Raw genomic sequence first — 72,089 nt, 5'->3', positions numbered from 1 at the left:
GGGAAGTATCTTGAAATGTCTTACAGCACTGTTGAACTTTCCAAAGAATCCTTTTATTCAATGAAAAATGTATTAAGGGCATATTTGAAAAAAAAAAAAAAATAAAAGAAACTTCACAAATATAAGGCCAGCACTATTCAAAATTTATAATCATGCATTGCTGTGAAAGGCAAGCTGACAACAAGGGAAAGACAGCATGGAAAGATGAAGGAATGCAACGGAAACACCATGGACTCGCTATCCTTGGCGGCAGGATCCAGATCGGTGTATGGATCCCACCCACAAAAGAAATTTGAAAATGAACACAGGAACAGAACAGATTACAAGAATGATGATCAGCATACCTGAGCTCCAACAGCTACAGCAGGTCACTGTTTAAAAGCAGGTAGAGTATGACATCTTTTTTGCAGCTTTTGGGCACGGAGGGAGTAACAAGGAACAGGTGAAGTGAATTAATAATTAGACCAGGTGATCTAATGAGCCAGGAACAGAAAACACAGAGCACATGAGGGAAAACTACAAACTGAACTAAACATGACAAAACCAAAAATCCAAACATGATCTAAACAGAAACTAAACATGACAGACACCAGAATATAAACCAAGATCATGAAACATGACAATGAATGGAGGACAGGACTGATTATTTAACCGTGATTTCAAGTCTTTGTAAAAGGAGCTGAGTGGGAGATTCCCATATTTCAGCAGGTAATTTGTTCCCAGTTTGAGAAGCACGGAACAAAAACACAGATTGACCAAAACACTCAGAACTTCCATTGCGTCAAAAGTCTATATTTCTTTGCTATCATGTGGCAGATCATCATCATGTCTCAAATTAAATTCATCCTACTGTGTGCCAACAGAAGAGCACATGGTAAACCAGAAGGTAACTGGAACTGGTCCCATAAAAAGAACAATAGTACTATCAGCTAACCTGGTTGGCTTGTACTCTAGCAGCAGCAGTAGTGCATGGTAGTCCCGTCCTTGACCTCCTTGGAGCTCAGTCTGTGGTTTTGTTATAATATTTTTGTTTTTAAAAGATGGGTTTCTTGAAAGTAAATGGACTAGTTGGACATAGTTACTTAAAGTCCTCTGCAATCCACGAGCATTCCCTTAGTTATCTCTCAGGAACTCCTGAAAACCCCGACCAGCAGTTGCATTTGTGGCTTCAGGACATAAGTGACAGTTCAATCCAGCTACCCCACACTGTTTCTTAATTAAACAAGTCCAGATATTTAGAAAATATAATTCTAACCTACAATTACTTCTACCCTTCTGTTACAGTTGCACCATTAGCTGTATGTGAAGCCAGTTTGCAAATCCAACTCTCTGATTTAGAACTATTAAAAAGTCGTTTACAGTTATCGGATCAGATCAGTCAGAGCAGTTTGTATGTTTTATGTGAGGGTATAAATTTGCCATTAGCCTGAATATTGTTTGGCATAACAGTGTATAAGTGGAGTGAGTGATAGAGAAAGATTAGGCTGAAATACCTTAGCTTTTCCTCCTTTTTATGCGTCATGTCATATAATGACTTTAATTTAATTAGATGTCGCTGATAATGTGATGAGCAGAAATTAATGTGTGACAGAGATTATAAGGTTACATAAAGTAGCTCTCACAGAGTTTTAGATGTATTTTTCCTTAGGTTCAATAACTAAGTATTTCTTTTTCCTGTGTAGGGAACAAAAAGTTTCACTAAAACACGTGTTATGCCCTCATTAAAGATGCATTACCAATTTGCCAATTATGCACAATTGCTGATTACACATTACAAGAATTAAGTCATTTTCTTCATATGTCCCTTATTCAAAAGGACCATAAACTTAAGATGCTAATGTTTGCTTAGCATTCATTTGTCTTCTGAGCTCTGTCATGTCCCTCATAAGTACCTCACTATCATTAAGTGCCATTTGTTATGAAGCAAGTGCACAGGTAATTGCAAAATGATGATCACGTTGTTTTCCTCCTGCATCCAGCTCAACATCATAAGTCTTCTTATTCCCCTAGAGAAAGCAAAGCAATGAGAAGATGGATGGCAGGGAAGATGGAGGCGATGAAAAAGTGGATGGGCTCTGGAGGGATCTGCTAACTGTCCTGCTGTCTCTCCTCATGCAGCTCTTAAAGATCCGTGGTTAAGAGCTGCATCTACAATGAGCCAATTAAAAGGAACACTAACATCAGTCTGTAGTTGCCATTTTCACGGACAGATGAAGCTAAATAAACCACATCATGAAATTTAATTCTGTTGGCCTCCTGTGTCATAAAGTAAGTCAACCTCGCTTGGAGTTGCCACATAACTGGTTGCTCAGCACAGCTACACTACTAACATTGTGTGGGTTTTTTTATTTATTTATTTTTGCATAGTTTTCATAAAGTACTTCTATCACTTTTATGTCCCTCTATAGAATGAGGCAATTGATTTAACTGTACCGCCATTATTTTTTAAAAAAACCTTTCCGCAAAGTGGACCCAATTAATAAAATCACCATGTGGAAACTTTTTATCTTAAAAGTTTCCATCTCATGCTTTTGTCAGGGTTCATAATTTAATTTGTGTCCCACTAGACTGAATTTAACATGCTTCTGTACTCAAAAACAAAAACTGCTGCAACACCCCCTTTAATCTTGGCTCAAATTCTTTGTTTCAGATTCAGTTTTTTTAAAGATGCCCTTCCAAAAACTCCAGGCTACTCTGAAAAGTCAGCTGGTTCAATGAAGATGGGGCAAAACAGTTTTGTTTATTTCAGTAAATCCTGTTCTTTAAGTAAAGGCACAACTATCTGAGAGCTGTGGTTTCTAAGAATAGTTAATCCATGCTTGTTTAAACTAGAACCTGCTACTACGGTACTATGACCCAGAAAGATATAAAAAAAAATTGACCAACTGAGTTTAAGTTTACTGTAGCGGAAAAGCCAATTTGAAGATGTAAATTTTAAAACCACTGGTCCAACTGGTTTAAAATTGGTCTCAAAACTTTCCAACTATGTCAGCATTACAATTTCAGTGAAGCTTTGGTCTGCAGGCGTACATTTAAAAGCTAATGGTGAATTTGGCTACATTAGCAATGCAACATGCTAATCCTAAGATTTCTTCTACTGCTGAGGTGATTTTCCCCATTAAAATATTTATATTTAAGCCTTTAGGTCTTTAATTTCTCTATTGCCTGAAGTACATAGTCTCGATTTCTGTTCTCCCTGGCAAAATCATTGCATGCCATGTGATGTCATGTGCCAGTAGTACACATTTCTGTAGTTTCAGAGCTCATTTCAGGCTACAGCATAACATCCTGCCATACACTTTTACCCTAACCATTGCGCAAGTTATTTAAGTTGCAATGAACAACGTGCCAAAAATCTTTTAATGCATTAAAATAACACAAAAAAGTGCCTGAAGTGAGATGCTTTCAAGGAGCCTTGAGATCATTTTCTGTTTGCTCTTGTAGCCAAAAACAAACAATTTTTGTTGCATTTTGGTCATATCAGACATTGCAGGCTTAACGGAAGCAGCTCTAGTGAGAACATTTGACTTTTTTGCTAATTTCTTTCTCTCATGTATTTGGGTTTGTTTTTATAGGAAAAAGTCTTGTGATTTTGCTGTAATGAGCTACTACACATGCCCTGTAGTCTCCAGATCAAGTGTCTGGCAGTTACATTTCAAAGCCTTAATAGTCTACTGTATCAGGTGTTGGTGAATCATAATACATCCTCACTGACTTCAAAACTTACTACAAGCACTCACAGATCACAGATTCCTGTCAAATCATTGGGTCATTCACCTGAGAAAAACCCCAAAAGGCCCAACAGCTCACCCACTTACCAACCCCATGCCAAGACTCTTTATAGTTCAGTTTATTTGCACAGAATGAAAATACATCAAGTAGACAGAAATAAATAATGAATAGTAAAGTGCAGAAAGAGACAAAAAGCCAGTCTGGCTTATTTGAAGCCTCCATCAATAAAAAAAAAACAAATAAAATAAATAATAAAAAAAAAAAAACAAACGATTTGAAACATGACAAGAATACAAAAAAGTAGCATTAAATACAGCGATGCTAAAAAGAAAAATAATGAGGATGGAGGGCTGTTATGGCCCACCCTTAATTAAATTAGTTCTTACTGACTGTTACGTCCGTCGGCTTGTCAGCCGGGAAGTGTTGGACCTGCGGGAAAAGTCTAAGGACGATTGGCTGTGGAGACCAACTAGGACCCGCCTTCCCTGCATCATGCACCACCCTGCACTTCACTCCCTGAACAGCTATCCAATCCGGAGGAGAGGACGCCTGTATACCTGCTTCATCACTGTCATTCTTAGCAACTGTGGACGGTGGGACACATGCTTGCCAGCCTGAGAGAGATTGCTTCTTGTGTGGTTTACAGACTTTCCCTGTGTGTGGATTTTGTGTAATTTGTATAAGAGATACTTCTTTGAGTTCTGAGTTTTGAGTACCGTCACTGCCTGAAGTAAGGAGACTTTTGTGTTTGTTTGACACGAGTTTGGTTTGATTTGATTAGAATTCCGCCCGTTTTGGGGACATTTTTGTTTTATTATTGGATAATTGGTAGTGTTAAAAGTAATTGTTAAACCTGAAAAGTGACACTTTTAGTTGGTTTTGTTTGAAGTTTAAACATAGATGGATCAGGATTGTTTGTTTTTGGAACCCATTTCTGTTTGATTAATAAAAATCATTGTATTTTATTTATCCTTGGTCTGGCTCTGTCTGTGTTACAGTCCTATTGACCCCTGGACAAGAAGGGGGACAGAGATAGATATATTTAGTATATATATAGTAAATATTGAACTGTTTAGGATTTTTTTTCTTCAGTTGACAAAGTCTTTTACAAATAAAAACATACTTGAAAAATATTTATTTGATAAACTGTCGGAGCATCAGTTTCTGAAATAAAGGGGCAGAAGATAGGATACACAAGACTGTAATAAAAAGTGAGGACAGACTTTGTAGTAATAAGATGGCTAACTCTCCTTACGTATACTTTAAGCTAATACTACTATCCATTTCCCTCATCAGGATAGATGCCACATCTTATTTAGAATCCTTGACCCTGGGAATACCTTTAGACACCAAGATGAAGCAAATGAATATAATAGTCTTGAGGTTATTGGAGAAATTCACACTTTTATTTTTAAGTTGTTAAGTTTAGTTAGTGTATTTAACATCTACCATGATGTCTTCTTATAATTTTTTTTTCTGTAGAGTTAGAAGCGGTAATGACTAAATTATACTCTCCAAATACTAAAGAATCCTTAAAAAATTCCTGTATCTAGACGGTGATCCGGATCACCCCCAAAACTGAATCACTTGTTCCTTATTCCTTTTCTCACATTACTTAAAAAGCCAGTCAAAATCAGTGTATGAATTTTTAGTTATGTTGCCAACAGACAGACCAATGCTGCTGAATGTTTTATCAGTGGACATGTTATATAGTACAAGATCTATTTTCATGACAGAATTTCGTGCACTCGTGTGAACACCGATGCACACCCTTTGGTGGTGCACCGGTGCCCCCCTGCAAGGCTTCCAGTTTCTCAGCCCATCTCCAGATTGCTTAAACAACCATCCATCCATGTTGTGATGATAAAATGGTCCATGGTGGTCCAACGAATACAGCTGAAACGTTGCAACTTTCAGTGTTCATCCCCTACAGCGTTTATTATGACTCATCTTTCATTGTTGCAGTCAAGCTTTGTGTTTGTTGGCTTAACAGAACCTAAAACCTCACTCAGTGATAGGTGGTACTATAAGGCAGTGGTGAAAAGAGGGGTATTTTACACATCAACTGATGCCTCTTCTACACATAACACACTGATTACCTGACACTCCAAAACATCCTACCCCTGTCACTAAATGAACAGAAAGGTGTGAAGAATACTAAACTCACTGAGGCAAACAGCAATGTTGTCACTGCTGTGAGGACAGGAGAAGAAGTTAGAAATTTACTCTATTAAGTTTCCATTTCATTCATTAGTCATATAAACACTTTCAATTGAATATGCAATTGAATTCAAATTTCTGCAAAAGGAAACATTTTTGAACATTATTAAAATTCAGGCATAGAAATGACTTTAAAGCGTCATGACAAACAAAATTCTTACAGACATATACATGTTTTTTTTGCGAGTAGAGAATTGTGTATAGGAGCACTGTTTTCTTCTGTGTGGCTCTAAAAAAAGGTGTTACTTATCTCAAACGGTGCTCTAGCACTTAAACTGCAGTTTTAAAGCTTAGAGGGTTCCCACTTCAGACACAGAGTTGTTGTAGCAACAACAGCGGCACAAATAAAGCAGCTGTCATGTATGTGAACCCACGGGTGGTTAATATAAATGGCTCATTCTAAGAACAAAAACCCAACAGTTATTTTAGTAAAGTGATTAGATATAAACAGTTTTTATTTAATTTTTCATGCTCCTTGTTCTTTCAGCTGAGCACAGATCTGCCTGCAGTGAACTTGGCTGAACAGTTTTCCCATTTCTCGCCTTAGAATACGTTTTTCCTCAAGTAAATATGGAAACAAAAGGGGTCCAATTAAACAACTTCATGCATCCTTTCCATTGGCTTGTGGATACAGTGATGATTAAGATAGACTTGCTCATACACTGGTGATGTGGTGTTGAAATCCTCTATATAAAACAACGTCAGCATATGGATGAGAAGCACTAGGAAGATTTTATTAACCCAGTTTATGTTCACCGAAGCCTGTAAAAGGATTCATTTTGTTCAGGTTTTGATTGAACTTGCAGGAGCAGCTATGGCAGAGCAAGTCAAAGTAAAGTATGGTTTCATAACGTCGGATAAAAGAAAGTCCAAAATGCAGGCTCCCAGACAGGGTGCAGGCAGATTAAGAGAAAATGATAAGCTACTTTAAGCAAAAAAAAAAAAAAAAAAGAAAACACTGCAATGGCAGAAAAGCAAATAAAGTAAAAAAGTAAATAAAAGAAAACCCAAGCCAGACTGATAACACAGCAAGAAAATAGCAAGTTGAGACAGCTAATGAGGATCTAACATAAAAAATAAATAAATAAACAAACCGGGAAGTATTTATACTGAGGGAGTTTGTGATTAACAAAAGACAGGTGGTGGTAATTTGCTAAATAAATCCAGGTGTGCATGGTGAGCAGAAAGCCGACCTAACTAAAAAGAGATTGAGATTAGAAAACAATACCTGGCAAAAAACATAAATCCAATAATTAAAACTAAACCAAACTAATACTGTAACCTGAAATATCAATGCTAAAGTAACACAAACAGAACCAAAAACCTTACAGAGCGTGACAGATTGTCATTTTTCTTCTATTTACACTATTTTGAAAAGTGCAAACAGACCTGGATGTGCCATTTTGAGCAGACTGTTCAAAGTGTTTACTGATGTTGTGGCTGTCTGAAGAAATGTTGCTGCTGTTTGAAAAAAGACAGTGTTCCATCGCCTTGTTGTACTCTTTAATTCAGTGCAGCGTTTGTGTTCTGGCGACCTGTCCAGGTGTACCTTGCCTCTTGACTAGTAGCTAGACACATATCTCTGAGAAACCAGATCAGACCATTTAAAGGGATAATTCAAGTTTTCTGAAGAGGGGTAGTGTGAACTACTTAGGAATAGTCATTGTCTTAAGACAGCAGTCAGAACACACTTAGTTCTGAGAACCAAGGTGGGATTTTGACAGAGGTGTTAGCAGCTAGCCAACATGGGGCACAGACAAGCTTATTTTTACTTTTTAAGCCAACTCAAACCTAAAGGTTTTATAGGAGTTTGAGCTGATGTTGTATATAATGATTTTTACATCAGAGTTTGTTACTTAATTTTTTTAACCAAAGAGAACCCATGCCACTATTCATCTTTGACATCCTGCAGCTGAGAAGCAGAGTGCATCAGGAGTGTTGTCAGATGTGTGGGCTGCAAGTTAGTTTAGCAGATTTACAAATGGAGTTCTGGATTTTTGTGGGCTTTTTACTTGTTAGGTGTTGTTTGTGAATGAGCTGGCCGACGACTTTTGAAGCCTCATCTGTGGCAATACAGACTAGTTTCCTTTTACCAGGTCCCTGTAGCTATTGTTTGTCTCAGTCCAGCAGCTATGTTCTGCCCGGTGTGATCTGGAAAAAATGAATCTGGAAACATTTCGTTTTCACATTGAAATCCACTTCAATAAAATGTAGCGCGACATTTATATACCGTTCTATGGTGCGGCTAGACCACAGGTCCTTAGCGATGGTGAAACATTGGACTGTAGCCACGTCCTTTACAACACCCTCACCCCACTCTTCATACAGGGCAGGAGGGACACTCGACTAAAATGGTGACGAAACTGCGAAACACAAAAATAATCAGATCATTTCATTTTTATGATCGTTGAAAACCCCAATCGTAATTGTGATTAAAATTCGATTAATCGCCCAGCCCTACTGTGGAGTCAATAAATATATCATGGATTCTTCTTCTTTGTTCATTTACCTGGTTGCACATCAGTTACATTGTGTAACACTGCCCCCGTGGTGTCTAGTGCACCCATATGGGCGAATGAACGCAGAAGATGGGCGAAAATCTCTATATGCGTCTTTAACATAGAGCATAACTGGGCCTAAATCTTTGAAAAAAAGCTGGACTTGCAATCAGTACTTTCACAAATTTTTACTGTTTTATAGTGTATTTTCTGGGACTAAACCAGCATAAAAACGGATCAAGGAATCCACTTTGCTAACAATCATCAACATACACAAACAGGTATTCTAAAAATAGACAAAGTAGCTGCCTAATGTAACAGTTACTTTGTTTATAACATGGGTGTTGGTGTGAAGTGATGAACTTGTTGTAGATTGTAAAAAGCTGTTACTTAACAATTCTTCAAACTGAGTATAAACTGACTGCAGTGCAGGTGAAACACTATTCATAAGTATTTTATTCAACTCCACTTCTAAAAATTCTTTCAAATAGCCTGAAAATCTCTTAAAGGTGACTGGAACGTTGCAGTGTAAAATGTTTGTTAGTGTTTCAAATTTCCTACAAAAGAAAACAATAACAAAGTTGCAGTATGACGCCCAATTCACAACAGGTGGGTGTGCGCAGTGTTACGGCTGCCCTGTGGCCTGTGCAGCTATTTGCAGTCATTTTAGTCAATGGTTTGGTTCCCACCGGGCATGGTACGTGTCAGAAGCATCCCAGAAGCGCCTTGTTGTAGCTCTCCACTAACTATATGGGCCGAGTCTATTTTTGATGGAACACGTGTCCAGAACACGTCAAACTCAGCAGTTCAGATAGTGGCACACAGAAAATCAGAAACGGGAGCTGTGTAAACGCTTCCAGTAATTTTCAAAGTAAAAGCCCTGGTGCAGATTTGCACTCGCTGAACCATGTAAACATTATGCTATTAATCAGTCAGGGTGTCTCAGTGTGTTTTGTTTTTTCATCATAAGCGACGAGACGTTTATCCAGGAAGTGGAGTATCACACAGTTCTCCGGTGATTTTGTGATCTCGCGGATCCAGCTAGGTGGACTACACTTCGTAAATGACACGCTCCCAGTGTGGATTGATGTGCCACAAACAAAACAGCGGCGCACATGCAACCGGCGGAAATTGGGAGTGAGACCGGCTGATGGAGAAGTATCAATCTTTCACACCCTTACATGCTCAAGAAGAAGAACTCCAATGAGGCAGGAGAAGTCAAAACACCTATGTGGGAGGACCGTAAGGATAAAGGTTGTTCAGGAAAAACAACCATTTCAATTTACTGGAAAAGAGAGCATTATATCTGCAGGAGGTTGAGATGGTTTTTGACCAGTAACAGGGACCCAGCAAGCACATGGCTGTGTGCACTGAAAGTTCTTGTTTTCAGAAACAATTTCCTGCCTGCATTTTCTTTTGAAGGGAATGTCTGAGCACCAGCAAAAGGATGTTTACTTCAAAGACAGTGGGGAAACTAAAACCGTTCTCACATCCCAACACTTTACCCATCTCAGACAAAATCACTGTGCTTATTAAATGTTTAATTCTTTATGAGAGCTACATTTGCCCCTGTCCCTATGTATTTTCTTCACAGCTTCAGTGTGCTCAGGATGAGGTTCTTTCCGTCCCTCAGAGAAAACAAACAGTAACATTTCATCAAACACCAATGCAGTGATGAGTACTCATAAGAAACACCATCAGTGCAGCCAACCATGACTTAAACAGCCCATCTACGTCACTGTGGGATGCTACGTGTTTGAATAACCGGCTTTATAAATGTGATCCTTCCTGTTTAAATAGCGTAACAGGACAAGCAGCAGTCAAAACAGCATTTCATGAAACACTGCATGAAAAAATTGATTGCTTTGTACCTAACCTGATAGTGATGCGCGGGCCGCCTCCTAACCCGCGGGTCCCGCGGGTTACCCGCGGGTCGGGTTGGGGCGGGTCAAAGAATTTTCGCTTCACTGCGGGGCGGGTTGGTGTGGTTTACTATTCTGAAATATCTAGTTCTATCTATTAATTTTATTTTTTGTCAAACTGAAAATAAAGACCTTAATCAGTGTCTACATTTTGTTACTATAATATGTAAGACAAAATATTTATCAGTTATTTAAACACAGGTCACGTTTTGTAACGTAATGTCCACGTAGGTGCGTAGGCTACGCAGGCTACGTGCAGAAAGCGCCAAGCAGACAAGCAACATAAGATGGAAGAAATAGTGTTGAATAACATTCGTTCGGGAGTTTACGTCCTTAAAAAGAAGAAAGACGGTCAAATGGCTAAATCACAGGTTTGGGACAGGTTCAACGAGGTAATCAGTGCAGACAACAACAGCAGCATTGGCCATGTGCTTTATAACACTTAAACGCTTTAAAACACTTTATTTATTTGCCTATTTATGTTTATAGGCTTAACGTTCAAATGAAAATTACATTTTGTGTTGCCAGTTTCCAGTGCCAATTTAGGAGACCATATGCACCTTTCTCAGACTAAATAAAAGCATTCGTCAATATCATAACATGTGTTTTAATGGGGCGGGGCGGGTCGGGTCGGGTCGGGTTAAAAAAATAGAAGCGGAGGTGCGGGGCGGTTTGGTGCGGTCCAATTTTTTTAAAAGAGCGGGACCCGCGGGTCGGAAAAAAACCCGACCCGCGCATCACTATAACCTGAGTGTGTTTAATGATGCCCAAATGCTGTTTCACACGTGCCTGGTAAGAGACGCAGTGGAACACACTGGGCTCCTGATGTCACTTTCATAAATCACATTCCTCCAGGTCTGGATTTAAGAGTTGAGCTGATTCTAAAATCCATTTTGATTTCCAAGGTGGCACGAAGTAATAAATCATTAAGCGCACTCCCTTATGCATCCTTTAAAAGAGCAGTGAACACCAGCTCGTAAATCTCCCATGACTTTGCCATCCTCCCTCTCCTCTGTCTCGGAGAAAAACAAAACCCTACTCATCCTCATTCCAGCATGACTCACCCTGGTGTTTTCAATCTTTTGATGTCTGAGGAACAGTTGTGTTGTAGGACAATCGAAACAAGACTGAAACCCCTGCAACAGCTTCTACTGTCAGTGCTTTGATTCTCCTGCTTTTCCTCATGTTTCATAGAGACGCACACAGTAAGCCTTTGAAGATTTGAAAAGAGTTGCTGCACCCCTGGTTTGATGAGCAGAGGGAAAATGACAGTTTTACACAGTCCCTAGTGTGAGCTGACGAAAAACTGTTGAAATAGGGACAACTCTTGTTAGTGGCAACGCAACATTTAGCACAACAAACAGTTTGTTAAAAAGAACCACCAATGCAAAGCAGAATAATCAAAGTAAACATTATCCACATTTCTCTAATTTCTAAACTGTTTGTCATAATCTGGGTTCTTTTTGAAGTTCAGATTTATTCTTCTTCGTTTGTTTATATTCTCATTTTCCAGAGGTTTATCTGGGTTTTTATGGAGGATGGAAAGTACCACAATTCAATAAATACATACAACATTAAAATAATTACATAAATTTATTTATTAAATTAAATTTATTATTGATTAATTACAACTGGAAATTGACACAACATGTTAACGTCTCAATTAAATTGTTTTCAAGTAATTCAAATCTTAATTAATTTCATGTAAGAACATATCTCATCATTTCACTATTTAATTATTTCATGTTTCCCAAGCTACAGCACATGATGAATTAATTTAAACTGTCACTGCAGACTTGGATTGTGGCATTTGATTGGCTGGTTTATGCAAGTTACTGCAAATTAATCCTAAATAATAGATCACTGCAGTCAGTAAAATCCCTCGATACATTACGTAGCAGTAATACCTTTATGTTTAATGGATATATTTAATCCTAATCTATGAGCTGTAAATTCGTTAGGCTGCATTGTTTCTGTTTATGTCAAAAGAAAGGTGCTGTAATCCATGCATGTGTTTGTTGTGTGATGGTACTGAAGAAATGCTACAACTTCTAACTTTGTAATTACTCTCTGGTTAGTTCTCCTTCAGACAGTGTGGAAATAACTCCAAAAACATCAAGACATTCCTCTCTTTTTCCTGTCACAGACTCTAGGTAGGTCAGTCCCCTTTTAATATTTTCTGCCAAGTCTGAAATATCTCTTACTCACCAAGAGTATTTCCACTTCTAATCAATTAATGACAATAAGTTGATTGTTTAATGTAACTTTTCATTGAATTGTGGCACTTCTCTCTCTCCACAGTTTTATAATCATCATTACTTTGGTTATACTCCTGTTCAATGTTCATAAAAGGTTTTTTTCTCCATTCGAGTCAATGTAACCTCCTGTTTTATTTCATGGACCTTATTGCTTTATTAGTTGTTCCCCTGCACTTTTCACACCTGCTATCGTTTGCTGATTACCTCTAACCTGTTCTCATTAGTCATTAGTCCCTCAGTGTTCAATCTGTTCAGTTTCCTTTGTTTGCTGCCAGATTACTGTTTGTTATTTATCCAGGTCCATGGCTGTTCTTCTCACCCCTGCTTTGTTGCTTTTGAATTAAAGCTTCCTGGATAGATTTTGTTGTTTTTTTTTTTCTTTTCTTCATTTTCCCACTACCCCTGCAGCAGCCCCTAGTATCTCCTGTTCAGTTATTAAAGTTTACTTTTTTGCCCTTCATCTGGCTTCCTCCTGAGTAATTTCCCACTGTGACACTGTAGGTACACGAGAGCATTTCAAAGAATGGGCCCACAGGTGGTTCACAGATTCTTACTGGGCTTAAATGAACTCACTCTGATCTGAGCTGGCTTCCAGAGGTTGCCTGCAGGCTCAGAATACAGAAAGAACACACCATATATATATATTATATTTGATATGGGTTTTTTTTTTTTCCAGAAATACTATTAAACTTTTTTCCTAACATCCTAAATCTAGTCATGAATGGTAGCATATAGCTACATAAGAGATATATCAACCCTATAAAGAAGAACTGGACTGGTGTTTTCATTGTAAAAAGTAGAGGTAACGTTATGAATTATATATTTAGAAATAAATTATAAATATTAAGTGTTAAATGTCCAAATTACCATAACATTCTGCTCTCCACAGCAATGTCTTTTATCTGTTCCCATCCATTGTTATTTTGGTTAAATGCAATGCAGCCAGCTTGTTAGGTTGATATCCATCTTTAGGGCAGAATTACCATATTATAAAAAAATGTAACACCAAAGACATCTAGGGATATGGACTGGCCGCACAGGTAAGAAAAACGATTAGCTTTTTTTTTTTTTTTTCAAAAAGTTGATAAAAAAATACTTCATTCCAACGAAGCAGTTAATCCTCAAATATGAAATGCTGAATGAGTTAAAATGTTTGGCAATGTGATATTTTTAGTTGCTTCTATTAGCTTAAAAATGTGGTTCTGTAAAGACAAATACCTTTTACTTGATGCTGTCAAAATGACAAAAACTGTGACAACACCATGGCTCTGTCTCTCACCTTCACAAGCACATCTGAATGAAGTGGAACATCAATGCAAAAATCATCCAGAATGCAAAACATGTCTGGCCCAAATATGGCCCACATCTGCAGTTTTGTTTGACAGCAATGACTGTGTGAGTGTTGCTGTCAAAACTCAGCCACGCATGTGGCCCACGAAGAAACTGCTGCAGTCTATGTTTAGGCCAGTGCTTCATATTTGGTCAATTTCTGGCCCATATAATGCTTTTTATAATCCACATCCAAACAATGTACATCCAGACCACATGTAGCCCACAAGATATTTGCTGTAAACCATGTCCAGGCTGGCAACTGACATCTGGCCCACACAACACTTGCCAGTGCTGTAACTGAGCCATAAATGCTGAAAGTAGCACAGATTAGGCCCAAACGTGTCTGCTATCTAGACACTGTTGTATGAATGGAAAAAATGTATTCCTTTTAGTACACCTGAGGCCATAGGCAATAGGTTTTATATTTGATGTCGAAAATAAACACTGAATGACAGAAAATTAAATACATCTTTTCTTCTCTTTTGTTAAAACTGGATAACATTTAGCTACAAAAGAAGAGGCTGTTATGACATGATGGAAGGTGATATGATGCTCTGAATCAGTGGGTTGTGCTGTTAGAGAGATGGGATGAGAGATGGGTTGTTGCAGATAATGTTAAATCTTATGACCAAACAAAGAATACCACTATTAGAATTAACTGATAATTAATGATCTATACGAATAACAGGTCATGAAATGTATTTATTTATCTTTGGATGTTGGATTTACTTCCTTTACACTGCTCACAAATTGTCAATAGCAGTTGAATAAGGAGCATTATGATTATAAACTTTATTTACATGCAGTTACAAGGTGTTTTTCAGGAGAGAGAAAAAAACAAGACAGCAGATGAAGAACACAGATGTGTTCCGGGAAGAGCGTATGTTTTATATGTATCATAATTATTGCATGCCCAAGGGTATAGCCACAGGCAGCTTGAAAAATAAATAGGCTATGTATTATTGCTTACCTCCTGTAATGGCTGTAGCCCTCCAGTCCTCAGGCGCAGGGCTGGATGGTCTCACTGTTTGCAGAGGCTCTACATTGCTGTCAGATGATGAACCATCAGATCTAAAATTGACCCAAGATACACGCAGAGTCCTGAACTTTTCACACCATCAGACTCCTCTTTGAGCAATTTATTGAGCAAGTTAAACTCGTTTCCTTGTTCTTCTGAGACGCTGCTCTGTCAGATGAAAAGCAAAAATGTGATAACAGAGTGTTTATTTGAACTTGCAAAGTCAACATAATGAAAATGTCTGCATTCTGAGTGGACACAAACTAAGAAAACTGGTACTTTCAGCTGTAAATTAAACGTGGATTTAGGTTAATTCTGTATGTAAACTAACGTTAGATGCAAAATTCTCCCTCGTTATCAGTATGGTTAGATTTGATTACTGATGTTAAGTATGTGTGTAGTAAATGAAAAACACCCTGAGAAAGAAGTTAAAACCCAGATCTATTGGCAAGTATAACCAAAACTTGGGTTGTGGCATCACTTTTATGGACCACATGTGACCCAAATGTCATCTGGCGGCTTTGTCATGGGTTAGGGCAAGTCTACTGAGGGCCACTCATGGAAGACCCACAGAAATTGTAGATTTGGGTCATTTTTTTAGTGGATATATGACTAAATTTAGGTAGCCACCCTAAAGGCCCATTTTTGCTCCACACAGAACATGAACACACACAGACGGAAAGTTTCATCTATCTTGTGTCAGTTATACACGTAATTTGGTCTGTGAAATGCTTAGCTGGGCGCAGCGTGGATCAGTGGGCAGAGTGGTTGTCTTGTAGCCTGAGGGTTGCTGGTTCGATCCTGTCAAGCTCATGTTGAAGTGTCCCTGAGCAAGGCACCAAACCCCAAATTGCTCCTGATAGGTCGTGGTTAGCGCCTTGCATGGCAGCTTTCGCCATCAGTGTGTGAATGGGTTAATGTGATGTATAATGTAAAATGCTTTGGGTATTATTCCAGGTAAAGAAAAGCACTGTATAGATACCATTTATCCATTGCTTGACGCAGAACACAGGGCAATACCACCGAAAATCACAGGGGCAGTGTTGAGTAGAATAGCTGACATGCAATCAGTGGAAGAAACAAACCAAAGAAGAAGAAGAGGATCAGGAAGGGACAAAAAAAGCAGAAGAACAATGAAGAGTAACAACAACAATTGTAGAAAATGCACAAGCTTTTGGAGAAACAATATTCACGTTTTTGGGGCCTTTTGGGCTGTCGCTATTTGCGTACTTAAGGGGGCATAAATAGGCCTTTAGTCCGAGTCATCGTCATCATTTAAGGATATTTGAGGGTTTTCCTCTGTTAGATTTGACCCATTTAGTGCTTTAAAAAATTTGAGGGTAGAAAATAAAACCTGTGCTAACCACTACATCACTGTGGGCTGCACGGTGGTGGTTTGCATCACAGCCTCACAGCAAAAAGGTTGCTGGTTCAAGGCCTTTCTGTGTGGAGTTTGTATGTTCTGCCCTTATATGCATGGGTTCTCTCTAAGTACTCTGGTTTTCTCCCACTGTCTGAAGACATGCATGTTAGGTTAATTTATCACTCTAAATTCTCCCTAGGACTGAGTGTGAGTGGTTGTTGGTCTCTCTATGTTGACCCTGTGATGGACTGGCGACCTGTCAAAGGGGTACCCTGCCTCTCCTCTGTTAATTGCTGGGATAGACTCCAACTTCCCCCTGACCCTGAAATGGACAAAGAGATGAATGAATAAAAAAGATGAATGAATAAAAATGCAATAAAACTGATTCGTTTGTTAGTTCATTCATTCAATTTCTAAACTGATTATTTCAACTCAGGGTCGCAAGCTAAAGTCTAATCCAGCAATTAGCATTTAAATCTCACTTTTTATTATTCCTAGATATTCATAAGCAAGTTACTCCAAATACAAAATGCAAACAAATAACTTCTTAAAAGTACTTACAGTTTGTTTTAATCCCAATCTGGGGCTCAAAGTAAGTTAAAAGCAATCTAATTAACTTTTTCACAACCACATATGAACAACAATCATTGAAAGAGTCAGCAATCCTAATCTCAAGGAAACATTATAAAGCATGTGGCCATATCCATAAAATCAAATGATCAACAGTTTATCAAATAAAAAAAATAAAATAAAATTATAAAAATTGTTAAAAATTCCCAAAATAAATTATATTAATAAATAAATAAAACCTTGCACATAAGTCCAATATGTAAAATGCTAAAGTCAAAAGATCAGTTTAAAATCAGATTACTTAATCTCTTTTACCTTTTTAAACTGTTTCAGTCTAATCGAGCTTCATGTTGCATTTCTTAATGGATCATTTATTAATGCCTCTTCATCATTAAACATCTAATGTTATTATTTTGTTGTCATCTGTGGATCAGGCTCAAAACATTTAGTACTAATTAGTTCACGACTTAATTTCATGTTTATAGACTGATTAGCAAGTATGAGGTAAGAGGGTCCTCTTGTATTGACTAAAGTGGTGATGGAGCTACAGCAGTACATACAAACACGCAATAAGCACCACTGGGGATTGCACTGGAAGAAGTACATTTTCATGCCACTGGGCAACAACAAAGTACATCTTCAGTCGCTTAGCTGACATAGCAACTAAGCATGCTCAAATGATTACAAAGAAAAATGCAGTATTCACTATAGTAATCTAAGCTGTTTGTATTTATACTCCCTTTTTAATGGTGATGAAAAAGGTTCTGAAGAATGCCATTACTGCTGACTTATTTTCCATTTTACTTGTGTTCAATAAATCTAAGAGGATAAAGGTCTGATCACTGTGTATAGCACAGAGGGGGAAAAAAAAAAACAAAAATCTGAAACGAGGGCATTTTTCTGCTCTGGCTTGTACATTTTTAATCAGAAGACTTTTTTCCCCTTCAAAGATTGCAAGAAGCTCTGTGCAGATAAAAAGTGAGATGCGCAATAAAATGCTTAAGACTGTGTGATTTTTATGCTAGTGATTAGATGCATCATATAAACAAACAATAATATAATTGGATAACTTAGTATTGTTTTGTTTTAATGAGAAAGGTTTATAATTTATGGTAAAAAAAAAAAAAAAAAAAGCTAACATTAACTGACAATTTCACAGGATCAGAAAGTGGTTGGAAGTAACTAATTAGATAAACTCAAGTCCTGTAACATGAGTTTCCTTTGGGCAATTAAACTAGTCCACAGCTACGTATTCCTTTTTGTTCACAATAGGATAGTTGTAAGTTAAAAACTGACAAAAAATTAGGCACCATTGTGAGTTAAGACAAATAAGTCTCCATGTGGTATAATGAAAAGATAAAAGTAGCTTTGTCTTCACGAACATGAAAACAGACAAGCACCAATTTTAAAAGTTGACAGAATGTCCAGAGGTCTTAATGAAATGTCTGAATCTGTCTATTTAGGTGCCTACCTGTTCGAACCTGTTGGTTTTTCCCTTCGTGAAATCACAAAGGGAAAGATCTCACTAAAAGTGGAGCAAGCAAGCGAGAGAGGTGACAGAATTTTCTCATTTTTGGGCCTCATACACAGACAATGAGGACACATATATAACTGTTAGAAAACCTTTAGAAAGTGATTTTTGCATAATATGGGACCTTTAACAATTTGCAGAAACAGTAGCAGCAACATCTGTAATCCGAGTTGTCTCTGGGTGTTTGGAGCGAAGATGCTGCAGCGTTGATGACATGTTACTGCTGTATAACAGCTGCTAAGCATTCATCATTTAACACTGTTTTTCTTTCTTTTTCTTTTTTTTTTTTCTCTGATCAAACCAAAGTGTCCCCTTATGTTGGAGTCTGCTTTCTTTGGTGGTGCAGCCTCCATCTTCATTGCCCTCCCTCTCTGCCTCACTCACCACAGCACACCACACACAATTGTTTTCTGGAGTTGTGTCAGGCTGAAAACAGATAAAAAAAAATCTTCAAAGTCGTAACTGAAACACTATGAATGCAAAGAGTAGGTCTGAAGACAACAAGGTGCATGCTGGGTGCATTTATTAAGCCAGTACTTAAAACACAGGCCAACATTTCTATTTTAGTAAAAGCCAAGTTCAGACTGATTTGTTTTTCTTAAGGCTGCTGCTTTTATATAGTTTCTGGACTTAACTAAGCCTCGCCCCTTGTTTTTTTTTTTCTTTTTGATCTCAGAACTTCTAATCTAATTGTATATCAAACATAATGTTTTTTTTGTTTTTTTTAACAGTACCTTAGTCTCTACCTAGGGGATGAAGGTTTAATGTCTGGCCGGCAGTAACCACCCCCATGTGGCAGACACACTTGGTTTGTTCTTTTATCAGGGTTACATGGTGCTTCAGCACAAGCACACATGTGCTCACTCTGACTACATTTGATAAAGTACTTTCATACATGTACTACCATCAAGAGTATATACATCATTTTAATAAGTAAGTTTACACAATAATAATTGAATATATGTTTTCAGGTGCAGTGGGGTTACATAATCATTACATACACAGGCACTTCACATGGCAGAAAGCCATATAGTAAAAATTCAACCCATGGTATGTTGAGATGTCCTTGTTCTTTGACATGTCTATGAATAATGTGTTACTTCAAAGGGACATGATGGTTCTTGAGATATCACTGGTTAATAGGTTACTTCAAAGAGACTTTGGAGATTTTGCACTAAAAGGATTTTTAGGTTTTTCCAGTAAAAGCTCTTTCAACTTTTTACTCACTCTACAGTTAACAGTATGATTAAATAAACCTATGTAACTCTATGTATATCAATATGTTTATGTGATGGTATATGTGCTGTGTGTATCTGTATGTTGGTGAGTATTATTAGTCATATGTGTTTGTCACTAAGTGTGTTTATATAAATGTATTTCAACTGAGCTATGGAACTATGGAATCTAATCTAAGATAATGCTGATGTGATACTTTCCTTCAATCTGTTTCCCATATGAACTGTCTCAAAAGCTAGCTAAATCTCCTCCTCTCAAAACCAATGATTTCCAAAATGATTGGAACCCCTTTTAAAGCACTAAGAATTTATTAGACCAAGCCCTTCCAAATCCCCACAAGCAGCTAGACACGCATGGATAATGTAACAAGGCCTTACTTGGTGCAGTCATGTGACTTTCGCCATGTTGAAGCAACGTATAATAATGGTGCTCATAACACTTGCATGTCATATGGTCGACAGATTCTAGCTCGATGGGCTCGAGCATAACATCCCTGGTTGTCCTGCAGTTTAAAGCTCCCATCAAAATAAACTTCACCTGCAGCACAGTCTCTCTTGCAAAAGGCAAATTTGACCTCACTGGGACATTCTGGTAAAAATAAACAGAAATAATAAAATTTAATTCTTTAACTTCAATGTGAATCTTGTTTTATTTTAAAACTCCCTTTTCCGATTTATCCTGGATTAAATGTAGAATAACCTTTAAATTAATACAATTTAATATCAAGGACAGTCATGAACAGACATGCCAGAAACTAAGAATAAGAACGGAACTTATTTGCTCTGGCTTTCCTGCTTGGGCTTTTCTTGAGTTGGCATTGACTTCAGATGCTTGTTTTTTGTCTCTGCAGTGCAGTTTCTAACTTTTTTTTTCCAAAGTATATCCCCTTTAATGCATCAATGACTAAAAGATATAAAAATGATGATTAACAGATTTTTCTCTTATTTATTTTAAATAGACAAGTTTGTGTACTGCATCATCACAGAGATGTATAAGCAGCTAGCAGTGATTAACCTATTTTATTTTAGCTGAGCCAATCTCCTAAATGGAATAGAGATGGTAGTAAACCTTACCAATCACACCCCAAAATAGATAATTGTTCAGAATTCCAAGGGGATCAAAGCCCTTTGTCAAGAGCAGAAGAAGATTGTAGAACAAGGCCAATGAAATGGTAGACTGAGGTCTCGTAACTCCCAAAGATTAACCAACGTCTCTGCAATGCAAATTTTTTCTCTCTGTAGCACCCCATCACCTTTCCCCGTGACAGTACAAAGCTTAACCTGATGGGGTGGTTTGGGTTCGTCGAGTAGAGGTATTTCACCAATGCAGTTTACCTGCACTCGGTACACACGTCAACTTAAATAACGTGTCAGAATATTACCTAGATAGTAATCATGACTCCAGACAACCGTTTTATAAAAAATAGAACAATTTGTTTAACTTTAATGAACAAATAAAATAAAAGAATATTTCCCTTACAGCATTTGGTTAAACTTAACTTTTTGGTTCTGCCTAGTTAACAACAAAGGAATAAAATTATATGAACAATTTCAAATTAACGCGTTTAACTTACCAAAATAATACTTTAAACCAATGACAATAAAAAAAAAAAAAAAAAAAAAAACTGGGCCCCACACTCACACTCACTCACAGTTCGTTGCTAGAACTCATTGCAGGCCTATGCAGCATGTGGTTCTGTAGCTACTGGTGTACCTCCAGTTTTTCCGGGAGAATGCTTCCTGAAGAGACTCTTCTTTACCAACGAAACCTCCTCGGCAGTTGTAGGAAAACCACCTGTGCAGTCCATGATGACCCAACCGGCCAGCAGCAGCCATGACGCCTCCACTCGTCAGCTCGTGGGAAACTGTAGCCGCTAGCCACGCTCGTCGCCGTTCTGTCATCTCCTGCGTGTCTCCAAAAACACCCGTGCAGTGAACAACTGGGTATCACTCCCGGAGCAAGCACAATGCTTAATGGAGGGAAAATGTCTCGGTTTTTCCTCCCTTTCTCTCCGTTTTCTCCTCACCCGCACTCTCCTCTCAATCTCGCCGGCTGTGTCTGAATGTCCACCCTACTCCCTAACCCCTCTTTCACTACATAGCTACTACATAGTGCACTCATTCTCTTGCCAATTCAGACACGAAGCTGCCTATTTTTTTGTCGCCGCAAACCACGTGACTACCGCCGTCACCACGGCAACTATAACCTGCATTAAGATGCCATTCCAAATCCAATCCAAAGTTGTGTGTAAATATTTTTATTTTTATTCCTTATGTTGTATTTTATTCTTTGTTTGCTTATAGGTAGCTCAATTTTTTCACCTCCTTGCGCCATGTTGAGCTTCTGCCCGCAATGCATTGTGGTCTATATTGACCATCGATGCTCACTACTTTTCAAGATGCATTGTGGGTAATTTTGAGTGCCCTACTTTTTTCTCTCTGGACATTCAGACACCCCCACAAAATGGCGTGTGGCTACACCACATTAACCACATAACTTAAACATTAAGTCATACCTTCTTTGGCATCACAAGCAACACTTAAATCCCATTTTTCCCACGGGCTACATCTCTAATTGACAAAGTTTGATTTCACAATACTTATTTCTTAAAACTAAACAGAGAACATAATCATATGCATTAAAGTAACTGCCGGCAACCAGATTTTACTTTGGAAAAAGTGCATCAGCCCAAACAATTACTCACTAAGAGATACAGGTAGCAAAGCATGGAACAATGATTGGAAACAAATACAACGTTACGTGGAAGTAGGATGTTTTAATTATACACCTCCTTACTCAGTGCAGTCATTAACTCTCATAGTTTCTCTTACCATTGTTATGCAGATGACACTCAACTTTTCCTTTCTTTCCCACCTAACGACACAACCATCTCAATGCAAATATCTGCATGGATGACAGATCGCCACCTTCAGCTAAATCTGTCCAAGACCGAGCTTATTGTCTTTGCAGCCAATCCTTCCTTACCACCACAGATAAGTGTGCAGCTTGACTCTATCACGCTTATGCCTACGTCTTCTACCAGGAATCTTGGTGTTGCGGTAGACAACCACTGACCTTTAAGGACCATGTTGTCTCGGCTGCTCGATCTTGCCGATTTGCTCTCTACAACATCAGGAGGATCAGACCCTACCTGACTGAACACACGGCACAGCTCCTGGTCCAGGCTACATGACAGCACCTGGGTCCAACTGAACTCACAGCAGTTTGACTACCACTTAATTATGACGTCCCATCTTGTTTGAATTCTTGCTTGTGTTGTTCTTACTCTTAAATGTAAGTCGCTTTGGATAAAAGCGTCTGCTTTCAGAATAGCAGACGCTTATAGAATAGAATAGAATAGAATTGAATAGCTTAAAATGTTATCATGCACAATGATGCACACCAGGTGACATTTCTGTTAATTGTGGAAAGTGGTAAAGTATTACATTATTTATTATGTTCTACTGGACAATTTTGCATACTGAGCCCAGTGAAACGGTCACTACTAAAACACTGAACCATTAGATTGTGTTTATTATAGTTTTTTCATTATTGAGTCAACAATAATTTGCAAGTGATTGGCAATCACTGTATGTTCATTTTCATTAGTTCAATCAGTCACCCACTGAGTTATATAAAAAGAATCAATAAGAGCAACTTTCACAAGTGGTCCAGACTGACAACAAGCATGGATGTTAAAATCACCAAAAGGTAAAATATGGTCATATTTAGGCTAAATGCTCCCTAGCAAATCAGCAAAGTCACAATTAAAATCCTTAATGCATCATGGTGAATGGTACACCACTGCAATATGGACCAAGGGAGAGGCATTTAGTTCCAGAAGCTGCACTTTGAAAGTTGAGCAGAAGAAGGAGAAAGTTGTCTACAGCAAAAGACAGATCTGAATACTATAGCAGTCCCACCACCTTTGCCAGTGGTCTAGTAAATGCCAAGGTATGTACTGTCAGGAGGTAGAAGTTCAGAAAAAGGCAACAACTCACCAGGACAAAGCCAAGTTTCTGTTCACAACATTAAATCCAGCTGTGAGAGGGTAAAAAAAGTCATTTAAGATGAAGGTCTTGTTTGCCAGAGATATAGTACTAAAAATTCTCGTCCTTTGTTTCTGTGTTGCGTTCTTCTTTTATATAATTCAAAGATGGCGTTGTGCCACTATGACATTACACTGTTATGTAGCTGACACATCTATCTCTATCTGACCGCTATGCTACCTGGCAGTATAGCTGGTGGTGGAAATGCAACAGATCAGGATTTACAGAACCAAATCCCACCAAACTACCCTGTACCGACCCAGACCTGTTGGTGGAAACAGGGCTTTAGTAACTTACTAATCATTTACTAACCAGCCTCATTATTTGCAACATCATACCACCAACAAATGTTTGTTGTTTTTTCTACAAATAAGTTACTTATTTACTAAGTTACTAACCCTTTAAATTTCACTTCTCATTCAGGTGCACTTTCTTCAGGTAGTAGCATACAAACAACAGCACACACTAAATAAGCAAACAGCCAATGGATATAAGTTATGTCATGGAAATGTGTTTGTGGGAAATGGAGTGGTTTGCTTCATTTATCATGGTGGCGGGAGATCCTGCTCTTTTACATTTGGCTCCCTTAGATAAACCTACTCTTATGGCTCCCAAATGACTCTTAGCTCTTTTTTTTAGCCCAATTTTTTGCAATTGTAATGCTTGTCTGTAAGTATGAATTATTTTATTCTCTTTTATTTTTATGCAATATTTTGTTTAAAAAATATATAGTTACATTTTAACCACATCTTTAAATGAACCACTAACCACAGAACCAAAGCAAAAAGATCAAATGAAGGCAAAAGTTTGAACATCATTTAGCTGTTTTTTTTTGTTTTTTTTTTTTTCAAGTTGTTGTTCCAGCCTCTCCACCTTTATGTTTTTCCCTCTGTACCTGGCTTATACATCTACACTCACAGGCTCCGGAGTGTCTACACCCCTTACTTTTTTCACACAATGATATGATCCTGCTGTCCTCTCATGTGACTGGCTGCATGGTGTGTCTAGCTTGTCTCTGCATGCAGCAGAGCTGAGCAGGAGCAGCTAAAGACTGAATCTCCTGACAAGAGTTGGCTCTTCTTCATCACCACAAAGCAATCACGAATTCATTAACCACCCAATGTGGTAAGTATTTTTACCCACAAAATTGAATTTTAATTTAGAGCCCTGACTATAAGATTTAACAAATGAATGATGTTACAAATGTGATAGTTCAAAGAGATAATACTTTACATTTGATGAAAATTCGATTTTTCAATTATGAATTATCTGCAAAAACCACATTTCCATCACAGAAACTTTTTTTCTTTACCTGAAATTTAAAAAACAAACAAACCAAAAAACCTTTGGATATTTCCACTGACTGATTACCGGAGTAAAGAAAAATAAAAAGCAAAAAAAAAAACAAAAAAAAAAACAAAAAAAAAAAAACAAAAACAAACTGTCTTTCAACCCCAAGTTTTAGGGGCAAGGCTGCATGCTAAAACAAATGTGATCCGTGGAATCGCTTCCACCAATGTGTACAAAGCAGCTGCAAAACATTGTTATGTTATTTGTACAAACCTTTAAGACTCAATATTTTGATCCTTTGAAAAACAGAACTATGAGAAGTGAACGGACACCAAGGTTGGGGCTCTTTTCAGCGTATACCGAGGACGACATTCAGGGCGACTTCAAATCAGCAACTTGAATGAGTGTATGGAAGAATAGCCAAAAAAACTTCCACAGCTGATTGTAGAGCAGACACAGAAACAAATGTAACAGCAACAGCCGAAGTGGGTCTGGACCTTTGCGGTGTGGTGGAAATGGAAACCACACAGATTCTTTTACTTTTGTAAATAAATTCTGGGTAAAAAAAAAAATCCTGGAAATGTCAGTGGAAAACCCACTACGGTTTATGAAGGTGCCTGCCTTAGCAATAATACACATTTTGAATGTACTAATATAAGATAAAGAATATGCTTTTACTTTGAGCTCTTCCGTCTCTGTCGGAGCAGTTTTTCTGGCTTATCTCTGATGGAAAGGTTTGATCTTTTATACCTCATCCAAATCAGTTAAGTGACAGTTCAGCTGCATTCCAATGTTGTCAGCAGGGTGGCAAAGGGAGTTGGTTTTCTGAGATACCTTTCAACATGACTAACCTCAGCAAGATATATCTCAGGAGACATGCAGTAAGGCCCAAGAAATAAAGGAAACAGAGTGCCCGCAAACCTTAATTATCCACAGCAGGGAGGCTGTTGTCTGGGACAGAGGACAAAGGCACAGGAACTAATCAGCAGGTGACAGTCTCCATGTAGAACCTCTGGGATTCAGAATCATGGAATTTGATTTCTCCTTCAGGCCACTTCTATGAGAAATGTAACCTTCTGAGAAGGACTTAATGGGATTTTTTTTTGCTTTTGGGATGAATTAATCATGGAAACGTGACATTTACTGCACTTTTACACTTGTTAAAAGGTATACATGAACAAAGCATAAGCAGAACCGATGATGGAACAACACAGTGTGACACAGTGAAATAAAACAACACAGTTCAAACAGCACAGCCTGTCACCGAACAGCATTACGAATTTTGTAGTTATTTCATCTTTGATACCATGTCAGCCATTTCCCTGTAATACAGGCAGACTCATAACAGCATTACAAAACATGCAAGAACTCTGCTTGTCGCCAGGAAGTCTTTGTTTACTGTGTGCCACTTTGCTGTATTCTTCAGGGATTTATTTGTGAGTGTTGTTGTTGAGGTATGTGCAAGGATTCATAAATGCTTTATACTTTAAAATCAGCTTGATATATATAACATTTGCATAACTCAAGCTCCAGAAAATATATTTAAAAGTAACAGTACTCAGTTCAGTGAATAAATGAACAAACATCTTGCAACAAACAAAAACAATACTAAAACATAAGATTTCACACACACTTTAGATTTTAATATTGCTGGTTAGTGAAAACCAGAACTTGAGCTCTTTAAGCTACAGATTAGTGTAACTTCTCCTTGGCACACTCTTAAATTATGCCTCAAACAAACAGATTAAACCAAGGTTTTATAATCTTGATAGACACTGGAACAAATAGACACAATGTTATGCCCCAATAGTGAGCCATAGTGAAATGTACTTATCAGAAGTGTAACTGCAGGAATCATAAAAAGCTAATTAAACCAAAAAGGAAGGATTTTGTGCCATTGTAAATAAAATAAATATAGGCTTGTCTTGGATATAACTTGCAGATTTAAGAACGAATGGACAGACAGTCTTGTAAATAAGTCTATTAACCAACTTTTACAGGACCCTCTTGCTGCATTGGGTCATGGCAAAGAGACAGATTAGTGTCCTTAACTGTTCACTACATTAAAAACTGAATACCAGATAACATGCGCTTAATTTTTCCTTGGGAATCTTATATTTTAAATGGCTTACTCTGTTGTAAAATATTGTCAGCTGACTGCTGTAAGGGCCATGCTGTGTATCTGTGTATGTTGTCATACACAGTGAGGTCGGGATACGTTTATAGCTAGCTTGGACATTTATTTGGGCAGTCAAGTATGAGAGTAGTCCAAATACATTCCTATCCAACACCATGGGTATGCATTGGATGTCTTTAAATCTTTATGTGATGAGTGCTTCCTTCAGTTGTACTTGTAAAACCAAGCACATGTTAGCTAGTTTCAGAAAGTCCACTCCATGTTCTGTTTTGACCAGCATTACAGGTGCTGAGATTGAGTTTGTGGACTAGCATAAATATCTGGGGATTATGTTTAACAATAAGCTTCATGTTGAGGAGCATATCATTTTTAATTCTAAAAAGGTCCAAGAGCCTTTGGTTCTTCAGGAGAATGAGAAATTTTAAGTTTTCTACAATGATGATGACTTTTTTTAATAGATGTTTTACTGAATCTGTTTTTATGTTTTTTACTGTTGCTAGTGAATAGAAACAGACTTCTACAGCAGACAGGTATTTAGGAAAGCTCCATTCATCTTAGTGTCATAATCATCCCCTCCAGTCAGAATTTGTATTGCTATATTATGATTATCGGAGGAAGATGCCTGTCATCAGGATAAATAGATTTGGGTTTTCTTTTGTCCCCTCTGTCATTCAAATGTTCAGTAGCAGGTAGTTTATAAAATTTGGAGTTGAAGCTTTAATTTGATTGAATCCTGAGCTGCTCCATATCCAATTTTATTAAATGTACTGTATCTTTTTATGTATATTATACTCTATGTATTTTACTTAAAAGCCTGTGTGACCATGTCTGTTGTTGTTTGTAATCCTGGATGCAAACTAATTATCCTATATTTGACAATAAAGTTACTTTTTGCAGTCAATGACGTGGGAATCTAATGATTAAAGTATCTCCAATTCCACCACGATAGGTGGTAATATACCCGCTTGTAGCTTGTCAGAGTTAGGCTTTTTTTTAAGCTGACATTTTAGATAGCAATAAATTGTTCAAATTATTATCTTTTGTTAATCTTTTTTTTTACTAATGGATTCCACATGAGCTCTTTTAGTCATTCTCAAGTAACTGTCTCCTTTATTTCAGTTTTCATCTTTTTATTCTTTGACTTGAGGAAAGGAACTGTGAAGCATGTGCTTCACACTCATGCAATCTGAGCCCCTTTGAGCATTCACACCCAGGACTAATTGCAATCTATATTGATGTGTGTTAATCACACTCAGAAAAAAAAAAAAAAAAAAAAAATCAGTTTAGCACTATTTCCTGGAGTACTATTTTCACATACGTTTCAAAAGTTTTGTTTGTGCATTGATTTGAAGTGTCTGTTGTTTCCTGTCCTCAGAAATTATTTTACATGAAAGATGAGATAAAGGCGGCAACAACATGCGGCAACTTCCTTCGCTTTTTCTGTTTACCAGAGGTTTTCCAGGCAGGAGCCCTGACCTGGAAAAAGGGGGGCAGAAATGAGACCTTCTTTAGGTCTAGATTTGATGAAATATTGAACTGTTCATTACAACTAAAGTGATCATCTAATGAAAGAAAAGTGAAGAAAAACTTGTAAAACAAAGAGACAGTGATGTATGTTAACAACAGGTGGTTACTTTGGGTGATGCTGCTGTACTTTTATCACTGCTAAACAAACACTTAAACTTCAACGATAAAAGTAAAAATGTGTTTTTATCCAGATCATTAGTTTTATCAGTTTCTTCATCAATGTTGGCTGTTAACTTCAGTTGTCACATCTGCTTAATGACAGATGTTATCACCATGGAGACGGTTGGTGAGATGATGATATATGAATTCTGCATTATGATCTAGAACATAGTAGAGATGATTTAGAACAATATGTAGCCCAGATACAGTTGCTTTGCATTTTTGGGAAAAAGCTTAAAATATTAAAACAATAGATAGTTTAAAAAATGTCTAAAAAGTGTCTGAGTCATTGTTAGTTTATAAAGTTTATGTTCAGTTTATATAACATATGTTCAATGTTAAAATCAGTTATTGATTTGTTGGTGTAAAAGAAAGAAATTTAATGTTGAGCACAATCTAACTTGAGTTTATGTCAGCTAGAATGTTTTGACATCTTTGTAATTTGATTGGGTTCTCTGAGCTGTCAGACCAATGCAGAACGTGAGAGGGGTGGGATTAGACAGCACTGTTGCGTGTGCCGTAGGGGAACAGCACGTTAAGCAGACGCATGGTGTGTAGAGATGGGATTTATGGCTCTTTGAAGGGAGCCGAATCTTGAGGAGCCGTTCCTTTCAAAGAGCCATTCAAAAGACTGGCTCGTTCTCACAATATCTTACAAAATTTCACAATATATAAGAATAACAAACAATCAAAATATGCACCTATGAAATCTACTATACAAGATTTAAAAAAAATTATAGGAAAAATATAGATAAAAAAGGATAAACCTGAGCAGTCAGTGCAAATTCTAGTAAATGTTTTAGATAGAACTCACAGTATTTGTTTTCAAACAATACTCTCTGCCCATAGATGCTTCAGATGAATGGAGCGTGTTGGACATCAGACTTCTATGTCACACATGTTATTTATTTTATTTTCATTTTACTCAACTGTACTACTTCTTATTTACTTATTTATTCATTTTTTTATTCATTCAGTCATTTTTAGCTGGAAGGGGGGGGGGGGGGGGGGGGGGGGGGGGGATTGGACTTGGCGTGTGTGTAGAAGTGTGTGCATGTGACTGTGTGAAAGATTTCATTGAGTGTTTTTATTCTTATGTTTTTAATCATGTAAATAACTTTGTGTTGCCTATGGCATGAAAAGCGCTTTATAAATAAAGTTTTGAATTGTTTTCGTGAAGGCAGTGTCAAAAATTTGTATATAAAAAGAATGGCTCACAAATGAATGGCTCACAGCTGTGAATCGGTTCCCATCATTCATTTAAAAGAGTCATTCAGAAGAATCGATTCGTTCATGAACGTCACATCTCTATTGGTGTGCATAAGGAGAGGCTGATGGAGAAACAAATTGTTCGACCCTGATCACATTGGATGTCGAGTTTGCTGTTTGGTGTAGAATATTGTAACTCTGGCAGAAGGTAAATGCTTCTTTTTGTTTTGTTTGGAACTGTTTCAAAACAAGACAGAGTGGTAAAGTATGTGTAAGCTAAAAGCCGTTAGCTGATTAGCTTTTAGCAATATTAGCACATGATGCGATGTGTAATTTTGGGCATTAAGCATTTCTGTAAGCTGCCCTGGCATTGCAAAGAACTCTGATTAAATATATGAGACTTTTAGACAAATATATTGACTAAGAGTATTTATATGCCCACAAAGGGAGAGGCTCGGGAGACTTTCCTTAGACTTTGTGAGGAGCATAGAGAATCTGAATTCTGGCCGACAGCGTATGCCACGTGGAGGTCCGCAGCTACCAACGTCTGTCTGCAACATCAACTCATCATACCCCCTTTCATCCCTCATCATGCCATTTCAACTCCTGAGGTTCAGCTGACTGATATAAGAGGTTGTGAGTAACCAAAACATTTTGCACATGTTATATTATTTTTTTCCTTGCTTGCAAGTGAAAGGGTCATCCAGTTTTAGACCACAACGTTCCCAAGCTTCGCTCCAGGCGTGCAACTATTTGTGTTCATTTGAGGACTGATTTGGAAAAACTTAAAAGGCTGGTATTATTTTATGGTGTTATTTTATTTTATATTATTTTATCTTTGAATAAGAAGGTATAAACACAATGTGTTTAAGAGCTGTAGTTAAATTTTTTTTCTCTGTTATTGGAGTATGAAAAGCCCTTAATCTTCAGTTTATATTACTAAAATTTATGTTTCTATTCGAATAACGTGTCTTTATTACTAAATTGCTTGGTTTAGATTTTTCATATTTATAAGTTGCATTTACATAAATGGAGGCACCGTCTAATTTTGAGTTGTAACAGGTAGCATGCTGGTATCACAAAAAACTTTAAACATACATAAGCACCTGTTAATCTGAGAAAATAACCCAGGGTCCCGCCCATAGTATCATAACATTTGTTTAACTACGAGTTACATGAGACGGGTGCTACAAATTTACAGAAGTATATTACATGCTGCATTTACTGACAATTGGACATCTGACATTTACCCATGGGAAGGTCAGCTAACACTAAATAATTTTAGCTTTGGCTCGTTTTTTGATACATATCAGGCATAGCCGCAAATGGTGATTAACCATGATTAATTTCTAAGCTGTGATTAATCATGATTGATCCATTCAAGAGCTGTGATTAATCGGATTAAAATTTTTAATAATTTGACATTCCTAATAAAAATATCAGAATGATTGCTGCTAGATATTTGTCTGCAGTTCACTGAGTCTCATAGTTCATAAGGATTCCTGAAGAGACCAACAACCTTTTCATTTAAGATGAAACTCCCTGTGTTATACTGCTAAACCCAGGACTAACGATGGCAGCTATGATATATGTTTTGCTGTTTGGTGGGCATTACTAGATGGAACAGTGGCATGGCTACATTCCCTCTATGAAAATAAAATTGTTTACTTCTACAGTGCCATTTCAAAGAACATTGTTAGAATTCCAGCCTTACCTAACAAAAGTTCAGTCAGTGCTGGGGTATTAGAGGGGGGATGAAAAGACATACCAGGTAGGATACAACCTGAGGAAGACATGGAATTTAACATCTTATGTAACCCAATCAAAATTAGCAGGGCTTGTGTGTGTTCCATAGCATGTAAAGAGTGAGGCTGTTATGTGAAAGAGACAGTACAGCATTAGTTGTGTGCTTTAACTAGCTTGTAGGCGTTGTTTCATTGATATTGTTTGGTTAACATTAACATAAACTCTAGGCATGAGTTGGAGTGGGTCATTATACAAGTAACAACCTTAAAATCGTATTGCAGTAACTTTACTGCACTCAAGTTTCATCTTAAAAATAATGTTATGTTATTAACAGGCTCTTCATTCTTGATGTAATCACCCTAAATATGGGTATTGTAGTTGATAGTACTGCTGGTTATGTATAGGAAAGGGTGCTTTGATGTCTGTACAGTAAATTTGCATGTAGAAGTTGAACCTTTTTAATCCCAGTTATCATCCAGACATTATTTTTACAGAACAGCCTTAGTTGTCAGGTTATGAGGCTAAAATCATGTAAAATTAATGTATAAATAGAGCAGATAAATGAGAAAATAGTCCTCTCCTTCGTCAGGGTGCGCTTGTTTTACTGTCTGAAGTACTGTGAAGTAAAACAAGCGCACCCTGAAGAAGGCGCTGACAATTTGCTCGGTCGTCACTTATCTCGTATTCTATTGGCTGGAGGAGGTTTGACAGACAGCTCTTTCAGCAACCCAAGAGAGAGGAAAAATACATCTAAGAGCAGAAGTTTTGAAAGCAAGAACAATATATTTGAAAGCATGAGGGGACTTTCTGAGTGTGAGAGTAGAGTTTTGAGAGGGAGCAAGATGATATTTGAGCGTGAAAACCAGAAATCTTGCTCGCAAAGCAAACAATTACACTCTTGATTAAAGATAGAAAAATACCCCCATAGTTTAATATCTTATTTTTCTGTAACAGAAGTAACTTCTCTCTTTCTGTGACCACATTTACAAGAAGTCCTCAGAAGTTAACCTGATTTTTTTTTGTCTCCATCATGTAGGTACACACACACAAACATACATATTGTTGGAAGTGCTTGTAATGATTCATTTTATTTGTTGTGGCACAAAGCTAAGTTAAATGGCAGGGAGGCCATATATATATATATATATATATATATATATATATATATATATAAAATCAGTGGACTTGTCTTTGTGTTCAGGATGAGACCCAAATGGCTTCATACTGTCAGACGCTAATATTCTGAGACATATGACACACTGGTCTCTCTCCGTTACCACCAATACCGTTACCATTACCTGACCAGTACTGTGGGATCCAGAGAGGCCGACAGAGGAACTAACAGTAGTCCTCTACACTAGATTACTTTATGGAATTGGGATTTGAGACATGTGTGACGACTTCCCTCATGACTTCACACATCTTTGTCTTTCCAGATTGTTCTGTGTTGCCGTTATAAAGAAAGGTCCCATTTACATAAAAACTAAATAAATCAAAATAGCATTGCAGTGCAAAGTACAAAACCTGCTGTGATGTCACTAAACGTCCACAGTGTGTGACGTTGGATGCATGACTAGAGAATTTTGAGCAGGTTTACTTCACAGTGACAGTTACCATCGTAACAGACTCAGGGGTAAAACCCAGTTTCCTTAAATTTGAGGTTGATACACTTCTACACAAGCTGCTTTCTGGAACAGACCCCAGAAAAATCACCATCAGTTGGGCGATTGATGGTGATTTTTTTTTATTGTGATCCACAAACATGTTGGATTCTGGGTAAAGTTTCTACTGAAGTAACTAAAATCAGCTGATCTGACTTAAAGCTCAGAGTTTTTGATTAGATTTTGTTAAAACTGCTTTCTCAAACAGGCCTCAGATGATGTTTTTTTTTGGTGTTTTGTTATTTTTGTTTGTTTTCATTTGTATTTTCTTATTTATTTGGTTTTTGTGTTTTTGTTTTATTGTTTAAGCAGTTTTATAAGCAGTCAGATAATAATAGTTTTAATATTATAATGATGAATGATCTTTGTTAAATCTCTAACCTTCATTTTTCACATTTTTCACAACATTTCATGTCATGTTTTACATTTTTAGACTCACAGAAAGAAATAAAAAAGGATGGAACATAAACCATATATTTGTTTTGGGTTGTTTTTTATTTTATTTTATTTTATGTTTTTTTTTTTTTTTTTTTTTTTTTTTTAGAGGGGATAGAAAAGGAGGAAAGTGAAAAAAGAGGTGTGGTTAAGGGTAAAGAGTAAAGGAGAAAGATCCACTGAGCACGTGACACTGATGTCTGGCTGAAAATGGATTTTTTTTGATGACTGTGGCTGTTTTTCAGCTACAATCATCTCTGTCATTGTGTGACTGTAAAATTTCTGTTGAACTACACAGCTACACTTTCAGGGAATGAATACCTAATTATACCATTAAGGGTACAAAGGCTTGCCACTGGGGTAGAACCCTTAAAGGTACAGCTGAACCCTCTACATCACAGTTGATACTTCATATAGACCAATACTGTTCCTCTGGGAGGCCGTCTGGTCTTAATATGGTAAAAACTGCACTGTTGAGGGAACAGCAGCACCTTTGAGGGTACCACCCCAGTGACAATCCATTTGACCCATGAAGGTACGATTAGGTATTTATTTCTGAAAGTGTAAACAATGACAGCGATCTTAAAATCAAATTAGATGTCTTTTTGACATCTTTTCAGTCAAATCGTGCTCAGTGGGGGTGGAAGGACAGGGATAGAGGGAGAAAGTAAGTATATTTAAGGCAAATATAAAAAAATAGGGGTAGGTTTTCATGCCAGAAATTCCTCAGCGTCCAGCGGCGAGGTTTTTCTGGCTCACAGATGTCTTTTAGTCTTGTTCTTCCATGAACATTAGAGCTTCTAGGTTCTGAACTCTGTTCAGTAAGCTCTCTCTGAAGCTTTTTCTCTCTCGTTCTTTCTGTTCTTGAAATTTCTTCAGAGAGGATATTGTTTGTAGAAGCGCCAACTTTTCATCTTGCTGCTGCTTCTCCTGGTCTTCCAGTTCTCTCTCAAACTCCATCAAGGATCTTTCTGTGGACATTTTAGTTTCTTCCAGCTCAACCTGTAGAGGGTTCTTGTGCTGCTCCCATTGGTGTTTCTGCTCATCAAGTTCTTCCTGGGTTTTCACCAGAGCAGTCTTTATTCTAGAGCTCTCCTCCACCTCCTGGGCCAAGCAGGTCTCAGCTCTTGATGCTCTGGTCTTCTCAGCAGTGAGAGCTTCTTCCAGCTGGACGACTCTCCTGGAGACTTCTGCATGCTGCTGATGCTTTTTCTTCAATTCAGCATACAGGATAGCTGCCTCTTTCTCAGACACGGATTTCTGAGATTTCATTTGTAGTTTCAGCCTCTCTACCTCAGTCATGAGAGCCGTTTTCTCGTCACTGGTGTCCTGTTGTTGATCCTGGAGCTGAATGTGAATCTGGCTGAATTCTGTTTTGGCTTTCTCCGTTTCATGTTGCAGCTCAGATAACGAAGTCTCAGCCAATTCTCTTTTCGTTTTCTCCTCTTGGAGTTCTGCCTCCAGTTTCTGCACCTGCTCAGACGCTGATGACTGCATGATGGTAGTTTTGTGGACCTGATTTTGCAGTTCCTTTACCAGATTCAGCAAGTACTCATGTTGTTTCTGTAGATCTGCAATCTTTTCATCTTTTACAGTTAAGGTTTGGTGAAACTGGAGTTCTGGGATCATCAGCAGACCTGCGCTGTGAGGGATGTTCTGTTCATCAACATGGTTCATGTTGACAGACTGGTTGTTTGTTGGTTTTTTGGCCAGCAGAAGTTTAAGGATTGGATGTTGATCTGTGGCTGGAGGTGCTGGCAATGAAGGGGTTGATTCAGGCTGTGGTTCTGTTGGTGGTATGAGAACCACAGATTCTGAAGGGACCCCAACAGGGATTTCTGATCCTGGGTTTCCAGATGTTATCTGGGAATTCTCCAGCTTTTCAGGAATCTTGAGGTCTTTCTGACTCCTGTCTGTGTGCTGTTCAGATGTTTGTCTCTGTTCCTGAGTGTTCAGCAATGCACAAGAGTTAGACTCATCTTTGGCCTGGACATTTGATGGATCTTTAACCAGCTCTGATTGTAGATCCCAGACTATCTCAGGTCGACTTTTCTTGCTTTTCTTGCGCCGTTTTTTCTTACTTTCTTGTTCTGCGGCCCTTGGCTCCTCGATGACTGACTTTATTTCTTGAGGAACGGGCGTGTTATTCTCCGACGCTGGTTTGGTGGAAATCTGCACAGACTGTTCTCCAGGGATCGGAGCAAGCATGTTAGATAGATGTGCTTCTTTAGAAAGGCTTGCTCCAGGTTGGGGAACTTGGTCTGCAACAGGCATATTGACAACACTGATGGTTTCCATTGCAGAGAAGTCTTTTTCAAGTTCTCTGACTAGAGGCTGTACAGATAAAACCGTTTCAAGACTTTCCATCTCAGCCTTTGTGTTGTCTTTCTGTCTCCTGTCAATTTGATGTTCAGGTGTTCGACTCTCTGCCTGATGACAGGGCTGATTCAGGTTTTCAGGCAGAACATGAGAAACTTCAGTCTCTGATGGTGGATGACTGGATTCTGTATCTTTGCTTAGAACCAAAGGTTCTGCAATGAATTGTACTGATATCTCTGATCCAAATGATACTGGAGGAGTTACCAGGTGTTCTGATGTCATTGGTGTATTTTCTGGAAAGTTTGATTCCAGAAGACACTCGTGCATGGGATCAAGTGGTACCAAAGCTGCAAGTCTCTCAACTTTCTCAGTTTGTTGGACTTTCCTTTGATGTCCTTGTACACTCGTCTGAATGGCGAAATTATGCAGTTCTTTGATCTCATGATGTTCCTTGGCCTGCTCACAGGACTTGTTTGTGTTTGCAAGGACCTTAGTTGGAATTTCTGATCCTGGGCCTCCAAATGCTTTTTTCTGGGGATTCTCCAGGTTTTCAGATTTCTTGCAAACATCAGTCGTGGTGTTGTATCTTTCACCATTGTTTTTGTGATCTTCAGACGTTTTTGTCTGCAGAGTGTTCAGCAATGCATCAGAGCAAGAAGACTCACCTTTGTCCTGGACGTTTGATTGATCTTGAACCAACTTTGGCAACCGAGGGACTTCCTGAAGATAATCCTCATGGTTTTTGTCCTTGGTTTGTGATTGTACATCCCAGACTATCTCAGGTCGACTTTTCTTGCTTTTCTTGCGCTGTCTTTTCTTACTTTCTTGTTCTGCTGCCCTTGGCTCCTCGATGACTGACTTTATTTCTTGAGGAACTAGCTTGTCATTCTCCGACGCTGGTTTGATGGAAATCTGTACAGACGGTTCTCCAGGGATCGGAGCAAGCATGTTGGATAGATGTGCTTCCTGATGACAGGACTTATTCAGGTTTTCAGGCAGAGCATCAGCCTTTTCAGTCTCTGATGGTGGATGACTGGAGATTTCCTCAAGCCGAACTTGTGTTGGTTTTATTAGAACCAAAGGTTCTCCAATGAGTTCAGCTGGGATTTCGGATTCTGGGCATCCGAATGTTATTAGGGGGTTTGGGCTTCCAGATTTCACTGAAGTTTCAGTAAATTTTGGTGCCTGAGGAGAGGGCACCTCAAAGATAGGTGCCAAAGGTTTACATCTCCTGACTTGACCTCCTTCTCCTTCAAGTTCTCCTTTGAACTTAAGATGTTTCTTAGCCTTGCTGCGCTGGTCTGTGTTTGTAAGGAGTTCCATGGGGATGTCTGATCCCGGGCCTCCAAATGTTATTTTCTGGAGATTGTCCAGGTTTTCAGATACCTTGCAAACATCAGCTGTGGTGTTGTCTCTCTTACACTCGTGATCTTGAGATGTTTTTGTCTGCAGTGCAGGGAATTCCTCACTGTTCAACAAAACGCCAAAGTGAGACTCACCTTTCTCCTGGTAAGTGGATGGACCTTCAGACAATTTTGGTTGGGAAGGAAATCCCTCAATATAGTCTTCATAGGTTTCATGTATCGTTTGATACATCACTTGCCAGTTAGGCTCTGTAGAAGAATACTTCTTCTTCTTGCGGCGTTTCTTTTTTTGTTCTTCTCCTGTTGCAACTGGTTTCTCATAATACATTTCTGCAGGGATCCCGTAAAACCTTTTGGATCCAGCTTCTTGCTCAGAAAGAGTTTCTCCATGTTGTGGAACCTGGTCTGCAACAGGTGTTAGAACACCACTTTCAGCTACCGTCGCGGCTAAATCTTGTTTGGCTTCTCTGACGGGAGAAACAGTCCCAGAACTGTTTTCCATAATTAGTCCAAATCTAATTGTCTGGACCTCCTTACGTTTCTTAGAAACTTTGCATGTTTTAGCCTCAGTGCTGTCCTTCTTACTCTGGTGTGTTTTGTGTTCAGGTGTAATTTTCGACACGCCAGAGTTGCTCTCACTTACGTTTTGGAGATTTGATGGAATTTCTCCAACGTTTTGTGAGCTAGAAGACTCCTTGAGACGTTGAATGTCCCAGTTCGACTTCAGAGATTTAGGTCTTGTGACCATCTCAGGTTGTCCACTGGGGACTTGATCTTTTCCATCTATTGCCATTTTCAAAACAACTGATTTGTATTTCCTTTCTCCAAAGACTGGAATCGGGATGTGTACTGAGATGCGTTCTCAAAGTGTACTGACTTGATGACAAATGCGGGGGGGTATTATAGAAACATTGATGTCACAATCATCAAAGCAAACTTAGGCTCCACCCTTCAGCTAACTACATTCTATAACTGTTGCTAGACAACACCAAAGTGGTCTCCACCCCTCAGAAGATTCCATTAGATATTAGAACACCTGTTGGATGTTGCCTGGCAACGGCTGTAACTCAGTTTCTGCCTGCATGAAGCCAAAGTACTGCTGAGGATTTTTATCATAGGAGCACATCAGAAAATTTCTTGTAGCCATACAATTAAAACTCTACTGACTCAAACACCAAGTCTGAAGAAGATCAGGCAAACAGTTGTTGGTTTGGATGAAAAACAGACTAACAGAGATTCCTTGATCTAGTTGTGGACCTGGATTTTTTCCTATGCATGCATAAAAAAGTGTGACATGGATATTTTCAATAAAAAAAACACTTGAAACATTTGATTGTTTCTTTTTTTAAAAATATTATTTTTATTAGTTGCTTCCAGTGCAAATATTAATCATTTTTGTAACTTTATTAAGGAAATTAAACAGTAGCATAATCAACAAATTCCTGCTTATTTCATACTAGATGCAGAACTTTAGCTGCTTTGTATAATCTCTTTCAGAAGAATATCCTCTGCTGTCAGTGCTGTTTCTGTCTTTATGAATATTTCAGGCTTGATGAATTAATAAAAATTCATGCATGCAAACACATTTTAAAATTACTCAGAATCTTGACTTTGAGGAGCTCTTCTGTCTTTAGCAGTATCTTTTTATACAGAACTTTTGCCTCACTTGGGATGCAGCTTGAGTGTCAATGTAAAAGGTGTGTCTTGTGACCCGTGACCCCCACCCCCTGCAGAGGACTGTCAGCTGGATCAAGGCCATATGTGTAATACAGGTTAAAGGTCTGTATGTGATTCTTTTTTTTAAAGCTGTGCTGTACTTGGCTGCTCCGGCTGCTGCAACATTGTCTGATCTTGAAAGAAGTGGGAATTTTGAATGTGTTTACATCACTAACACCAAAGAACAGAGTACTACTTCTGTTTTTATGCAACTCCAAGAGATGTAAACAACTCTTAGTTTCCATTTGTGGCTGTTCTTGTAGCTCAGTGCGTAAACTTTTTCTAGCATTTATCAGGTATATAGAAATGGTTTACAGCTTCATCTTGCAGGATGAGTACTTTTAAGTTTGTTTTATTTCACACCTTATCTATATACTAAGAACATTACACTGTTTTTTTGTTCCAGTTACTGTTTTTGGCACATACACTTGAGCTCTTAAAAATACTAAACCTTGCAGATAGTCAACAAAATGTATGGGAAATAATGACTTATACTAGATCATGGGCCGCTGTTTATTGGGGACGCATGTGCAGCATATCCAATCAGATGAACATCAATATGTAGATATTGAATTCATTCATTGATTCATTATACCATCAGTCTATGATCAGTTTATGTTTTTGGAACTGAAAAACATTCTGTAGATCAGTGTTTCACTGATGTTTTGTACTTAGATCGCAGTTGGGACTTATGGAGAGGGTTTATGAATATCTTTTTCTTTATGATGGAATGTCACAGTCAAAAACAAGGTCACTGTCCCAAAAGCTTTCCGGTGCTATACAGCTGATACCAGTGTTGTTTTCGTCAGTGATGACAATGATGAATTTATTTAGTTGACAAAACTTTTTTTCATGAGTATAATGAGACAGTGACGAGCTAAATATGGCTCTCTGATGACGAAAACATGACGAGACATTGACGAGATGAGACGAAAATGTTCAAGGGCTGAGTGTTCGACATTGAAAATGCACATCATTTCAGTCTATTTTGAGCGCAATCGGTCAGTCAGCAACTGCTGCACCTTGGCCACGCCCACCACCAGACGTGCAGCGCACACACGGAAAGGTAGTTTATTCATTGATAGATGAATCATGACTTTTAAGTTAGGTGTGTCGGTGCAGGGATGCGTGTAAAATCTGCAGGATTGTGGCTCTCGAGGACCTACGTTGGCCACCCCTGCAGTAGGGCATCAATTCATTAAAAAAGTTGAAATATAGAAATAAAAGTTTTCTGCCCAACTGCAAGTAAGTATAGCACAGCAGCATTGCATCCTGTAGATGGGAAAGTCTTGGATAAAGCTATCAGTCTGGTAAAGGATCTGGGTATCATGCAAAAGCGTTAAGGTTAACTTATTTTATGAATTACAGTACTTAACCGATCCCACTTTTTTATATATATTATTGCTAAATTCATTTGTTAAAAGACCTTATTTATTTTTTAAATTTGACTAAAACTAGACTAAAACCTTTTGGAGTTTTTGTCAACTAAAACTGGACTAAAACTATCGAACTTAGAAATGACTAAAATGTGACTAAAACTAATAAGGATTTTCATCCTGAAGACTAAAACTAAGACTAAAACTGAGATGCCTGCCAAAAACAACACTGGCTGATACAGTCTGAAACATCCCATATACTGTAGGGACAACAAGTTCTTTTAACAGCCACAAAATGCAGCAATGGAGTGATCATTGCCTGAGCAGCTCCTGGCACAAGGCAAACACTGCTGCTGTCCATGGCGCTGAAAGAAATGAAAAGGCTCCCTTTCATTGTTCCGAAAATTTAATTAATTCATTCATTTAAAAAAATGCACACAACACTGACACATTAATGCTATCCATTTAAATATCAAAAGAATGTCTTTATGGGCTACCATGAACCACTGACTTATCCAGGGTGTACCCTGCCTGTTGTCTGCTAATTGCTGGGATAAGCTCCAGCTTCACTGTGATCCTGACTTGGACTTCCCTTGTCTTCCTCTTAATTCAAACCATGCCAGCAAGCATGTCACTGCTGTCCAGAAGCAAATTTAGAAAAATGCACCAGAGAAATGAAAGGTAATGATTAGAAATGAAATATTAGGCTAAAGTTGGTGAATTTTTTAACTGACTGAAGTACATTTTGCATACATGTTAAAATAACATTGACAATTAAATATTCTGGATACTCTCAAAGTCTTTATTTTGGTCTTTCATAATTTTTCCAGTCCAATTTAAAAACAATGTATTTGTTCAAGTAGCTTTTGTATGTTGATGAGGCTGGTTTTGAGCATAGCAGTGGTTCTGCATTTGTAATGCTGGTCTGTAATACTGTCTTGTGTAAGGATAAATGAGTTGATTCTTGAAAAATGCTTAGCGGCAGAGTGTAGAGGATCTTAAAATAAAAAAATCTCTCTGTACCCAAGAATTCCTATGAAAGAAATGTCATCATCAAAGATCAAGGACTTCTAAATAATAAGCCTAAATGGAAGAAAATTACTCAATGTTCTCTCTTTTCACATAGTATAGCATCTGACTGTTCTGTCTCTGTGGGAGTGAGTTTCTTTGCCAGCTTGCATCTGTATTCCTTTTTTTAAATGACTCACTGGCACATTTCTAAGTGGTGCTGCTGCCTACGCACTGGGAAATGGGCAAGTATCACAGGTAGTTATGATTCCAACAAGATGTGGATTCTAACTTCAGAACCATCGCAGCGCATATTAGTCACATCATAATAAGTTTAGCTGGATTTTTCATGTGTTTCTCTCTGCTTACCACGTGATCGCTATGCTTACAATACGTCTATATCTCATTTTCATTTGGCCTTCTTTTTCCTACCAGTTTTTTTTTTTTTTCTTTGCCCCTTGGATTTCTCAAACTGTTTGAATCTACTAAGCAAGTCTCCAGGCTGTTAAAAGAACAAATCGGTCTTGTCAGGGGTTTTTCTTTAACTTTCAGCTTCCTTGCTGAGGTTTCAAACAGTGCCTCATCTCTTTCAAGCTAAATGTTGCTATGTTCCTCTCCCAAAAGGTACAAGGATTAGTATCTGTATCTGTATTCTTGTTCCAGACATCAGTTCTTATTTAGTTGACTCCTCTATGCTGTAGGGTTTATTTTGCCTGTATGATTCAGGTCCACATGTCCCCTAGTTAAGGGTCAGAAAGTTGTTCTGGGTGATTACTTTATCCTGATAGAGTACTTGCTCCCAGAGTGTCCCTATACATAAGGCGAGAATGGTTGTTGTGTATGAAAATGTTGTAAATCATATTACATGACCACCTCAGTCCTCAAATCTCTACCTACTTTTACACATATAGAAGATTTTGGTCTGACTTCACTTGAAACTATTATCAAACCACATATGGGAATAAAGCTGTGGGGTAAAATGGTGCTCCATCCCTCCATAACACGTCAAGAGATTAATAGTACAAACTGATACCATATGCTGTGAGAAGGCAACATGTCTCTGTCTGTGGTGCAAAGCCCAACATCTGCTCTCTACAGCTACAGGTAAAGAGCCATAAACGCTACTTTTACAGCTTTGGTCTGGTCTGGTCTGTCTGTGTTGCTTTTTGAAGAGATGATTATTTTACTTTGTAATGAAATTATTCTTTAAGATAAAAATAAGTCAGAGGGGCAAAAGAAAATATGAGCATTTTTAAAATAAATGTTGTCCACTATGCATAAACACAACCCACTGTGATAAATGACCAAATGCCCCAAATGGTGGCCTCAAATAGAATGGGGCCACCAGAAAAGGGAATTCTTGCCATCTAAAGCAACTTAAACCTTATAAGTTTTATTCTATTTTAAATGAATGAAATATTGTGGATTTAATTTGTCACTGCAATTATGATGCAACACTGGCAGAAATTGAATGAAGTTGTTTTAGATGGCTGGATTTGCTTTTTTATCCTAGCTTAGCTCCTCACTCAGGAGTCTTTTTTTTTTTAAATAAGAGGACACTAACCACCATCTTCTGCATGTAGGATACTAATTAAGAATATTATTTGATATTTAAAAGTCAAAGTCTTGAGTTTTTCATCTTCTAACAATTGTATTTTATATTTAAAGATGTTACATCTGACTGTTTGCTGCCTTTTTTCCTTCTTTTGTTTTACAGCAGCAGAAATATATTCCTCATCTTGTGCTGTCAGGAGTTTTAGTTGATCAATTAGTGGTTCATCAAAAGCTATCAGATGATAATCATATTTGTTTCAAGAATTTAGCACCAGACGTCTTTCATAATATGCTTATATAGTGGCACACCATTATTATTATAGGAAAATTGGTTTCCAATAATTATCATCAGCTTAGATTAAAACATTTTCTTTATTATAGTCAGTCTCTGTGACATCCACTCTGTCAGGGGCATACACAATCAGTGCAGCTCACAGCTTCCAATCCTGTTAGTTTATACTTTCCCGTCGCACAGCCAGACTGAGGTCTACCTTAATTCCCTTGTTGAAAGTCTCCACACAGTGTCAGCCTTTAGCTTTGACAAAGCTACAAGACAAGATCACATCAAGATACACTGATGACTGTGATAATGAAACATTATTCCCATGAGAGGTTCGCGAGTTCTCCAGTCATCTCCATCATTGTCAATTCTTGCTGATTTTTTAACCGCACACCACCTTTCTTCCATGCAAAATGTGCTCACGGCTTCTGCCATGAATACAAGGGAGGGAGAATAAAGGCAACTTATATAAATCATACTTGGATGTCATTTGCTTTGAGGTACCCAAATGAGTTTCCCTACAAACAGACTCGTTTATATTCATTTTCCTTTTACAAAGTGCAAATGTGTGTGTATTGAAGCATAACATATGTTTTGAATACATTTTCTGCTAGTTAAAAGTGTAAAAGCTTTTTTTTTCATTCAATTAAAAGCTGCTTTTTTAATTGTTTGTGCAATAAATGCTGATTTCTTTCTTTCTTTGTTGCAGTCAAATTCCAAGTTTTTGTATTTAGGCCAATTTGAGTTTATGCATTAAAATAGTTTTTTTTCTTTTCTTCTTCCTCTTCTTCTTAAATTCTTTAGAACTTTTCAGCAAACTCAGAGCTTCTGTTTCCTGGAGTATGTGAATTAATTGTAAGATGTCACTGTTCCGGTCTGAAACAACTACTCTGGTTTATTTCTGCTTTGCACACTAAGCAGAACTTTAAAGTTATCTACCAAGTTCAGATGTCAGAGCTCCAACTTCATTTCCAAGTATGAAAGGAGAAGTGGAACAGGAGCGACATGGCTCCCAGCGGCACTCACCAGGCTGTAAAGATTACTGTTACCAATGTGAAATTTAATATCCATGTTAATCTGTACATAATACACTCTGAATTTTGACAAAGATTCTACTTTTTGAAAAAAAAAAAAAGTTTTCAGATTCCTTTCATATCATCTTAGTAAATGAGACCCTTGAAGCACTCTGCCTTTTATTTCAAGCATTTCATTTAAACATTTTTACAGACACATATGGACCATACTTCTATAATATTACTATATTTTGTCTAAGAAAAGGCAAACTTATTGGAAATAATTACTTTCTTTTTTTTTTTTTTTTAGTACCAACTATTTTCAAGCTAATAGGCCTTCTTAATCTGGGCCTACATATGCAGCGTGTCCAATCAGATCAGAACATCAAAACAGTTTATGTAAGTATTGGATATACTGCATTTCACCATATCCGACGCACACAATATTGGTTGATTTCTGGACTTCAACACACCCCTAGGATATACTTATGAAGTCAATTCTAAGAAGACGGCCGCGCTCTCTCAAGATGTGCTCGGAGTTTGTTTATATCTCGCAGCCAATGACAAAACCGATTGCTGGACAAGTCTGATTAAACCCCATATTTGAAAAAAAGGGAAAAATAATTTCAACCCTCAGGCATGTTTCTCTGATTTTTCACTAACTTATGAAACACAGTCATAGAAACTTTTAACCCCCACTTAACTATGAGTGTATTTATGAGTACAGATTTATAATCAGCGAGTGGTTATCAAATAAATGAAACTGTGTGAATATAATTGCCTGTGTAAATTATCTCTGTAAGGGCTAAAATGGTGAAATTATACTCATTATGTTTCAACCTGTTAATGTCTGTATATCTGAGTGCACAGTGAAGCACAAGTGTGTGTGTTTCCTGGACAGAGGTTGAGCACTGTGTTATTTTAAGTGTAGAATTCAATTTACTTTGAGAGGAATAGTTAGTCCCTTGTGTCAGTCAAAGCTCTGCTTTCTATTAGACCAGGGGTATGGACAAATCTCAGATAAGATCCATTGTTGAGAGGAGAAAGGAACTTTTTGTCTTACAAGTATCCAACTTAATTATGTTTAGTAAAAGGCTTTTGATTTGACAAGAATTAGTTGATCTCAATAACAGATTTCACAATACATTCTGATTCATACAGATTACTTAAAATGCAATAAGATATAAAGTAGTGTAGAAGAATTTTGTAATTTGTGTGCTACTGAAATATTTCCTTACATAAAAAAAAACATATCCCAGTCATCTTTTATTATATTAATAATATGTGTTTTGTATTTGTGGCACAGTTTGTTAAAGCTTGGCTTTGTAAACATGGACTCTACAAGTCAGTCTGAGTTGAAAAGATTCTGTGTCAGTTTATCTGACAAAATTTAAATGATGTGCAACATTCCTGAAATCTGTTCTTTTCCGAGAGAAAAATTTACACCAGTTATAGAAGGTTTTACATGACAAAAATTGTGTGTACACTAGATAAAAATTAATTTTAGTACTTATTGCATCTTTTTAGTTACTCTTTTATTCATGCTGTATGTGAAGGAGCAACATAATGGGGCCTCTGAAGCTTGCATGCTGTATCCTTACTGCTGCATTCACATAAATGGAGTCTGATTTACTAAAGAGAAGATGAGAAACACCCTGGGGTTATTTGGCTGTTTGGTCACAGTCATCTTCTCAATTATTATTTGTTCTTTGAAAAATTGATTTGTGTTTAAGGTAAGAAAATCACCCATTGTGAAGTCCCTGTGGGTATGGGTGCAAAAAATTATCTGGCCAGCGCAGTTGCCAGGGGCGTAAAACGGAATTCTGGGTCCTATGTACAAACCACTTTGGCGGGCCCCTATTTAGATTTAATCGATTGCTTTCACACATACTTTTCCAATGGTATAACACAAAGGTAATAAGTATGATCTTAGTTTCACTTCTAAATGGTAAAGTAGCTTCTCTGGTCAGAGGACTGGTTTATCTGGCAGACAATATTCTGCATTGCTCAGTCTCTTACTGTCTTCCTGTTCCTCAGCGTTCTTCTCCTCAACCTTCTCACTACCTTTAAAGCAACCTTCACTTGCATCTTCTGAATCTCATTTAGTCACAAGGACAAGCCCTACACAAGTTAGATGGATACAAAATAAACCTGCTTATAGCATAACATACAATAGAGTCAAACGGTGTGTTACTAATGCTGGGCTCACACCAAATGATTTTTACGGTCGCAGACTAAAAATGGAAGTCTTTAGGAAATCTTAGGAGTTTTACTGGAGTCACAGCATGTTCCCGTCATCTTGGTCGTTAGGTGTGAGCTGGTAATCTGCGCTGTTTAACGTCAATCTTTCCCTAGTCTTGGATCTGTGACATTATCAAACATGTTTGATATTATCGCAAGTTGCAGTGACGAAACACGATCAGCAACCAATAGATGAGCTCTGACAAAAGCAGAAACAGGAATCCCAACAGTCAGAAAACCGGCAAAAACGGACTCAAAAAAAGAAAAAAAGACAAACAAGAAGCTGTGATGAAACGTCGTCAGTGGACCATCCAGAAAGAGGAGCGGATGGTTATTAAGAAGTAAACGTGGGCGTATTTATGTATTACAGTATAATGATCTAACAAATGAGAGAAGAATAGAAACTCATTCATCCCTCCAGATTCTGATGAGTCGGTGTAACACCTGGTGGAGATGTAAAGCCACACTTAATAATGATGATGTGTAATTCCCTCCTGAAGTGAAATTCTCCCCTTGTTTGCTTTACTGTGGGCAGATCAGCCCTGTTTGATAACAACTGTCCAACATATCACAAAAAAAATGCTAAAACAATCTAGTTGTAGTCTTGTAAATAGTGACCCCAAAAGTTTCACAGTCTTTGTCAAATCTCAGTCTGAGACTAAACTGAGACTTAAAACTCTAAATATTTGTCTTTAGATGTGAGCTGGTAGTTTTCTAGAGTCTTTTGCAAATCTTTTAAAAGTCTTCTGGTGTAAGCCCAGCTTAAGATTCTTTTTTCTAAATCAGCTTCAGATGACTGTTTGTAAACTGAATAATTTAACAGCCTCCACAAGCTCATCTTGTCTCATCTTGACCATGTGGTTCATGATATTAAGCTTTGCTAATACTGATGTTTCAGTGGTACTGAAAGGTACATATGTTTGCTATGCAATACGCCATTTGCTAGGATACACCACCAAACCGAATCACATTTTCTTACTGTAAACTTTAACTCTATGTCTTACATATGCAGGCTGATGAACTTTCTGATATATGCCCCTTATTTTCTAGTTAATGCACTGAATGAAGTAATTTAGTAATAATTACAACAGAGCCCCTTTTCCATGTTAGATATATTTTAAAAGGTATTGACTCAAAAGCACCAACAGTGGGTGATATAATGATCAGATTATCAGTCATTGTTGCTTTAAAGTTGAAAAATTCTCATTCTGTTTTATTTTCTTACTTTAAAATGATAGGTCATTTGTTTTCTACATTACAGACTTCAGGGTCTGGTGCATTCAGTTCTTCAGAAAACACAATGCCAGTGGTATCTTCACAATCCTGAAATTACAAGGAACCCATTGATACCAAATATGTCATGATTGATCGTTGGGAAAGGGCGAACATATCGATACAAAGTGGAACTGAAAAGAGACGGAATTTCTGGGGTCAAAAGAAAGTCATAACCAATCAAATAACAATCCCTACCAAAGCTCAGAAGGCATCATATGAGGTGATGTCATATGCCACCTCATATGGACCATATCCCAGCACATCACCGACATGGCCCAGGACATCAAGTGTCAGTTGATTGACACAGATGTCTTAAACTCTTCCCAGCTGCTTGTTTTAATTAGGCACAGTTTTGATGGAAAACTTAACAAGGACACGCTGTTTTGCTTTCTGCTGAAAGTGAATGCACAGGTGAGTGCATTTTAACAACACTTGACAACAAACTAAAAGGAGAGGGGCTGTCTTGAGATCTGTGCATCAGTGTGTGCACTGACAGTGCTGAAGCCATGCTGGGGAAAAATAAAGGACTAAAGTCTTACAAGTTGTGTCCCACATAAACTTAACACACTGTATTATCAAGAGAGAATTTGTAAGTAAATCGCTCAATCCAGAGCTTAAAAGTGTTCTTGAGACTGCGATAAAAATTATGAACCACATAAAATCACTTCCTCCCACCACCAGGTTGTTTGCCATTTTTTGCAATGAACTAGGAACAGAGCATCAGGGCCTGCTATTCCACACAGAGGTCATGTGGCTTTTACAGGGAAAGGCAGGACGAGTTGCGCATATTTCCGCTGTAGCATGGGCGTCAGCTCGCTAACCACCTGACTGACCCTGACTGGTTTTCAAGGTTAGCGTATTTGTCTTGCATATTTGACAGGCTGAACAGACTTAACATGACATTGCAAGGTGATAATACAAGCATTATTTTGCTCAATGATAAAATCAGCACATTCAAACTGGATTGCTAGACTCCACAAGATGAAAGCAGGATGGATGTTGATATATTTGTTTCCCAAGCTGGAAGAATTCATGAAAGTGAATGGTCTGAGTATTAACACTGTGAAGAGGTCTATCACTACCCACCTTAAAGCCCTACTTGAAAACTTTTAACAAGTTCTTCCTTAAGGAAAAACTCTGAAATAATATGACTATTTACTGTAACACTGTAAGCACAGGTCATCTGTCATCCAACTTGGTTGAACTGTTAAGCGGCAATATGTAGAAAGCTTTTAATTCAGACACTTGCTGAGTTCTGGATTTTAATAGACTTTCTGTGCTCCGAGCATATTGCCCAACCATCTCACAAGGTGAAAATAACTGAAACATTCTCAAAATGTAAAATAGCGCCCTGGTTACTCTGTGTTTATGGTTGTTACTTTCATTGAGAGATTCTTCTGCTAAAGTGGAAATGAAGTTACTGTGTAAAAATTAAAACTGGCATTGACTACAATGTTCAGTGACATATTCAGCTTTATTCTGATAGTAACTTTAATAGTAAAATCATATCAAGTTTGTCAGGCTGTTCTGTTCTTTTATGTTGTCGTGCCTGTATTTGAGTGCACCTATTAGTTCACTAGTCCTATGCACATGTTTTCTCATGTTGGGGGTCGCCAACCTAGTAACAATTAATTTGGGGGTTGTGGGCTAAAAAGTTGGGAACCCCTGTTCTACAGTGGACACGTTAAAGATCTAATTAAAAAAAAGAAAGATTGGATGACATTTTTCTGTAGATAGACCAGTAAGTGTATCATGTAGTTCCAGTGTTTTTATGAGAAGTCAGGAATGTCTGGAATGGACCGTTGTATGAGGAAGGGATGTGGCACCAAAGCATCTCAGACCAGTTGAGACATGAACAAGAGCGTCTGGTGCCAGGATGTTTCCAATAGATCCTTAGGCTCTGTGGCCTCCGAGATGGATGAAGATGACATCATATCTGGAGGCTGGCTCTTTCTTATGCCTTTCCTAAACTTCTTTTGTGGGGCCCACTGCTGCACTGGTGGGGAAGGCTGTAGTTTTTTTAGCCATAAGGAATTGTTACTGCAAAAATGCTGAGGTGCGTAGCAAGTGTCAAAGTAACAATGAATGTGAGGATGCAGATCTTCCCTGCAGAATACTGAATGGCAACAAGATCAGCAGTCCATAGATTTCCCCAAAACCTGGTAATCCACACTAAAAAAGCTCACTGTCCCTTTCAAGTTTTGTCTTTTATAAAGACAAATCCGCTTAATTAAACCTGGCATAAGAAGACATTACAAGAAAGAAAGAAAGGAACATTAAATAGGCAAACATTTGCAAACAGTTTAGAGATAAAAACATCCCAACAAATAAGTCACAGTTTTACTATTCATACTATTAAACTTAAACACATTCAAATATTCTTTTTGAAAATGCCCTAACATAAAATATATACAACAGCACCTGGTTGAACCTGCAGTTCTCGTAAAGTTTTTCTCCTCCTCCTTGTATCCTGCTGAAGTGACCCATTAATCAGTTAAACCAACATGGGGACAAATTTATTTTTATCAAGGTTGTGCTTACATAAAAATAAGTGCCTCCCTCCAGAGTTAATTAGCATGTACTCTGATAAAATTCTTCTGCTCTGCCACAAAGATGTCTGGGGGGAGATATTTAATACTTTAAACTCCACTTGCCCAAATGTTTCTTTGTAGTAAAATTAGACTATTAAAATTACTTGTAGTATCCCTACCCTTACACTATGATGCTAATTGTAACAATTACCACCAAATGATAAATCCTTAGAAAAAGTTAGGGAATGACAGACAGAGATTTACAAGACAATCCTGACTGCTCATTGATAACTTGATGTATAAGAAATGTCTACTTTTCAACTAATGAAACAAATACAGAATGCTTTGCGTCCTGTGTCACTGAGTCATCAGTAGATTCAGAAGAAAAATCACAAAGAAAATTCCATTTGAACTGGTTGTACAAGTTTCATAGTCATTTATGCTGCTTTCCTGCCCATTTATTTGTTTGTTTGTTTTTCTTTGTACTCCCAAGAAATGATTAAACACATTTTGAGCTATTCCTTTAATTATGATGCTGTTGTCTTAGGCTGCTGTGGGACGTCCCACTTTTTCAATGCCTGCTGACCTCTTTTTCTGTCCTTTCCAACCAGGGCTGGGCACAGCCTTTATGGGGCCCTAAGCATAATTTGATTTGGGGGCCCCCTAACCATCACAGCATGACTGATTCTTAACCATGACTGGCCTTTGATAATTTTATATACTGCAAATGAAACACAGCCATTAATTTAAAGTGTATAAAATGATCAAATGATCCATTCAGTGTTCAGTGTCTCAGCTTAAAAAGACTACATCTGTAATTAAACTTTAGCCTAAACTAACCTTCACCTGGAGTCAGACTGGGTTCTCAAATAAAGCCTTAGTGCTGCTATATAACATTGCATAATATGTAGATAAATGCATATGATGATAACGAAATTATCAGAATGTGTATATTTCCTAGCAATATATTTTTTGTCTTTTAACATGCCAGTTAAATAAAAATAAAGGTAAACATCTACAGTAGTTGATGAATTCCAACTTTTACATCAGACACTAACTTCAAGCAATGCACATCATTTGCATGTGTGAATTACATGGAATAAAGCACAAAATGCCTGAGCGATTTGACTTTGTACTTTGGAGCCTGCAGCATAAAACTGCAGCAGATTATAAAAATCAATTTACTCTTAGTGGGGCTCCATATTTACTGTGATGTTTACAGATAAATGGATGGAAAAAGGGAGCACCAGGTCTGTACTAAGAGTGAATATAAATGGAGTTGTGTGGCATCAGAGCTGGAGGAATTTAAGAGTTTAGTTATGTGTATATAACTCTTCTGCCTAATAGAATGCTGTCAAAATTAGCTGCTTGATTATGCACATGCATGGACATACTTTTACTAACTCTGAACAGTTTGTGGGAAACTAAAATAGAACAAATGCTCAAAAAACAAAACAAACAAAAAAAAAACTTGATTAATTGTATTTGTGATCAGTTTATCACTTCACTTGTATGTGGTTTTTGAAGGAAAATGTCTAGCTGTTGCTCGTGATCCTGTAAATAGCATTTAACCAAAACTAAGCCTCCATTGTGAGAAAATTTGCCACTCAATCCCTCATATTTTACATAGCATTAGTTATTTGAAAATGAACTACACAAGGTACTTTAGATCCACCAGTTTTTTATGCGTTCTAAGGGGTCATGCACAAAAAGACACACATTACGACTGCAGATGAACAGCAAGGGTCCTAAATTGTGTTTTCATAATGAATAAACAATAGAGGACACAGGAATCAACCTTGTTTTTATTATATTCCAGAGGCTATTACAGCTAGAGTCAATTGTTGGTTTGTCAAAAGAGAGAGAGAGAGAGAGAGAGAGAGAGAGAGAGAGAGAGAGAGAGCTGGAGCTGACAGTTCAATCAAATTGTGGGTAATAGTTCATTTTATCTGTGTTTGCATTCCTAGGGTGGTATCATGACCAGACACCTGCAACCTAGAAAAAATGTGTGCACAGTAAGAGGGCATGCATCTTCAAATAGGGCCAGGATTTGAGTCAAAGATTTTAATCATTGCTGGAATTATCCTCGCCTGCAGGCATGGCTCTGTAAAGCCGTTCTATCCTTGGATGGACTCGGATCTCTGTAGCACAAGCTAGTAGCTTCTCGTAGCCGGGAAGATTTACTGTCAGGAATTTTATTGACACTGATTAAAGTTGTAAGTTCCTCACATGTAGTTTAGTATATAAGATAACTAGATAAGCAGTGGAGAGTAAAACAAGTGTTTCTTTTTCTCTTTTTTTGAAAAGGCATTTATTGAAACCATTCATCTGAACATCTAAGCGCATACAGAATATTATGTCTGCAGATAACACACACCAAAGCCTCCTTTACGTCAAAGCAGAAGTTGATCCTAGTTGACTCCAACCAGCTGACATAGTCGAGTGAACCCAGAACCCAGGTGGATTCTGGAAACCTAGAACATACAAGAAACAAATGAAAAGAAGAGGGACAAAAAAAGTTAAAATGGCATAAAGGAAGAGAGATAAATATGATGATTAGAAGGATGGATGAGGGAGAGAGGAGCATGTATGAAAATGATGGAGGAAGGACAGTTGGGGATGAAAGTTTGTCATGGTGAATGTGTGAGGAAGGGTTGATGAATACACAAGGGAAGGATGAACAAATGAAGGGTTAGGGTTAAAGAAAAAGATGAACACAAGTGGGTGAAACAGATACAAGAAGGCTCACCAAGTGATTACTTAATCTGTTAACCTAAGTTAACAGGTTAACATAATTTATTGAAACACTGAGGCTGATTCAAACTGAAAGGGGCTAAAAAGCTAAATAGAACTGGCAGATCTAAATCTCTCTAATACACAATCTATTTCATGATTCTCATTTTATTTATTTTTGTTGATCATCATTAAGGCCATCAAAATACAGGTAAAAGTTACAAGAAAACTGTCATTTAGAGCAGAGGTCCCCAACCCTGGTCCTCAAGGCTCACTATCCTGCAGGTCTTACATATGTCCCTGCTGCAACACACCTGATTCATATTAAATGGTTCTCTGACAAGCTCTGCACAAGTATGCTAATGAGATATTAATTTGAATCACATGTGTTGCAACAGGGAGACAACTAAGACCTGCAGGATAGTTAGCCTTGAGAACCATTGTTGGGGACCTTCGATGTAGAACATGAATGCTCTTGTTGTAATTCGCTGAGAGTATTTAAATGCAGTTTTGATGGAGCTGTTTTTAAAGTTTGTCTTGTAACAAGTATGCACGGACACAGACATCGGAGCATATTCAATTATAGCTACAGTTTCCACATACAGTAACAAACACAAGATTAATAGTACAACAACAATACAAGAGCAGCCTCCGGTATCATCATTTTATTCTCACTGGCCTAAAAGCATTTTGCCTGTAAACAATCACTAGAAAAGGACTGTCTGCAAAACAAGAAGAGCATTTTTCTACAGTTTGAAAATATACTTTTAGTCAGCTTTATGTCAGCATGTTTTGGGAGGAGGATGTATCAAAATTGCCTGAACTCAAGATGCAGGGTTATATAATGAAGAGCAAGCCTTCAAATATCACACCAAAACTTATAACTTATCATCACCTGGGCTGCCTGGGTGAAACTTTGTTCCAGTGTGAGAGGCAAGAGGGAGGAATCCTAAGTATTTAAGGAAAAAAAATCTTGAATCTAAATGCAAATTAGAAAACCACCTCCACATGAATGTATATTGGTGGTGATAGTTAGTTTGGGGCAAGTGTGTACTCCCATGTGTACTAACTGCGTAGGGAAAATTCTGCATTACGTGTTGAGCAAGCCTTGAAGGGGTGGCTGAAGCTTCCTGATAAGGGCAGTGCAGTGCAGATGTGTAGTCTATCGGGACACTGCATGAGGTGTGTGGTGTAGTTACTGGTTTGGCGCTGGTGTTCTCCCTTATTCTAGCTGTCACGGTGTTATCTGAAGAGACCAAGGGAGCTCCTTTGGGGTAAATGTAAGTGAAATCACAAAAAGGATCAAATTACACTGTCTCAAAGCCTGCAAAAGTTTTACTGCTATGGCGGGCTCTATAGGTTGATGATGCTCCCAAGCACAATGATTTTGATGTAGGTCTGTTATACTGTCAGCAGTACAGAAAAGTGCAGCCCATGAATGTGTTGAAATGAGATTGCTCATGAGTGGCGATCCTATCCTTGGGAATTTTGGACTGAATGAGTATGTTTTTTGTCTTTCTTGCAGCATTGAAGATTGTTATTGAGGACAGTGAACCTAGCATGAACGGTCTGCAGCAAAAGCCACAGACTTTGCAATGATTCCTTCTAGTTACAGGCAAAAATCTTCTACATAATGGAACATCTTTATGGCTAGTATAGAGATGACAGACTATGTAGCAACATTCCCACTGCAGATGGATTGACAGAAATGAACAAAAAGTGGAGTATTAAAACAAAAGAATGTCTATGAAGAGAGCTTTAAAAGGATGAGAAACAGAGTGAGGCTTGTTAGCGATCATTGTGCAGCAGAAAGTCAGATAACACATGTGATGTAAGTTTAACTTCTTTTTTTTTTTCCTTTGGCCTTGGAGCAGATGGCTACACAATCAGTGACTCATGCACTGTCATGCAGTTGCTGCTGTTTTTCTTAATTTCTTTCAGGTGTAGGAAATGTTGCTGCCGAATGTTTTAAAGCTGCATTTTTTCCACTCACTAGTGGGTTTACTTTAAGTGTGACGATAATTGTGAAACTGAAGCATTTGTCACTGAACCTCTGGCTAATATCTTAGGTTTCAGTGGTGTGTCAAAATGATCATGTATGCACTAAGAACATGTTTTTTAATGCTTTTCAGCCTATATTAGTTTGTTTTTTAATTTTGTTGTTTGGTAATACAGTAGATAAAAACTGAGATTTTAATGCATATGCTCAGATAGCCATGGAGCCCATTTCCCAGTACTTCATAACACTATACAACATAAATTGAGAAAACGTCAGAGGAGGTCATAAAAAGTGAATGTGATTTAGTTCATTTTGGGACTGTGAACTTAATTCTGCATTTCAGCGTGTGAAATGAAACCCTACCTTAGCCACGTATGTTGTGTTATGTGTCATGTTTTTGGACTGCATGATTTCAACCAGTACTAACCATCACACCACTGTGCAGTCTGTTAGAGACAATAAAACTAAAGCAAAAAAGTAATCTCAGTAAGTCTTTTTTTTCTTTTTTTATAATTTTATTGAGGTTTATTGGGACACACAGTGGATATAGACAACCGCTTCTCAGCTACCACTTTTAGTTACCGTAAAAAAAAAAAAAGTGTTAAAAAAAAAAAAAACTGGTAGTACACTATTTTTCATTTGTATAAATGCAAGTACAGATGATATAACTGAATGCATATTTTAGGCTTCACTTTTTATTATAAAGACTTCCAAATTTGGTTTTCAGTGACCAAAGCCTCATTTATGCTCTATGCTAGGGCTAATCAATTCAGTCCTTCACCAGGTTTTCTGTGTATCCCTGCAACACACCTGAGTCAAATTAATGAGTCATTGTGCAGAACCTAATAGGCAGCTGGATTGCAGCCCTTACAGAACTGAATTGAGTAGCCCTGCTCCATGCTAAATATGTATACAGAGCTTTCTGTATCTTGTATTTTGGTCCATTTGCAGAGAGCTTGCAGATGCGTAACGACATAGCAAAGTAGTCCCACCGAAAATCATGGGGGCAGTGTTGCGAGGTATACCTAACATGTGACCAGCGAAAGGAACAAAGTAGAAGCCACAATGTATTCAATGGCCACACAGACCACTAAGCTTCCCTTTTTATGACTGAGATTATACATTATCATGATCTCCTCCACTGTCACAATGTTGCTATTGTCTAAAACTGATTTCAGAACTCAGAGGTGAACCTCAAACTCAGTACTGCTTTCTAGTAGATGTATTGGCTAACAACCATGTCATTGTAAAGCAATGGTTCTCAAACTGGGGGACGGGCCACAGCAACATGAGGGGGGCATGAGATTGGGAAAATGTAGCAGACAAACTAATGTTTTGACATATATATATATATATATATATATATATATATATATATTCATGACCAATTCAAATAACTGATGACTTCTTGAGCCGAATTGGAATATATACGGAGTGAAGAAAAAATTTGATACTATGGTACTTCTTTTTGGAGGCCCTCCTGTATTTTCTGGAGCAGTGCAGGCTGAATTGAAGAAATCAATGAAGATAATCCTCACAGTGCTACTGGCTTTGTCCAGATGAGGGTGCATCAAGTGAACAGATGTAGATGATAATATCTTATCTGTATCCCTATGATGGCAAGTAAACTGTAGGGGGTTCATCAAAGCACTTATTTGCTTGTCTTGGTAAACCAATAAAAATCTCTCTAGGACTTTTATATTGGGGGTTGTTAGGGAAACTGCTCTGTAGCTGTTGAGGACAGTTGGATGACATTTTTAACTACCGGCCCAAAAGAAGTTGTCTCATACAGGACTGAAATGATCTCCTGGTTTAAGGCTAAAAAGAAATACTGCAAAATTCCACGTAGCTCGTTCATGCAGGCTTTCATGCAGCATGGAGCTGATACCGGGACTGACAGCGTCACAGTACTTGACTGTTGGAGCCAGATGGACAGGTGCCAGTTTAAAAACTGGTATATAATACGACTGACTCCTCCTTGAGACACAATTTCTCTCACTAATGACAATGCTCACTCAGAAGTGTAGATTTTACCAACAAATGATGAGTTTGCTACGTGATTAGCAACATTAAAAATAGAAAATGACATAAAAATGCTGCTGACAGCTGGCATGTGCCAAAGGCAAACATGCTTGTCTAACAGGAGGTACTCACACAATAATAAGCAAGAAGGGGTGCTATAACTCCATATCTGTTATAGAACATCATCTTAAATCCTTTGTTCAAATGCGACAATGGTGGTTAGAGCCATTATTATCACACAAGAACACCCTTCTTATGGGACTATATTTCCAGATAAATTGGATGAAGCACTGAAAAGGGAAAATTAATTGGCACCAAGAGCCCAAGAAAAAGGAGATGAAATGGATGGAAAACAGAGACAGAAAAGTATGAGTTGGCATGCCCTCGTAGTATTTTACATTTTACTTACTTTGTCTTTCGTTTATTCTCTACCAGTACTTTGGGATTTGTAATAAAGAAAATAAAAATAATTTTGTAAGGACTGCTGCTAATGCACGTTTTTCTTTTGCATTTTAGGCAAATAGAAACTGTTTCTTTGCAAACACTAAGTAAGGTTGTTTGACATGATAAAAAATATTTTCCTATGAATACAAACGTTTGCAAGTAAAAAACTTTTTCAAATGAAAGTCAATATTAACATGGCTACAAATAATTATTTAGAAGTGAAACGTGACCTTATCTTAGCCACTTCTGATTAACTTTGGATCGAGCTATAGATAATTATGGATACACCTTCTGTTGGGTTGTGAACAAAAGAACTGGCTATCAGTTTAGCCTTGGAACAACTAACATAGATTAAAAATAAAAAAAAAAAAAAAAAAAAAAACATCTCTGCTTGATGTTAAATTGGCTCCTTTGTTCCTCTTTCTCTTGACATTTTACACTGCTGTGATCTGATCTTATGATTCTACATTTTATCTCCATTTTATTTATTTCTTCTCTACCAGATTGGGGGGTTTGTTCTTTGTTTTGTATAAGTTTGAACTTTTTTTTTTTTTTAATCGATGAAATATAAAGCTCCTTAACGTGCTTTATTGAATGGCCATGACTATGCTTTTTACATCCTTTACCTTGCATGCTAAAAATCTGTTAGCTTCTTTGACCAAATTCATTTCAAAGTAAACTAATTTAGCAGAGGAGTTGTGATTATAAAAGCTTTGTAAATCTCTTCAAAACTGTCCCGGTGCCTGACAGGTCTGTGCCAAATCAGAGCAGTATTTCAGCCAAGAGAAAAAATGCCATATTTGACTTACAATAAAGAGCTTTGCAAAAGAAGCACCCAAGATTAGCTCACTTAAGTGATGAAGAAAAGGAAAGGATTTTGAGAATCAGAACAGTTATCAAATTAAACTGCATCTATCCTATCCTATCTATCTTCTGGGTCACCTTTAATGACGAAATATGTCCTGTCATCTCTCCAACAGCCCCACAGAACTGCATCAAAGAACTTGTGACTACTTGCCCAGTATCACCAGCCCCTCAGTAATGACCCAGAAACCAAGTTTAAAAGAAAAGAATTGGACTAAAGAGGTCATTTGAAGTTATTAAATATATAATATGTTTAATCTTAGCGTCAATCAGCTCAACCCTAATGCTTCAATCTACATGCAGTCTGTGTAGTTCTTTGAAAACAAGTATATTGTATCACATTAAGTCTGTGCTTGACATTCACAGTGCAATTTGACATTGCAATAGAACAATTATTCAAGTAAAAGGTTGATTTTTACTTGATAAGTTTCATGTAATAAGATGAATTTGAGCACATTGTATTCAGTCCATAAATTGTTGAACCCAAATGTAATTTTAGCTTTTCTTTGTCTTCCATTATGCATAAAAAGACATCTTGATAAGCATTACCTGATATAACAATGCCTATAGTCTTCTTTTTCACATGGAAAGAAAACACCTCTCAGCAGTTCTTCATGAAACAACATGGACATTATTTAAGGAACGAAACAAATGGGGAAAAACTCTTGATAGCTAAACAAGAAAGGTATATTCTATCAGAGTTGTACAAGTAAAACAACATGTTGGAGAATTTAAAGCTATTCCACTGATAGCTAATTAACTAAATGAACAGCACCCGCAGCAATATATCTCCACTTTTATTTTGTCCTCACACATCCATTATAGCCCAACCTCATTTCTGTGCACTGTGTTGCACAGAGGCAGAAAGGCTGTGTCTCTTTTCCCACTCCTTCATTTTTCACACCAGTGAAGATCCCTCTCTTTAAGTGAATGTGATAAACATGGCCGTGGGCCCCTTGAGGACTCAGTGCTGCCCTCTGGGTTAAAGTGCCACGGTCAATCATTAGATTATTGATCAAAGAGAGTAGCTGCATTCTGATTGCAGAGTGGCAAACTCTCCAGCATTAGATACCATAGGACAGAATTGCATGCATGCAGAGCACCTGCAGTTTGCACAGGTCTCCAAATGGAGATTGTGGTTTTTAGAGATTACAGTATTAATGACATTTAACACAGCAGGCATAACACCATTTCAAGCATTATACAAACTCATTTTATTTAAACTCTACTCTCATATGTGAAACATCTTCTGCCTTATTGTTTGATGCATTACAACAGGATTTTCATATCATCCCAAGATATTTACCTGCATGTGGCATTTTAAATTAAATTAGGGAATGCTTTTCATTTGTGTTGGCTCCACACTCCAGTGACAGACTGAGGAAGGCAGGAGGAAAACCAATATATGCACTGTGTGACTTTTACTTTAGCATGCTTTTTTTATCTCTACTTACTGTAAATACCAAGATTACAACATGCGAAGGTAAACCCAACCTTTCTCACCACCTTTCACATAAAGCAAGTCTAGATAGAAAGGCGATTAAATCCGGAGGTTAGTCTGTGTATAGAGGTGAACCAAGTATTTCTTGTCAGAAGGTCAGGGGTCTGTATACTTTCAGGCAGTTTTTTTTTCTTTTGAAAGAAAAAAGAAAAATGTATTTCTTATTTTTATTTTCTAAATCAAATCGAAAACTGGATAGTAAATTGCAATCAGTTTTTGAATTTGTGCTCAGAACCAAAATGGAAAATACAGATAAATGCATAGACTTGAGTTTTTTCATCTTAGAGTAGTCATGTGACTGCACATCAATAGCTGTGTCATTTGATCATAATGATGAATAGACAGAGAATGCAATATTTCTTGTCTTTGTTTAATCTGTGCATTAAGAAAATTAAATTGATTTTATGTGTTATGCAATGAAATTTGTTTCCACTGGTATCCCTACATACTGAGCAGTAAAACAAATAACTTATGATCCACCAACAATTTACACCACCGAAGGGTGCTCACTACTCTTTAATATGAGGTGTCTGTTGTTTAATTCTCTCTGCACACAACCCATCTCTACATTCACCAAAGAACAGTCGGCTGCCCTATTTCAGCCCCAGGGAGCAGTTTTTGGGGTTAAGGGCCTTGTTCAGAGGCCCACAGTGGTTAACCTACACAACCAGTCTGGGGACTTGAACCTGTGTCCTCCAGCCCCAAGTCTGCCTCTCTAACCACCGGGTCATGGTTAGTTAGTTCTGGTTTTTTTTAAGCTTGTGAGCGTCATCTTGATGTTGTAAAATTTAAACATTTAGCACTCAGTCCAATCTTATAGTCTTGTGCAGTGGCCCTGTTGGTAAGTAACTGGTAACAACGTCATCTGGTATTACTTCCTATTCCCTTCTGAGCCATACTCATGTAGTGAGGCATGTGGTTACTTATCTTATCCACTATGATGTCTAACAGAAGCTGCTATGTTGTACAGAGGCAGGTTATTAGCTATTAAACCAGCCCCCTTCAGAGGATCCCTCATGATCAGAACTGTCCAACCTTGGGATAGGTATCGGGGATAGGTCCCATCCATTAGCAGCTGCTTCATTTGTAATGCTAGGCTCCCATGAAGTGGAGTTAACCAGTATGTATCATATCAGGGCCTCAGGCATATTTGAGAATCCTTTTTGGATTTGTACTACTGTAATAGTTACTGGTCTTGTTCTGGGTGCCTGCTGTTGTCAGCTCATGAATCCACTAGCCATGGTGCACTGGTCTGTTGCTTCTCTTTCATAAAACTGTTCCAGTATTGCTCAGTCTCAGCCCTGGGTGGATCCATTCTCATATGCTACCAAGAGCATACCTTGGATAGTTGAACAGAGAACATCCTTTTTATCCTCATGGCTTCGGGTTTGGCAGTTTCCAGCAGTAAGGGCATCTTGTTGCATTTTTTACCAGTCTTTCTGTTTGCACTTTTCTCCTGGCTGTTCTGACAAATATCTATGTGACCTTGATTTTAGCCTCAAACCTTCTCTATAGTGTAGAATAAACCCATAGGAATTGTATGTAGCGCTGCATTCTTATCTTCTATCAGATTCTATATTAACACATTAGGAATAAAAATATATTTATCAAATGATGTCAGAATTAAACGGGTTCCAAATTTAACAAAACCCCCTTTTACCAATTATCTGTAATCTGCTTAAACACATGAAGGTCTTAAATTAGCCCCAGGGTGCAATGAGTAAAATGCTAATTTTACAGTTTAAGTACAAAATAATCACTGAAATCATGAAAGAAAATGGGAAGACAAGTACAATAATTAATCAAAAGCTATTTCAAAGACATGAATGTGCAAGACTGTGTTGCTGAGATCCCCACTGAAGTTAGCATGTTGAATTCCTAAAGGCACCCTATCACTTATTGTATTATCACTTTGTGTCTTGAAACATCCAATCGTTCCTTCAGTTCAACATAAGAACCAAAAGAAGAACCACTGCTGCATTTTTTCTTTTAACCTTTTTATGTTTTTGTTATTCAGTGATTTACAGCTTTTGTCAGTAAAGGTGAATGACAGGTTGTCCGAGAATCGAACTATAAGAGCAACAACGTGAATTAAAACATTTGCAGTAGCAAAAGCTGCATTGTTGTGGTAATAAAGAGTGTCAGAAACCCTAAGATGTTTAAATTCATCTGTGCTTGCAGTCACTGTTTGTACACAATAGTTCTCTCCCTGAAAAGCTTATAAGAAGTGATATAGAACTGCATAGCATCTTTCATATTAGAAATGTTAAAGTGCTATGTAATACAGACACAGAGTTCATGCTTTAAGTGGAAGAGTTAGTAATTTGCCACAGAGGGTTTTGAAAAAGGGAATTTCACGCTGATTTGTTCTACCCATTTTAGAGAGGCTCAGATTGCTGCAGCTACTGTTTTGCATTTCAGAAAGGAATTATAAACTTATTGACATTGCTGTCTACCTTGGTGTCTTTTGTTTTTCTACTGGTGATGAAATTTAATGCTTCAAATGAAAAGGTCACCATAGAAATAAAAATGTGTGGATCTTTTCGAATGCTCCAGAATGCCAGAGGAATCCCTCTCTGAGGAGATTCGTGATGTGAAAGCTTTTAGAACAACTGCTGATACAGAATATATAAAAAGGAAAAAAGTGCTTGTGATTTTCTTGGAGAGTGGAAGAAAACATATGGTTATAAATAAAACAGTGGAATTGAGTTGATGATCTGCTACAATGGACTCTTTGTATGTGAGGCAAAAATCAATAATCAGAGTACTTTTTCTGTACTCTCAAGTAACTTTTTAATAATTCCTGAGCAAGTGCAGCTTCCCCACATTTGTACAGAATAGAACCAGAAGAACAAATTGAGTCAAAATATATATAAAGGCAAAGAGGTTGTAACACTTTTAATAAATTCAGACAACTGTTTTCTTTCAGTGATTGAATACAGACATTTATGCATCCATGAACATCCCTACAGCAATAGATGTGACTTTTCCAGCTCATACTTAGGTTAGGTACCTATGCAGCTGTACTGTAGATGATCATTTCTAACAGCTATACTGAAAATGTAAGCTGAGTTATATTGATATTGAAACAGTATTGCTATGGCCAATCAATAGGCACTGCTAGAATATTCCAGGCAACTTTTGCACTTATGATCTTTGGCTCTACTTTATATCCATTATTTTGTCCAAACAACACTCTACACCGGACTTTATTTTCTGTCAGTCATGATGGTTCTTGGTGAAAACACCTTTTTACTTTTGGTGAAAATGTGTTATTGTTTGTGGAGCATGTTAACTTGAATTATTAACCATAGCAAACTGACTGAAATATCCCTTGAGTTGTGGTGTAGATTGGACTAAATGTGGACCAACCAACAAGCCTTATTGGCTGTCATTATGGTTGGTAACAAACAATTAATTTTCCACATTCTCATTTAGGATCAGAAAAAAAGTCAACAACTATCCTACGTAGCTTTTAAATAGCTCTAAAAATGGCTCCCTAGTAATATTCCCTTCCCAGTTTTCCAAACTGAGAGCACCCTGACAGCTAAGACACTCTTAAAAAACAAATATTGTGTATAGTTCAGGTTTTATATTGTGCCATGTTATGTGAGAGAAGCCACATCCAATGGGGAAGCATTAGCAGTAGTTTTCTACTGTTTTTGTAACTAGTAAACCCACCGTATACATTAATTCTGATTCTGATGATTTGTGGGTGGCAAAGAAGTAAAAATGTAAGTAGTAGCAAGAAAAGAGTAAGGACTATGGAAAAATGTGATTTAAACTGTAAATATTTACTTGAGAATCAGAGGCCTTACAGTGGAGAACTGAGCAATTTACATTTTGAAGGGTTTATTATGGAAGTACAACTATTGTGTTATGGACCAATGTAGGTTCACAAACTCAATACACCACATTGGTACAGTATAAGATATACTGCATGCCATACTTAGTTTGACTTAGCCGTAAGCAGTGATATAGAATTCATACTAGAGCTTCATGATATTTAACAGAAAAGGCAAAACTATATTAGGTGTTTAACTTTCAGTTTAAGTAAACAAGACAGCTTAAAGGCAAGAGGATTTAGTTTAATCCTCACACCTCCACACTTTCTGTTTGGAAAAGCTCAGTTTACAATTAATAATCCTATTCCTGTCTCCAGGGCAGTGGTGTGACTGTTTCACCAGCTCTTCAGCTCACAGTACAGCACAATGAGCTGCTTCCACTTGGGTGAGCAGCTGATAGTCCAAGTATGAAAGGTTTATGGAGTCATTAGTAAGGTTTTCATATGTCTTGCCACTTTTAATCACTTCACAGCTAACAATTACATCTCCTGCCAAAGAGGTAGGAGGAGGACACACGAGATGTCCTTCAATTAATACATAAAAGGGCCGTGCTTCTTTTTTATTTCTGTCTTCCCAAACTGATGATGTGGATAGCAGTGCAACACATCCAGCTATTCACTGAACGGGACAAAGTTTACATTTACTTTAAAAAGGCCAAGTTATGGAAACTGAGAAATTTAGACAGAGGCTCTTCAAGGTCCCATATTATGCAAAATTCACTTTCTAAAGGTTTTCTAACAGTCACATGTGTCCTCATTGTCTGTGTATGATTTACGTCCATTTATGTACAGCACTTTGTTTCAACTGTGGTTGTTTTAAAGGGCTTTATAAATAAAGTTGAGTTAAGTGTATGAGGCCGAAGAATGAGAAAGTTCTGTCACATCACTAACATGTTTAACTTTTTAGTGAATGTGTGCTCAAATGAGTGAGTCTGAGATCTTTCCCTTTGTGACCTCATGAAGGGAAATAGCCACTCACCTTGGTAGTGGATATTGCCATTGACCCGTTTCCATGGCTATCTGAGCCTTCCCTCTAAAATCACAGAGTGGCCGCTGGCAAAAGCCAGATCCTCTCCATGGAGCGGGCGTGGACAGGCACCACTCATGAACATTTAAAAGTTCAGACACAGAAACTGCCCATTCTTAGTAGAGCTCACTATACTAGAGCCATATAGAGGCCACACAATATATATATATATATATATATATATATATATATATATATATATATATAGCAAACCGTCTATTGAACAGCCAGAACAGGAATTTCTCAGGGTAACAAAACCTCATCAAAACAATCTAAAGTGTCCACTGACACCAAACCACACACAAGTCACAAAGTGTTCTCTTAGCAAAACAGTTCACAAAACACAGTTTTCTCCACTAACAACTGTTAAGCAATTCAGCTAATACATGCTGAGCGAACCAAACAAGAGGTGCACTGTGTCCTACTAACACAGCTGCCATGATCAATGACAGGTCCTCCTATTTAAGGGCGAGGCATCACTCAATGATTTCCAGCTGGGGAGTGTGGGAGCAGTAAGTAAGTAGATAAGTAAATGTTTATTTATATAGCACCTTTCAAGATAAAATCACAAAGTGCTTAACAACAAGATAAAACACCGAATAACAGTAATACAGAGATAATAAAAACAAATAAAACTAAGTAAAAGCAAGTTTAAAAAGATGTGTTTTTAGCTGCTTTTTAAAAGAGGTCATGGAGTCCACAGATCTCAGGCCTAGAGGAAGGGAGTTCCAGAGGACAGGGGCCACTGCTGCAAAGGTAGCGACCAATCGGCGATGCAGAGGGGAGGAACTGCAGCTTCTGGTCCACAGCAAATCCCGAGGCAGCACTGGCACAGCAGCATTTGCATATTTTCTCCACTCCAGTGTTTTCCTCATAGGTGTTCTCTGCATTGGGAGCCATGACTGCTCTGGCCACATGGTTGTTGCCACGGGGATTGTACTTTTCGGCACGGCAGCTTTATCGTTGTAGTATCAGCCTGTTCTGCCCTGATCAGGGTCATTCCCATGGTGACAGCCTTTGTGGTTGCAGAATGGGTGTGCTCTTGGTTTGGATGGAACCCTAGGATATAATTTCCTCACCTGGTGCCAGGACAAACATTTGTTTATACTGTCATTGTTAATTAAATATTATTAGTTTTTTTGTTTTTTTGTTTTTTTTATGAGGATATAAATAATGCAGACCTTTAATTCAGACAAGTAAATTTGAGTGAGCAAGAAAATTGTAAGAGCTACTTGTGATCAATTCACTCTATGAGTGTCACCCATTCTCATGAAACCCTTGATGCTGTCATTAAACAGACCTTTAAGATCAGACCCATTTTAAGACATTGTTTGGTAAGACTTCAAGTACTTATTTAAAACTCATGCAGAATGAAGAAGTTATAAACCCTCGTATCCTGTTTCCATTACAAGGTCTGAGTACTGGGCTGACATTAAGTATGCTATAAGCGCAACCTGTGTTTTTTTTCTTTTCTTTTTTTTTTTTTTCCAGCTGTAGAGCTCTGCGTTCAGACCAAGTAATTAAATTCTTGTCTCAGAAGACCAATGAATGTTTACTCCCCATGCTGTTGGAGTCCTTTAGGTGCCATTTGGCAGACTCTAGGCAAGCTGTCAAATGCCCTTTATTCAGCAGTGACTTCCATCTAGCAACTGTACCATGGGGACATGATGGATGAAGTCCTGTGGAGGGGGCTGTCTTTCTCCAAAGCCCAGCCACCTTTGCAGAGAAATAGAAAAATTGTGACTCCTATCGACTTGTCTTTCAGTTACATTTCTCACAAAGTCCTTTCATGCACAGGTCATGACATGTTGTCTCAATGCAATTTAGTTTGATGGATTGTTGACTGAGCATGACGCACCTTAGTACAGTTTTTCAGATCTTTAAATAAGATTTTATTTCGCAGAACATATTATTTACAGCCCAGTTCACATGGTAAAAGTAACAGGAGCCATATAAATTAATTTAGTTTATTACAGTCTTACACCACCCTGTATTTGTGTCTATGGGACCCAGAGTTAATTATTCTAATTGTGGTGTGATTAAGCCTGATGAAAATAATTGCCGGATTTATTTAAGTATTTTCACCTTCATCTCAACTGGTGTAACACAGTTTGGCACCCACAATTGGACAATATTCTAAATTAGATAACTGCAATTTAATAAAAAAGAATAATAGAATGTCACATATACCTCTTATTCTATTTTTAGCATTTAAAGGGTTCAATATTTAAACACTAATGTACAACACAATCGAAATCATTACATATCAGTAAATAAAAAATTGTAAACTAAATCAAATAATTTGTTCACATTGAAGAGAAAACCAGTTAAAACAACATATTCCTCTTCTTAAGTTGTTGACGTCCTCTTTGTCCTGCTTATGGACATTAGTCCACTTTAAAAACACAGTTGCGTTTTACACTTTGGTCAACACACACACACACACACACACAAACTGCAACTCCATGCAAAGCTATAACCATTTACAACTCAAAGCATGCTTGTCTCGCTGTGGTCGTCACCTTAATGATGAGTGTCAGTGCTGAGGAAAAAAAAACTATTTACACTGGAGGAACAGCAATAAAAGAGGTCATGTACAGGAATTTATTTTATCATTCCAATGCCTCCCATTGGGACACAAATTGGATTATTAGCCCCGAAAGAGAAGTGTGTCATGATTGTAGTTATAAATGGAACCCTAGAATTTTATTTAACAGGTCTGATTACCCTTTCTTAATGCATTTAATTAAAATGTGGAAGAAGAGACAATGAGATCATGGTTGAAAAATATGACTCACCAAAAAAGTACCTCTATGAGAAAATGAACTCATAACTGTTACGACCTGGATCATATAGCGCTACATAAAAAAGGAAACTGATGAAAGAGCTCAGAAAAAATAGGGTTTTTATCTAAAGGTAAAAGATGTATAAAGAACCAGTGATAATAGTCTTGGGAAAGTAATAAGTACTCACTGAATATTTTCACTCAAATGTTGTTCATATTCACATTTTGTAAGTTGACCAAATAATTCAACATAATTGATCATCTGGATGTAAGCCATGCCACAGCATTTCAGCCACAGTCAAATGGATTATTCTGCACTTCTGCACTATTGTTACTGCACAAATGGCTAAATGAAAAGCAGTTCCATTATGCAAGTTAAAAGAGCTACCAGTTTCTGTGAAGCAAACACTAATGTGAATATCCCCTGTAGAAAGACGTCATGTTGATTGTTCTGGATCATCGGTTCAGTCAGCAAAGGTGACAGGTCGGTTTGATGAAGCCGCAGTAGATGTAAAGCTCGTATTGAAGGGGCCACTAAAAGATTACAATTGGCAAATTTTATTTATTTACTTTTGTTGTAATTTAATCTGAAACAAGTTTCTCTTGAATAAGCTTAAAAAGGTAAATAAAGATTCAATAAAAATGCATATTTGATAGATAGATAGATAGATAGATAGATAGATAGATCATCAGTAACACTTACATCCTTCAAATACAAATTTAATTTTACAAGCAGTGCAAATGGTGTATAATACAAAAATCTGCTGGTAACAAGAATGACAGAAGTATTGTCTCATTCACAGCTTTTTCTTGACCCTTTTTTCAAATAAATATGATAGCATTTGGGGCTCAAAAGCAGATGGGCTAGCAAGGTGAAGGAATTTGGGTTTTCATTGAAGGTCATGTGGACAGAATCTTTTCAATCATGTAAACAGCAACATGCTTAATCTCCCTGCATGGCTGAATTGAAAGGCAGCCATTATCAGTGCTTCTGTTTATTACTGTTCTTCATCACTGCTGACAGACACTTAACAGTCTGGCATAATTTGAATTTCAATGTAATAATGTTGTGCTTTTCATCCCCAAATTTAAACTAATGTAAGAATATCCACATTGTAAATGCTGTCATCTCTGACATCTTGCTAGCTGAATGAGCATCATTAGCAGAACAGAAGAGACTAAGAAAACTTTAAATGGTGACACATTTCTTAACTATGTAGTAAACAGTTATTTGAACTCTAAAACAAACACATGATTAGTAGGAAAAAAACCGAGCACTCTAATCATATTTTTGTTTAACCATTACTGGAACAATGTCCATCTTTTACTAAGTAACTTTACACATTAAAGGAATATAATTGGTCTGTGGCTGGTTTTTCGGGGGAAAAACAAGACAAATCACAAGATAAACGTCAAAGTACTGAAGTACTATTAGTAAGACTTAAATTTATCTTTTGATGGCTGAATACTGTATTTATTGAATTTACATGAGAAGTACAAATTGAGAAGAGGAAAACACAAAACAAAAGTCGGCCACCAGAGATGCACAAATGCTAAGAGACAGAAATAATTAGCCAAAAGCTAAACTCTGGATAAAAGGGACTATGCTCAGCAGCAGCATGAGCAATTATCTCCCAAAATCCTTATTAACTAGGTTTAATACCCACAGTGGTTTGAAGATATTGTTTAAAACTTTTAAAGGCATTGTTTGATTTTGTACTGATAAGACAAAACTGAACACAATGATGTAAGCAACATTAGCCGTGTTCCTGTTACTTTACAGCTTTTAGATATTTCCCAAAAACTGCAGCTTTGGCCGGCCTCACAAATTGCTCTATTTTAATTATATTTTGAGTTAGAAATAAATCAAAAAGCATTTGTTTTGAGTCTGTCTTTGTTTTTGTTTTTTTGTTTCATCTCTTGCAAGAAAATCCAAGTTCAGTATTGTTGTGAAATCCTTGTGCTTTTTTTGAGTCCATCACAACGGTGTGAGCAGATGGAATCCGAAGAATGTAGATGCACATCTCCTCGTGTATATTCATCCTCAAACCTGTCCATTTTTGTATTTGTTTTTATCCAGCTAGGCACTTTAAATCCAGTGTTCAGCCAGAGAAGACAATGAGAAAAGCAGACCATATGTCAACAGTAATATTGGCACATTTTAGGTTGTAGATATAAATAAATAAACACGAAGGAACAGACGATTAATGGAATACAGATGAGTGTTTGCTCAATGCTTTGTGTAAAATTTCTTTACAAAGAACAGGTTTAAGACATACAGATGGATTAAATGCAGCAGTGTCTTTTTGTTTGTTTTGTTTTGTTTTGTTTTTTTGTTTTTTTTTGCCAAAAGCCTGTTGGGTAAATAAAGAATTCTTCTTTTTATTTCTGCTCAACTTCACTCTGCACTAGGTGTCCACAGAGGAGTCTGTGCTTGAGGATGCTATTGAACATGAAAAGCAGCATTGACAGAAAAAAGGAGGAAAGAAAGAATAAATGTATGAACATGTAGGTTGATAAAAAGGTGAAGGTGTCATGGCCTGTGGGTTTAGTTTGGGTTTTAGGTAGTTTTGCTGTTGCATTCATTTCTGTCCTGTTTTATTTGGTAGAGTTTCCCCTTCTGTTTGCTTCACTTCCTGTTCTACTTTGTTAGTTCACCCCAGCATATAAATACCCATTGGTTTATTTTGTTTTATGCAATCATAATAGTTTAACCAGAATTGTGCTTTTAGTGAGTCTAATCTTTTTTAGTCTTCCTGCCCTGTTAACACGTTTTTTTTTATTAAACCTAGAATCCCTGCATCTCCTCCCTCTTGCCTCTCAGTCCTGCATCTCCACATCCTCCACATGTCGTGACAGAGGTGTCTGACTCAATATAGCAATTAACAGCTCAAAGATGTAAAGATTTAGCAGCTGAATGGTATTCCTACCGTGTATAGGTCACTCACTACTACTATATGTGCCATGTCCATCTATATATCAGCTTCTCTAACCCACTGGTTAGAGAAAACATACTAACTACATAATAAATAGAGAGGCAGTCTCTTTTTCCATAGTGGTTTGTGCTGCCTGACTTTAAAATTAAAGATGTTTATTTAAAATCATTAGATGGATGTCTTTGCCTGACAAATTAAAAGTTTGATTACACTGAAGATTAAACTGGATACAAAAATTGCACATTGTACTTTGGAAAGTTTTGCAGTAAATCATTTTTAAACACGTTTTTGCTTTGTAATTATTTGTAGACTACACTAGAAATAAGGTCTGTAACTTTAGCAGTGAGGAAGGCCATAAATCCACAACATTCCTGTTGAGTTATGAACTTTCTCCTGTGTGAGAGCCATTGTAATGCATAGTGTGTGGGGTTGTAAATGTTATATCTTGTGATCCTTATTGCTTGCCCTTTCCAGAGTCAAGCACCAGTGAGCTTATTCAGCTGTGTTATGACTCCCTGTGATGCTGCAGGAGTGCCACTCTATGTCCAGGCCCCTTCTAAAGGTGAAAACTTTCACGGTACTTAAAAATGAATGTGAACACATATCAGATCAGCAGGATGGTGCAGTGAGTAGGTATCAGCAGCTAAAATAACAGAAAATCCTTTTTCATAAACCATCTAGGTATCTTGGAGGCAACAGCTGCAGATGTTCTGCTGTAGTTCTGAATCTTACAAGCACAGGAGGTGGCATATCTATAAAATATGCTTTGTGTGGTATTTTATTTCTTACTTGCTGAACTGGTCCCAGTATTTCTGTATCAGTCTACTGAAATGTACAGATAAATAAACTATGGCTATAAATGAATTACAAAACACAGGCAAATAGATGTGGTTTGAAGAGATACTGGTAGTAGACACTTAAATTCAAAGTCCTCTGATGCATGCACAACTCTCCATCGATCAAAGGTATTAGGGTCCAAAGGCATGGAGAGTCAAAGTGATGCATTTACCCCCATTGATGTGTTCTTCTTGATCAGCTGCACAGATCTAACACGACCGCTTGAAAAGCCCCTGACATGAATGATGTTTCCTTTGATTAGTGCATTGGCTTGAAAAGCTTGTGACTTGAAAGAAACAATGAGGGCATAGCTTCCCTACACGTCAAAGGTAGTACTTCATTTCAAAGGCTCCAGTAGGTCCGTTTCACTAGTTTCAAGTGCAGCAGAAGGCTTTTTATATCTGGCTTCCTGATTTTGATTTTCTAAACATCCTTCAGTGGCCTCTGAAGCAGCCATAAAAAGTCTCTATCAAAACTGCTTGCTGTGACAGACTGGACTGACTCACCAAGTTATTTTACCACAGGGA

The sequence above is a fragment of the Melanotaenia boesemani genome, chromosome 19 (genome assembly GCF_017639745.1).
Source record: "Melanotaenia boesemani isolate fMelBoe1 chromosome 19, fMelBoe1.pri, whole genome shotgun sequence".
NCBI lineage: Eukaryota > Metazoa > Chordata > Actinopteri > Atheriniformes > Melanotaeniidae > Melanotaenia > Melanotaenia boesemani.
Note: the sequence above shows the minus strand (reverse complement) of the source record.